We start from the raw sequence: 68,094 nt of genomic DNA, 5'->3' as shown, positions 1-68,094 counted from the left end.
GTCTGGGGGGGTGGGAGTTGCAGACATTGGGGTGGAGGCTAGTGCAGGGTCTCCCCAGCAGAACCATGTGCAGGCAAGTGGTGGCCTTTTCCTCTCAAGGTTCCCAGAGCTCTCCAACCATCGCGACTGTGTGGCAGGATCAGCATGACTGGAGTGACCATTTGTCACTAGATGGAGAGCCCTTTAAGGCCCCACGCACAATTCCCTGCTCATGGGAGACACAGGTGAAACTGGAATGACGTTGCCAGTTGGATACACAACAGTCATACAGCAAACATTTATTAAGTGCCTACTGTGTGCTGGACTGCAAAGGCAAGCAGAAATCAGATCTCCAGGGATCCAGGGCGGCTGGAGACTGGAGAGCGTGTGCAGCACTTCGTGGGGCTCGTCCCTGGGCTGGGCGCTCTGGCCAACTTGGATTTGGGTTGTACCAATACTGACTGTGGGATGCGCAGAAGCCTGAGTAGAAGTCCCATAAGCACCGTGAGCCCCGGGCGCCACGCACGCGGCCAGCTCTCCAGGTCCTAAACTCCCTCAACCACACGGGTCACCGAACGGGAGCTGTAAGTGAGTGCGGCGGCAGGCCCCGGCAGCTCAGGTGCTAGGGGATGCCCGGGCAGTAAGCCCTTGACCTCGCGGCAGCCCGATGGAGTAGCCCCCGGCAGGGGTTAGGATGTGCTGCTCCCTAAGGTCGGGCGAGTGGCCTGGGGAACCCGGGTGACAGGGCGCCCCGGGTCTGTTCACGGGGGGTGGGGCGGGCCGCGTCGGGGGCGGGGCAGGAGGTTTCCAGGGGCGAGGCGGGCCGCGTCGGGAGACCTAGCTGCGAAGTGCCGTCCGCAGAGTGGGATGCAGGGGCGCGGGGTTGGCTTTCGGGTATGGGGCTGGCGGCCCTTGACCGGCAGGTACCGTCGGCTCTGCGCCTGCGCCTGCGCCTGCGCCTGCGCGCTCGGGCCAGGCTGGCCGGCGCCGCGGCACCGCGCACTGTGGGGGGGGGCGGGGGCGGGGGCGGGGGCGGCGGGGCGGCCGCTCCCTCCGCGAGACCCCGGGAGGCGGCATCTGCGCGCCGGGGGAGCATCGCCTTCCTGTGGCGGGTCCCGGGGCTGCGGGGCGGGACCTCATGGAGGCCGTTGGCCTGGAGGGCTGCGGAGGAGGGGACGCGGCGCGAGGCGCAGAGGGGCGGCCGGTCCCGGAGGCGAGGGTGCACTTCCGAGTGACGCGGTTCATCATGGAGGCAGGTAACGGCGGCGGGGCGCGGAGGGAGCCCAGTGGCCCGCGTCGAGGAGAGCGGCTTCCGGGTGGCGGCGGCCGGGCGCGGCGAGGCTGAGGGAAGGGGCCGCGCTGAATCTGCCGCAGGCGGGACCGGGAGGCCCGGCTCGGGGCAGCGGTCTCTGCCCGCCTTGCTGGGCATCGGGCTGGAGGCGGACGCGGCCTTGGCATTTCTCGGTCGGGCGCGGACCCGAGGGGAGGACGTGCAGGGCACAGGCCCGGAGCGCGGTGGCGTCTACGGCGCCTGCCGCCACACCTGCCTTCCGGCGCCCTCGACACCGGCCACCCAGCGCGTTTGGCAGCCCCCTGCTGGGCCGGGTCCCCTCACACCCGGGACCTGGGTGCAGGGCGCGTTTTGATCCCTGCCGGGCCCCCACAGGATCTGCACAAACACTGTGCACCGTGCGTGCGTAGTCTCCAGCTCAGCTGGCAGCCCTTACTTCCCAGCCTTGCTCCTCCCTGTGCTCGGGAGAAGGCAGTCAAGGCCAGGCCGCAGGCCGGGGACATAGTGTGGGATTGTTGATCCCGCTGATTTGTACACTTCGTTTCCTAGAGGAGTTGCAGTGTCCCCTGCACCTCCTACTGCCCATCCGCCGGGCGAGGGCTCCACTGAGTGCAGGGCAGCCAGCTGCCTTGCAGGCTCTGCTGTATGAAACAAGGCCGGCAGCAGTGTGTGAGCAATGCTGCCTGCCTGACTTCTCCGGGCTGAGGGTCCCATGCAGGGCTCAGGAACTGAAGTTTAAAACTTGCAGAGCTGAAAGCTCTCTGGGTGTTGCTTTGACGGGCTCCTTTACAAAACATGCGCTTGCGCTCTGCGTGAGCCTGAGTGCTGGGTCTGCCAAAGGTGTCCCCATTCTTGTTCCCAGAGCCTGGGACTGTGGCCTCATGTTATAAAACAAGTTTTGCAGATGGAATTCAGCATGTTGACCTGGGGGACCTACCCCACATTATGCAGTGGATCTCACTACTTGCCCCATCCTTGAAGCAAGAGGCAGGAGGAGAGGCAGCAGAGAAGGCCACATGATGTTGAAAGCAGAGGGAGCAGTTAGAACACGCTGTGCTGCGGAGAAGCTGGGAAGGGGCTGCAGGTGCCCTTCAAAGCTGGAAAGGGCCAGGGAGCAAAATCTCCCCGGAGTCTCCCAAGAAACCCAGACCTTAATACCGAAGTCTCATTTCTGACTTTTGGCTCTCAGGATTGTAAGGGAAAGTAAGTGTGATGCTTCTGTGGCCCAAGGCAGTGATTCCCCTAGGAGCTGCACATGGTGGAGGAGGCTGGGCATGGTCTTTGACCTCTAAGTCAGTCTGTGCCCGGGTTTTCACATTCCGACCTCTGTTTGTGCACGGTTCTCTGCTGCCTCTGTGGTGTCGCTGTGGCGTCCCTTGCTCTGCTGCAGCAGCCCCGTCAGTCAGTCACCCTGCCTGTCCACTGCCTCGTCTTTTCTAACCGGCCCGTGCAGCGCGTGCTTAGCGTAGTCTTGAGCTATAGTGTCCGGGACTGGTGGTGCCATCTGCCAGCTTGCTCGTGCGCCTTTTGTCCCTCCTGTCGTCTTGCCAACACTTTGGCAGGTGAGCTGCATTCCAGGGCCACCTTGACTTACGTGCTCGCTGAAGCAGCCGTGGACACACAGCACGCCATCACTGACTGCGCTAACTGCACAGGCATCTGGACCCTGCTTCCAGTGCAGTCTGCAGAGCCGTCACTTGGGCGTGGCCCGCAGCCTGCAGAGACGAGCAGAATCTGCAGAGCCAGTGGGTGGACTCGGTTTTCCAGCATCCCCACTGGGCCCTCAGGGCTTATTGACCCAAGGAGTCCCAGCAGCCTGGCTCCACACTGGCGGCTACTGCCAGAGGGGCCCAGAGCTCTCCATCTTGCCAGAGCAGGCGCAGCCCAGCAGCAGGGGGCGTGGCGTTGATGGGCCCTCCGCCTGCTCTCTCTCCGCAGGTGTGAAGCTAGGGATGCGGTCCATCCCCATCGCCACTGCCTGCACCATTTACCATAAGTTCTTCTGTGAGACCAACCTGGATGCCTATGACCCCTACTTGGTGGCCATGTCTTCCCTGTACTTGGCCGGCAAAGTGGAAGAGCAGCACCTGCGCACGCGTGACATCATCAATGTGTCCAACAGGTAACAGCTTCCGGGTCTTGGCATGTTGGGGGCTTCCTGGCATCCACCTGAATGGGAGGACAAAGAAGGACCCCACTGGGCCCTGTCCCCCAGCAGCTGAGCTGGAAAGGAAGACCCTGCTGCCCTTGGACTGGAGCCAGAGGCACAGGCAGCAAAGGCAGGGTGATTGTGGTGTCGCAAGCCCAGGGCTACACGGGAGCAAAACTTGGGCCGCATGCATGGGAGCCTCCAAGGCCAGGTGGATGCAGGGAGGCGTGCGTCAGAGGGAGTCCTTGGTGTCAATAGGACCCAGGGGACCTTGGAGAAAGATGTGTCAAAGCAGAATCACCTGGAATCTTAGGCAGGATGTGTCCACCAGGGATGACAGGTGGCAGAGAGCCCCAGAGAGGACCTCCCCCCATCGGGGTCTGTGAACCCCATGGGCCGGCCTGCGGCCCTGGCGTGGGCATGTGGCCAGCTATGTACGAGGAACCACATCAGAGCTGCTCAGGCATGTCTCTCACCCTGGAGTGGGCATGGGTGGTCCATGGGTGGGCCCCTGGGCTCAAGTAGCTGTGTTCCTGTTGGGGAAGGAGACGGCAGTCCCGCTGGCCAGGCAGGCTGTGCCAAGGCCCTGGGGCCCCTGGAGAAAGTAACTGGTGGAAAGTTACTAATGAGTGATGCATCACGCCTTCTAGCAACTCTAATTGTTAGGAAAGCAAAGTATTTTGTGCTTTTTCTCTTTTAATAAACAGGTAACAGAAAAAGCACTGTCTGCCCCCGCAGCACGCCAGGTTCATAGTGTCCTGCTACAGACCCAGCTAGAAACAGGAGTGGTGGTGGTGGGGGGTGGGGTGGGGGGGTGGGGGGGTGGGAAGCCCAGCAGGGCGGACAGCAGAAAGGAAATTGCTAATTAGAAGTGGCTGTGGGTGGGGTTTTGAGGGGGGTTGGAAAATAAGTCAAGAGCCGGCAAGGGTGAGTCAGCTGCAGAGAATTCCGACCACTTGTGTGTGAATCCTGCTTACGTGCGTCTTCGTAATCTTGCATAGGTGGGAGTGTTGTAGACATATATGGTGTAAATAAGCACAGAAAGATCTGGAATGAAGGAAAGACAGTCTGGAAAGCAGAAAACGGAAGTCCATTGATTCTTCTTGATACAGCCTCTAAATACTTGCCTCTGGCCCAGAGTGGGAGTCCTGGCGTGGCCATCCCAGGAGGCGGCCCTCAATGCCAGGCTGCTTGTGTCAGGAGGCCGGCCCCCGCTGGCATGGTAGGGCCTCCAGTTCCTCTGGGGCCACCACAAGCCCAGCTTTGTATTTGTCATCTTGCTGAGTGACATGGGGATAGCCCATCAGGGATGAAAGTTGCAGCCGTGTCTTCTGTCGTCTCCTGCTTTGTCCCGGGCCCTAGACATGTGGATCGAGTCCATTCTACAGACCGACACATAAGGCCCTGTGTCGGTCTTCAGCAGGCGGGCTTGAGAGCTTGTGTTCGGGCCCCAGGCCCCTGAGGGACTGCACCCTGCATGCCGGCCCCCGCTCAGTGGTGCTGTCTGCTCGCAGGTACTTCCGCCCGGGCAGCGAGCCCCTGGAGCTGGACTCGCGCTTCTGGGAGCTGCGGGACAGCATCGTGCAGTGTGAGCTGCTCGTGCTGAGGGTGCTTCGCTTCCAAGTCTCCTTCCAGCACCCGCACAAGGTATGTGTGGGCCACCCGCGGCCCTGCCCGTCTTTGCTCCCTGTTGGAATCCTTGCCAGCACTTGGGGTACGCGAGGAAGCATGGTCTCTCCTGTCCACCACCCGGGCTTCTGGGGGGCCGTTTTCACGTCTGTGTTTGCCCTTCCATGGCTTGGCTGTGGCCTCGAGCTGGGATCCTCGTGACCCCCGGAGCCCTGGCAAATCTACCAACCCATGCAGGTTGTGTGCTCAGCAGGCCACAGGGACATGGCCAGTGTGGTGACCTGCTGGTTCCTGTCCCCGAGGGGCCACTGTGCTGAGAAAGCCGCGTGTGCATGCCAGCAGGGCAGCCGTTTCAGACAGCACCAGAGAGGCGGGTGGGGTGGTGCCCTCAGCACCCTTGCATGGGATACTTTGGGGGCTCCTGGCCCTGCACAAGCTGCTTGGAGGATGGCCTGCAGAGAGAAGGGGCCATAATGTGGAATCCTCTACCAGAATATTCTTTCTTTTCCATTGAATCATTTATGGAGGCAGTTGTCAGTCGGCAAGCAGTGGCAAGAAACCAGAGCTCCTGCGAGCCTGCCCAGTCCCCCAAGTGGGAATACCCTGCGAGACTCCAGCACATGCAGCGGGCGGCTCGCTGGCCCCGGGTGTTCCGTGTGCTCTGCACTACGGCACAGTTGTGCGCACGCCACTGACGTTGCAGTCAAACAAGTTTTGTTGCTGGCATCCACTCACTCATCCACACTTCCCACCTCCCTAGCCCCTGGAACCCCTGCAGAGGCTTCTTTGAGCAGTGGTGTCTGCAGTCTGCGATGCTCCATGCAGGCTGGGCTGGGGCAGGGGCGGGTCACCCTGGCGGCTGCTGGAGCTCAGACGCCGCTCAGGCCGTGCGTCTTAGGGCAGATCAGACCCCGCCACGGGGCTCAGGGAGCCCTGTGCCGTCCCGCTGCTGGCTTCGGAAGGGTATCTCATGGTGGGTGACTCCCGGCCCAGCCCGGGCATGCTGGCATCCGTACACGTGCACTGAGCGGGCCCCTGCTCCGTGGGTGCGTGAGGCTCAGGCCGCGCAGCTGGCTTCCAAGCCGAGCCGACAGACTGCTGAATTTCTTGGTGCTCAGCCGCTGGTCTCTGGTCCTCCTGAGAGCAGGCTTCCTGCCCCCGGCTGGGTCCTGGCCCTAGGCAGCTCTTGTGTCCAGCAGGCACATCCTTTCTGGGCCTGATGCCTGAGTGGGGCCAAGGGAGAAGGAGCAGAATGATCTGCAGTGGCTGGCAGGTGTGGCAGGGTTTGTGGCCATCAAGAGGGACCTGTTTCGGGAGCCAAGGCTGGAAGAAGAGCGGGCAGGCCCAGGGGGCTGGGTGGAGTGGTGCTCGGGCCTGAGGGGCATGTTAACCCTGGTGGGAGGGAAGGGCGAGGGTGGTGAAGCCCCGGAGGAAGGCAGGGCTTGGAGGCCAGCGGGGCCTCCTGGGACTTTTCCCAGTAGCGTGACGACCACGAGAGGGTCTGAACGGGGAGGCAACTCCACCCAATCTGTGTTGTAGTGACGCCACGACGGCTTGGCTGAGTCCCAGTGCCTCTCGGCGAGGAGGCAGGCGGTGGGCCCGAGGGCCAACAGGCTGACTGGCGTGTCTTTGCAGCACCTGCTCCACTACCTGATTTCCCTCAAGAACTGGCTGAATCGGCACAGCTGGCAGCGGACCCCCATCTCCGTCACCGCCTGGGCCCTGCTGCGCGACAGTTACCACGGCGGGCTGTGCCTGCGCTTCCGGGCTCAGCACATAGCTGCAGCCGTGCTCCACCTGGCCCTCCAGGTCTACGGCGTCGAGGTGCCGGCCGAGGCCGAGGCCGAGAAGCCGTGGTGGCAGGTGAGATGCCCTCTTTCCTTCACGAGGCGCACACACACCCTGGCCTGTGTGCCCGGGCCGGGGTCACTGTGTGGTGGGCTGTGCTGGGTGGCGGGGAGCAGTGTGTCTGGACTCTCCCCCCCGCCACGGTGATGCCAGGAGCACCCCCTCCCACAGTCACAACCACCAAAAATGCCGGCACTAGTGCACCTGTTCCCGGGGGTCACTCCCACTTGAGAACTGAGCTCAGCCCAGCGGTCATCGCGGTGGGTGGAGCTGCTCACGGGGCGCGGGTTGTGGCCTGGGCTCACACCACCAGCGCGGGGAGCAGGCGGGGAGCAGGCTGGGGCCGGACGGCGGAGGCTGGGCCGTAGCTACATGGGCACGTGGGTGGAGAGAAGGCGGGCGGGCAGACGGCAGGTCGATGGTGGGTAGGTGGGCCGAGAGATGGCACAGGAGAGATGAGACTGAAGCCAGGCGGGTCGCCGCGCCCCGTGGGACAGGAGGCCAAGCGCAGGGCGTGGAGAGCGAGTGGAGGCCCGCAGCCCGGCCTGCGCTCCCTGCGCGCCCCTTCTTTCTCAGAGCGGAACGTGGCGGTCGTTTCTTATTGGACCGCATTTGAAATTCACTGTCCCCTTTTTCATAGCGCTTGTTCTAGAATAAGGTTTCTGTGCACGTTTGAGATAAGTGAAGGTTTCTCCTTCAGCATCACCTGCCCGCTCCAACCCACATGGCCAGAAATCTTCGAAAATGTTTATGTGTTTACTGGACAGAGGGTGCTCCCTGAGGGCCCCTCCCTGGCCTGTTCCTCACTCCCCTTCCCTCCTACAGCTCTTGGCCAAGTGCGCCCTCCCCTTGGCTGATGTGCCCCCCGCCTGCTTGCACCCCGGCCCCCCTGGAAGAGTACAGTTCCTTCCGCTCTTCTCTTTGTTCTTTTCTTTATTGCCTGTCTACCCCTCCCTCACAGAGGCTCCCCAGCCTGTACCGCCTGAGCCCCGGTTCTGGTCTGCTGTCTGGCTGCCACCTCACCAGCCCTCATGCCCTTGAACAAAATGCAGCCGGAGCGTCAGTCTCGGGCCCGCTGTGCCCCCGTGGCAGCCCCGTGGGGAGAGGCATCCGTCGGGACAGGAGATGCTGCTCCAAGCTCTGGTGCCCTCGCTGAGTTGAGACCGGGCGGTAGCAGAAGGGCCTGCCTCTCCTGGTCTTGCTCTCTGAGCGCCTCCGAGGGCCCTGGCCCCAGCCCTGCGGCCACTGGCTGTTGTCTGCTTCCTGTTGCACTGTCCCCTCTCCTTGGCCTGTCTGTCTCGTGCGCTTGTCCTCTCTGCTTGCTCCTGCGCGTCACCGGGTACCCTGGCACCGCCTCTGCTTTCCCCTCACAGTTGTCGTGGGAGAGGGGAGGTACCCAGAGGCAGCTCCTCCACAGGCCTGCTTTCTAGGCCCTGCCGACATACCTGGTAGTCCTTCAGCCCGGCAGGTATTGCCGCTTTGGGGTGCCCTGCTCACATCCACCCAGTGCTTTACCTTTCTGGATGGCTCCGGGAGCTTCTGGATTCTGGGTACCCTCTGGGCTGGCTGGCAGAGCCACTTTGGGCTTTTCACAGCTGTGGTGAAGCACACGTCGCATCACACTGGCCTGTGTCCCAGGTGCAAGCAGGCGGCTCAGGGGCATGAAGTTGTGCGCCCGGTTGTGCATGACCCCCCCTTCCCAGCCACGTGCAGAGCGGGCCTCCTCCCCGTCGCATCTGTCCCCGTGGACACCAACTCCCCAGTCCCCGCAGCCCCTTGAGTCTCATGCTGTATTAGCCTGTTGCCACTGGCTGGGGTCACTGGGCACCTTGCCCTCGAGGCTCCCAGGCATAACTGTGTGGGAAGCTGATCCTCTCCAAGCCTGAGAAAGCCCCAGTGTGGTGCTAGAGAACCTTGGGTCTCTTCATTCCTTCATGGGTGCACAGTTGGGTCGCTTCCAGCTTTTGCCCCTGGGCTATTTTTTAGAGGCCGCAGAGGCTATTTTTTAGAGGCTATTTTTTCTCACCTTGGCATCTCTGGGCACACTGATGAGCCAGCTCTGTAGTTTTGAAAGATTTGACTGCCAATCTCCAGCTCACTGTCCATGGGAGGGGCAACCTGTGGGGGACTCTTGCTTTCTCTGGGGTCCATCAGTGGGTGCAATCAATTTTACTTTTTGCCCGGTTTGGCCTAAGGCCCTTGTAACACCTTGGTTCCCCAGGTAGCAACCCCTGGCCTGGAGGTGGGGGGGGGGGCCCTGCATTCATGCAAGGGCTCCTGGTTTGCTTTTATAGTTTCCTTGTACTTAGGGGTCCCCAATAGCACCCCCAGGCTTGATGCCTCCCTAGGAGTGGTCGACACAGTGAGTCAGAATTGGAGGACACAGGTCAAAGGCAGTTCAGGCAGAGGAGCATCTGTGGGCAGGGGCCAGGAGATACCAGGAGCCAGCCTCCAGGCACCCTGGCACTGACATGTGGGCGGCAGGTCATGCACAGGGAAGGCACAGGGATGCTGCCAGGCAGCAGCGGCCAGGCGGGTGACGGGAGTGGGTCCTGTAGCCTGCCGTGCCCCTGGGGCTGGTCTCAGTGGCTCAGGCCACGCCTTCTGGAAGGCCACTGTGGCCCAAGAACCCCAGAAACCACTGTGTCAGCACAGACTGCCTGGCAGGGCCTGAGGCCCCAGACCAGCCAAGACCCCCTCATGGGCGGGACGTTCCAGGGGCCTCGAGGTCCCTCTGGAGCCGGCCAGGGCCAGACTTCACTTTGGAGCATGCAGTGCGGATGCCGGGGCCTGCTGAGCGGCCTCGGTGTGGACTCCCATGGACTGGCCAGGAGAGGACATAAGCTTTCCAGCAGCCGGGGGTATCTGTGGAGCAGGTCCAGGTGCACCCCAGAGCTGGCTCGGGTGGGTGTGGGGTGCAGGTGACCTAGCCGGCCCGTGTCAGGAAATGGCACTCTCACCCTCTGCTGTCCTGCTGTCTCCAGAGAGTCTGGAGCAGAGACCACCTGGGGCAGGAGGAGCGATGGTGCTCCACACCCCACTGTCCCCACACCCCCCCCAACCCCCACCCCCAGCCCATTCCTATCTGGGTCAGCTGATCACTGAGACCTCTTCCGTCTGGAGCGTTCTCCGCTGTGCCCGGTGTATGGCAGCCTGGGCAGCCCGGCACACAGTCGCCATGCTCTCTGACGGCCGCGCCCCCAGCCGGGTGATTCTGGCCTGACTGCGGGGCCTGTGGAGCTGCAGGGAGTGTAACTGGAGCCTGTTTTCCATCTCCTCTACAGGTGTTCAGCGAGGACCTTACGAAGCCAGTCGTTGATGACATTGTGTCTGATCTTGTTCGGATTTATACCATGGACACAGAGCTCCCCTGAGGCCTGGCCCTGGCCTGCCCAAAGAGAAGCTGGAAGCCTGGTCCCCCGGGGCGGCTGGGAGGACAGGCTCTGGCTCCTGGGGTGATCACGCGCTGCCACGCCGGCTCTGACTGTCCGCAGCCAGGTGCCGCCGGGGGCCCCAGGGGGGCGGCCCCGTGATGCCCGAGTCTGCTTCTGCCCTTTGAGGCCTCCGCCTACAGTTGAGCCGGGACGTCATTGGAAGGAAAATGAAAGGCCAGAGGGGACTGCACCTGGGGACTGAAAGCTTTATAGAAAGTGTGAAATGTGCACCACAGATTCAGCGTATTTTGGGTAATAAAAGGTGATTCGATACATCAGTGGAGACCCTGTCTTTGCTCTGAAGCTCGCGCTGCATCTTGGGGTGCTCACGAGGGCCTTCCCCTAAAAGACCCCTTGTTCCCTGAGATGTTTGCGGTGTGACCATCAGTTTCCGAGTGGGCAGCAGCACAGCCCGTGCCTGTGTCCTGGGTGCGGCCCCCAAGGAAGCCCGCGTGGGCTCGCCCCCTCCGCCGGCCCATTGCCGGGTGTGGGGAATTGGCCCCGCTCGGTGAGCGAGGGCAAGCTCCGCCAAGGTGGGCTAGGGAGTGTCATTTGGGTTCCAGAAACTCCGACCTGGCCATGATGTAACCAGAAAGCTGTAAGAAGTTGGAAGGAGGTCTCCTGGATGTGGAGCCAGCGAGTCTGGAAGGGGCGTGCAGAGACTCTTGGGGCCCAGCATCCCCGACTCCCACCACACTCTTCTTCACAAGGCTGGCTTGTGGGTGGGAAGTAGAGCTGTCAGGGTGCTTCACTGGGGGTCCATGCGTGGCCCAATGGCTCCATCCTTTAGCAGAAGGTGGAATGGGCCAGGGGCTGTCCTGGGTGCTCCCTGGCATTTGGGAAGACGAGACCAGGGTCCAGGGGCTCTGGAAACTGACTGCCAGGCCCTCTGGCACCTGCAAGTGAGGGGGGCCAGAAGCCCGTTGTCTATCAGAGTGCTCGTCCCTGGTGGTGCCCAGGAAGGGGTCACACCCTGATGACAAAGGAGGCAGTGGGGCTTGCTTGTGTTTCCAGAGTGACAGTCATTGTTGCCAGGATGAGACCGCTGAGTGCGCTCGGGCTCCCTGGCGGCCTGTTTCCTCGAGCTTGTCTGCGTGTGGAGGACGCGCTCCCCGCATGCGGGTGGCTCGGGCGCCTGCTGCACCTGTGCTCCTTGAGACCGTCCACGAGACAGCACGCATTGAGCTCTGTGTTGCCGAGTGCCATCCTCAGCTGGCCACAGCAGTAAGGCAAGTGGACTCGATGCCTTGCCCTCTGGGGAGGCAGAGAGCCACCGAGGAAGAGGCACAGCGTGTGTGCAGTGAGCGCCTGCGCTGAGAGAAGGCGCCTCCTGGCTCCGCACGCAGGCTGAGTGCCTGCCTGGCACTGGTGGTCTTCAGAAAGGACGGATCACTGGGCACAGGCTGCCTTCTTCCATCAGACTGGGTGCTGGCTGCCTGGCTCTAAGACCCTTGCCAATCCTTGACATCTGCTTGACTCCAAACATCACCAAACCATATTTCAGAGTAGCCTGGGGGGCAATGCGGTTGTTCACATGGGCAGTCCAGCTGAGCATTCTGGAGTCTTCCCTATACAAAGGTGGCCTCCTTTGCTGCCCATCTCCTGCCAGGGGAGCCCCGAGAGGCACTTGCCAGAGAGTGAGGCAGGAAGCAGTGGCAAAGCTTTCACTAGCATAATCTTGGCCTCTGGAACTTTCCCCTGGGCCTGCCCTCCCTTCAAAGACACACCGTGGAGTCGCTAGCTGCTCTGTGAGGGGATCCCTACTCTCTCCTCGAAGCGTTGTCCTTGCCACAGTGGGAGAAGGCCATGTGAACACAGACGCAGAGAGAAGTCTTTAGGGCGGTGGAGGCAGAATGGAGTGGTGGGTCTCCGGGCCAAGTTGTGTCAGGGGCCCCCAGGGTGTCCAGAAGCTGGAAGGGGCAAGGAAGAAGCTTCCCCTGGAACCATCGAGGGAGCAGGGCCCTGTGACTCCTGCGCTTCAGACCCCTTTTGGCCTCCAGAACTGAGAGAGAAGAAACGTCTGTTGTTTTAAACCCCCCGGGTTGTGGCACTATGTGCCAGGAGCCCCTGAAATTCACACAGGGGCCTTCTCCAGACACCCGGCCTGCACCTTAAGCCCAGGGCGCCACTGGGTGGGGAAGATGGCCGGCTCCTCGGAGGGATGGGTATGGAAGCGCTTCTTGGCCTCAAGCCACTTGGTTCGGCTCCTAAGGGCTCATGTTCTCCACTGGGGACCTGTCGTATCTGACAGCAGACGCTTGTGGAAAAGCGCCCAGAACACACACGGGGAGCTGCCGGGGGAGCGTGCTCCCTCTCCACAGAGGGCACCACCAGGCTGGCCTGACGTGCGGATGCGTGCGCCCGCCCGTGGAATGAGGACTGGCCTGTCTGCTGTTTCCCGGGATTTGTCTGCCTGTTGTAGAAGTACGGGCCCTGCTGCTTGGCAGGGACCGGGGAAGGCGCTTTTCTCCTTTCTTGGCCGCTTCCTTGGAACATGCACCCTCTGGCACCGCCAAGTCAGAGGGGTGGTGGGTGGTGCGGGAAACGGGAATACGAGGAAAGGACGTGGGGATTCGGCACCTAATGGAGCCACTCGCGAGCCTCGGGTGTGAGCGGCCTCCTGGGTGCGCAGGCTGACGCCGGTGGGCGGGCTGTCCCAGGGTGGGTGTCCACACGCACCTGGTGAGTCAGGGGACGTCTCGCAGTCACCCACAGGGTGAGCGAATGAGCACAATAAAGGCCTTTCCTCCCACAGCCTCAGGTTCCAGAGGAGGCCTGTGTGTGGAGCCCGTGTGGGGCTGTCTGTGATGTGGGGCTTCGCGCTGTACCGTGAAGTTTCCTCAAAAATTGCGACAGGAGTACCATTCCCCCAGCCAGCCCACTGCCACGGATGTGCTCCAAAGGGTGGGGAGCAGGGCCGGCAGAGACACGTGCACCCCGTCGCTCAGAGCACGGCAGCAAGAGGCGAAGTCCCTAGCGTCTGCGGATGGGGGCGGGTAAAGGGATTGCGGCCATCCCTGCAGCAGGCGCCAGTGAGCCTCCCACAGGAAGGGCGTTCCCACACGCCTCCCCCCCCCCCCCCCCCCCCCCCCCCCGGGCCCTTGGGGCATCTCACTGATTGACCCCAGCAGGACACCACAGGATGTGCGCTGCGCTGCGTGGTCCCGCTGGTGTGAGGTCCCCAGAACAGTCAGGTTCATGCAGACACGGGTACAAGGTGGGTGCCAGGGGCTGAGGCTGGGGAATTGGTGTTTAATGGAGATGCATTTCTCCGGGGGGGGGGGGGGGGATGAGAAAGTTCTGGAGATGCTCAGTGGGGTGGTTGTGCGGTGTCGATGTGTTCAATGGAACTGAGCCGTGGCTTACAAACGGCCGTGATGGTGACTTTTATATTGTGTTTATTTTACTACAATCAAGAGAGGGCGTGTATGTCCCAGGCTGCTGGCGGCACAAGGGGCCCCCCTTGGGGACTGCAGCCCAGCCATTCTTGCCAAGTCCCGCGGGGGCGTCTCTGACCCCGTAGGGCCAGAGCTTCCCTCAAGACTGCCCCCGGGGCTCATCCTGGCTGCCAGGAGGTGGACAAAGCACCACTCTTTTGTTCCGGTCAGAACGCACCAAATAATCAAGCACACACACTGCCCGCGGCGGGATTGGAGGAGCCTTCATTTTTTTTTTTTTTATACACAGAAATTTTGGTCTAGTCTTTAAGTTAGCAAACTCAACTACAGACTTTAAGTCATTATGCATCTGTGGTCTTCCTCATTAAGATATTTTTTTCATCTTTATAACAGGCAGATCAAAATGGAAAGCAGAGTGAATTACTGAACACGGTCGGCCAAGCCATTCCGTAGAAGATCATGCTAGAGAGAGCTCCTGACGGCCAAGCCCTTGCCCTGAGGACGGCAGGCCACAGCGGCACTCCCGGGTCATGGCGCCCCTATCCTGCGCCCCACAGCCCTGTGCAGATGCAACCTGGGGACTAAGCCACTGGCGCTGACGGCGGGCGACGTCGTGGTCCAGCAGCGCCGGCCGCCTGTTGTGTTGCTGTGTCCGCGGCGGGGCGGAGGGAAGTCCCCGGGGCTCGTCTGCAGTTCAACATTTTGAATTTTATTTCTTGTTTAGGAACACAAAGACCCTCCACAGACCTTTTTGTTGTGGTTGAACAAGGACATTAGGGACCAATTTACAAATGGGTAACATTCTCAATGTGCCCTTTGGAAAAAAGGGATGGCTTTAAGTTATCTGTAGCTGGCATTTTGGAGCGGGGTTCTCTGCAAACTGAAATTCCTTTCTGCTGGCTACGCTGCTCCTGCTGGGGGTAGCGCGGCGCTTGCGGTCGCGGCGGGCTCTGGTGCACTGCCGAGGGCTCTGCGCGGGGGCCCCACTGTCGGGCCCAGGTGAGGAGAGACACCGGCGCCCTACACCTCCCATCCTGGCCTCTGCGCCTGGCTCCCGGCGGTCTCCCTGCGGCTCAGGCCCCAGCGATGGGCGCCTGCATGAGCCAGGGTGGAACCCCAGCCGCCTCCCTGCAGCACAGGACACTGGCGAATTCAAAAAGTGGAAGAATGTCATGGGACAAGAGCCACCCCTTTGCTGGGGTCACTGTTCAGAAGAGACTGGCCCCTCTTCCTGTCCTTGGGGGGTGGCAGAAGTTGGGGTCCTCTATTTCCTGCACTGCCCTCCCTGGTCAGGGCTCTTCCTGGGGAAACCAAGGCTTGGCATGTGAGGTGTGCACACTTCAAGGGGCGGCTGAAGGAGGGGCCCTCCAGGATAGGCTCTGGAGGGAGCGCTGGCAGCCCCCTGTGGACCCAGTGCTCAGCCAGGACGTGGTGAAGGTGACATCCTCAGCCTCCTGGGCCTGCAACAAAGCCAGAGTGACAAGTGCCATCGCTGCCAGGGGAGCGGCTGTCCTGATGCTGTCGTAGGTACTTCGGGGGTCAGTGTTTGTCCTTGAACCAGTGCGCCAAGCTGGAAGGGCGCTTGGGGGTGCCTCAGCCACAACTGCTTGCCATCTGCCAAAGCAAGGGGGTGCAGTGGGAGGCGCCCAGGGCTGGGGTCTGCACTGTGCAGCGTCAGCTCCTCCTGCTTCCTCTTTGACTCCAGGCTGCCTGGACTCGCCCGGGCGGCTCCTGGAATCCAGACCCTTCCAGGGCTCAGGTTTGTCAGGGGGCTGTGTTTCATGCTTTCAAAGTTGGGGGCGTAGGCAAAGAAAGTCCCCCAGATAGAATCCAGAACTTGCCATTGAAATGAAAGGAAACTGCAAACTCCCCCGTCCAGCTGCTGGAAGGGTCATTCTTATCAATACTTTGGTATTTTCTTTTTAAATGGAAAATCCCACAGAAAGCCCCTCCCCCATAGTTAGGGGTCTCAAAGTGCAAATGTTCTGATTGTAACCGCTTGGGGTTATAACCCCCCACCCCAGGCCTGCTCAGGACCTAAAGGCAACATTCCCAGGAACTGTACTGGGAAGCATGGGGGTGGGGAGGCGTGTTGGGGCGCTTCCGCAAGCAGGGGTAGGGACTAACATAAGTAACCAAAAAGATACTCTTGCAGGCTACTTCCTTGGAAGAAACAAAAGCAAAACCCGCCACAATTAATAATGAAGTTTCAGAATGAAAAGCCCTGAATGGAGCAATGGAAGTGGCTGTAAATTGTTCCTTATTCTTGAAATACTCATCTGGTGCTATGTGTGTGCGCATGTGTGCGTGCGTGCGTGCGTGCGTGTGTGCACGGACACATTGATGCACACACGCACGCGTGCAGGCCTGTGCAGGCGGCTCCCGGGGGCCGTCTGGGGGTCACCCTCTGTGCACCTGCGGGACTCGGTCGCGCTGACTACTTGGCAGCGAGGCCCACGAAGCTCTCCCTAGGCCCAAACTGGCCACGGCCCAGCACGCGGCCCACGCAGCGGCCTGCGGGGAATCGTAGTTTGTTTACAAAAAGCTCTCATAGAAAAAGGGGGAAACAGCGCTTCTCGCTCTCGAGGTCCTCGTCGTCCTCCTCGGCCTGGCAAGAAGCTTCCGATGCCGCAGGGCCTCGGCTTCTCGGTGCCTCCTGAGGAAAGTCTGAGCCGCCGCCCGGGGGCGGGGGCGCGTGCGTCAGGGGCAGGGCGGCCTAGAGGGACGTCTCCACGCTGTGGAGCGGGCTCCCGGGTCTGGAAGAAAACACTGACGAGGTAGCTGACTTGGCGCCGTGCGTGGTCAGGTAGATGCCGCTGTCTATGGCGTTGTTGTTCTGGTTGGGGGATGGGGGCGGGGGGGCCCGCAGACGCTCGTCGTTGTCGTCCACGTCGGTGTCGTCGATGAGCGGGATGTTGTGGGTGTAGTCGTTGATCAGAAACTCGGGCGTCGCCATGAAGTGATGCACAGAGGTCTTGGACTCCGGCTTCTCCAGGCCTTCGTAGAGGGAGCTACGGAATGCTTTCACCACCCGGATCTGGAGCGGAAGTGGGGTGCAGGTTTGGGAGGGGGAGGGAGGGGTGAGGGAGGAAGGGGGAGCGAGAGGGACAGTTAATGTCTGGCTGGTGCTGGAACTTTCCACCCTGTCACTGGGGTGGGCCATGGGAGTGGCTCTGCCTGGCTGTGGTGAGAGACTTTGGGTTCGGGCCTCAGTCTCCTCAAGTGAGGCACTTGCAGACCAGTGTCTCTCTCTGCAGCTCGAGTGCCCCTCTGCGCTTCCACCCCAGGGTGCGGGCTCAGGCGCCCCTGAGCTCTCTGCCAAATCTGCTTTCTCTACTGCTCCAACCTCAGCATGACTTGACAGGGAGGGTGCTGGAGAGCAGCTCTCCACTGTGTCCTACCAGATAAGCTACAGGACTTTCTTCTCTCTGGAGACACCTCTCTGTCCCCTCATCCCTCCTGGCCTCAGCAGGACCACCCTGCTGCTAAGTCCACAGACCACTTCTGTGTCTTCCTCTTATTTGATGCTTCGGAGGCACTCAACACAGCTGACCAGCCTTCTTTCCAGAAACTTCTGGCCACCCTGACATTGCCCCTGCCTGGTCTGCTACCTATGTCATTGGCTACTCTGGCCTCATTTCCTCCTCTGCTCCTTGTTCTGTCCCACGGTGTCCCAGAACCCCCCTTCTGTCTATCCACACCCATAGGCCCACCTTCTACCCTGGCCCTAGCCCAGAGGTTCATCTGGCTATAATCAAGTGGGCATGGCCCACATTCCTTGGCGCCTCAGGCCTCAGAGCTCACCAGTCTCCACCCGAAGGCACCCAAGACTGAAAATGGCCACCACCTGCCAAGTGTCTCAGGCTCAGAAGCCCTGCCTGCTGCGGCCATGTCTTGTGTGTGGGGACGGGCCCCCGCCGCTCAGCTGGCTTGGTCTCATTGTGACCTGCTCTAGCAGACCCTCCTGCCCATGTGTCCCCTGCCACCAGCAGCCTCCGCATGGTGCTACCGCCCCCAAAGCCTCTCTCCCTCCCATCTCTGCGCTCCGGCCTCTCTTCCTCTCCTTTCTCCTCCCTCTGTCCAGCCTCTGGCCTCCTTTTTCATAAGCAGCACAACTTTGAGCAGCCCTGGCATCTGCCACGGTCTCCTTCTACTCAGGCTTCTTGGTCTTTTTTCCCTGGTGGCCCCCACCTCACTCCAACTCCCACCCCTGACCACTCAGCTCCTCCCAGAGAAGACTGAGCTCAGGTGGCCTCAGACCCCCACATGTCCTGTCAGGCCCTGCTTCAGGAAATAGCCCTTTACTCTTTTTAATCTCTCCGCTTCCTCCTTCACCCTCACACCGCATTCACACCATGTTCGCATCATTTCGCTTATAACCCACGGAGCTGCAGACTCTCTTTGCTCCCTCCCTGGTCGCCAGTGTGCGCTCCGTCCTGGTTCTAGAAGCCAGAGTGGATGGATAGGCCTCTGCTAGGCCCCACACCAGCCCGCTGGCTTTTAAGCAGGGGAAGCAGTTCAGCTGCCTTCCCTCAGGGGGCAGTGGAGAAACTCTGCGCCCCCCCACTACCCACCACCCCCTAAGCCTTGACAGGGAGGGTGCTGTCAAGTCATTCCAGAGCTTCTAGTCATTCCAGAGCTATGGCTCTAAGGTTTGATTTTCTTGCTTTAGTCAAGATGTTAGCAAACTGTGCCCCAGGGTTCTTTGCATGGTTTCTTCAATAAGGGTTTATTGGCACAGAGTCACACCCGTTCACTCATGCTTTGTCCATGGCTGTCTTTCCATCTGAGAGCAGAGTTGCGTAGTTGCCACAGAGCCCTGGCCAGGAAAGCTAAACACAGTCTCACTGTCTGGATCATTAGAACCTTGGCACCCCCTGGTTTGAACCATGAATCCAGCTATTCACAGCGAGTCCCTTTTCAACTCTAGCGTCTAGGACTCTGGGCCGAATGGTGGCCCAGCACAGCCCTCCTCGGGCACGTTTAGCTTGCCGAACACCGCAGTCTCGAGAGCAAAAACGTGAGTCAAAGAGCCAGTTAGAGCTGGAATTGTCTCACTGCTTAATGCAGTGAGGATTTTCTCTGAACTTGGCACAGCCACATCTTCCAGACTGCAGACGGCCAACTGTCCCACCAGATTCCCCCGGATTAGCCTCTGAAACAGGGGGAAGACAGAGATTGAGAATCGTTTGATGTTTTTAATGACAAGAAACCGAACTCACTTTCCGTGGCCATTACAGATGTGGCCTCACTGCCCGGCTCCTGCCCGTGTCCCGGGCCCTGCAGCCATCTATCTATCTGGCTGCTGAATTTGGCCTTGACCCCCCACTTGGTAGGTGGGGCCTGCAAGGATTCTAGCACATGGTGGAGCAGTCTGGGGCCCGGCCGGCGGTGCTTACACCAATCTGAGCAAATGGTGACCCCTGAGTCTATTTCAGGGTAATTTAAAAGCAAAAGAAAGACATGAAGAAGCACTCCTAGGAGCCCCAGGAGGACTGGGGGGCTGACGTGCCCCGGACATGTCCCCATCTCCTGCTTCCTCCTTTACTGCCTGCCACCCCAGCCCAGCGGGGCTCCCACTCAAAGGGAGCCCGGCCGTGTCCCTCTCCCTCTTCTCGGTCACTCAGCTGCGCCCGCTCTTGAAGAGCTGTGCTCTTCCAACTGCTGCCGCACTTGTCTCCTGCCCTTGTTCTGGGGCACCTCCTTGGCCACCACATCCCCCTAGCCAGCCCAGGACTCGGCTGGGCACGCTGTGCTACCCACAACAGCACCCCCGCTTCCTGGCTGTCCTCCTTTGTCTCCCCACCTGGGGCCCCTTCCCTCCTTTGTCCATATCCACCTGCTGCCCAGGCCTGAAATCCCATCTGCCTGCTGCCAAGCCCCGCATCTCGACTGCCAGATTTGGGGCTGCACACACCTCTTCCACACCCCCACCTTGATGTCTAATCTGTGTATCCAACTGAATTGGGCCAAATCCCCTTCACGGCTCCCTGCGCCCTAGCTGCCCCGCCCTCAGGCTTGACCGCCCTCGACTGACATCAGGATTGGGAAGATCACCCCCCAGCCTGTGTCCTCTCTGGCCTCTGCTGCCCTTGACCTCTACTGTCTGTTCTCAGCCCAATTCACCCTTCCAAAGGAAAGCTGGGGGCGTGCCAGACCCCCCACTGAGCCCGACACTTCAGTGACTGTGTCTCCCCGTGGAGGTCCTGCCTCGGGCGTGTCTCTTCTCCCTCCTTCCCTGCCTCCAGCTCACAGCCTCTTGCTTCCTCCCCGAGCAGAGAGGCCCACTCTGCCTCAGGTCTGTGCACTGGCTGTTCTGTCTGCGAGGAAGGCTGTCCCCACTACCGCCAGGCTCCCCTCACCGCCTCAGGCAACATCTCCCACAGCGCTCTGCACTGCTCCTGCTTTGTTTTCTCACCCGCCAGGCTTGCCTTCAAGCACCCTACGCACCCTATGTCTGTGCCTTTCATGGGGAACTAAGGCCCCTGAAGGGCCACTGATGTCTTCAGATCCAGCTGGGGCCACAGGCCCTGGCAGTCACCTCATGCTATGGCTCCACCCACTTCACTGCCGTGACATCTGCCCTTCCAAGGCCTGCACTGCTCTCGAGGTGCTGCCGCCCGGATGTCCGCCCCCTGTTTGGAAGCAGCTCACGGACCCGTCAGAGAGCACCTTGCTGGGAAATAGCGCCCAGGGTTCTGCACAACTCTGCCTCCTTCTCCTCAGGGGCCCGTGACCCCCGCGCCTGGGGTCAGCCGACCTTCCCTTTGCTGGTTTGCTACCTGGCCCTGGCCCCACCGCCTGATGTCAGGCCTGATCTACCTTCAGCTGGACCCTGGCTCAGAGACCAGCAGTCACCCCGAGCCGAAGTGGAGGGGCCACTGTGTCACCCTCTGCAAATGACATGCTGCTGCTGGATTGTTGGGGTGTCAGCAGACAGGTGAACGTCATGGCCGAGTGTGGATGTGCCCTGCTTTTCTTGACCTTCAGTCAGTCAAGTCTCAATGCAGTTGGAGGTGGAAAGGGACATGGAGAGGGGGCGAGCAGAGGACCGAGGAAACCCCCACCCCATTGAAAGGCATGGCAAAAGGGGTGAAAAGAAGGGAAGAGAAGAGAAAACCAAAGCAGAGGCCCCAGACAACGATGCCCACATAGCAGCAGCCACTGTGCCCGGCGCATCTGGCCTTTTCCTCCTTCGGCAGAAATAAGCTGTGACCATGGATCTCTGGACCCCCTGGACCCCTCCTGTCTCCACCACCCCAGCTCACCCCAGCTCGGAGATGTGCACCCCGACTCTGCACCTTCCTGTCCACTGTTCCCTCAAAGCCCCACACGCTGCAGAGGCATGCCCATCTGTACCAACCACTAGTCCGGAGCCTTCCTCGTGAGGACGGGACCTGCAAGTTCCCTGGGCACCCAGGCTTTGGAATTAGAAAAAATTCTGAACACAGCAGCCAGGAGAGCCTTGGGGACTGCTTGTCAGAAACTTGGGGTCCCTCAGGCCCCTTGTAGGTGTGAGGGTGAATCATGACTTGAAAGCATCATAAAAAGCATCTTCGAGAGCCTGTGGTGACATGATTCCGTGGCCACAGGCCTCACTTCCTGGGGGGAGGGGGCACAATGGAAGGGGCAGCATGGGGTGCGCCATCTCCTCACCATGGAGTCAGGGAATGTGAAAACGCAAGCTCCAGGGTTGGCCGAGATGCTAAGGGCTGTGGCAGCTGTGAGGATTCCCCCAGCCTGTGCGCACTGACAGGACAGGGCACTCCAGGCCGGGCTTTTTGGGTGGTGTCTAAGGCAGACATCAGAGAAGGCTGCGCTCAAGGTCTGGCCTCTTCTTTGGCCAGGCCCGCCTGCAGGGCCTTGAGTGGGTGTCCTGGGCTACTGGGGCCTTGGGTGCCAGCCTGCAAAGTATTTACTGGGACGGGCTCAGAAAAGGGGTTCTGGGGGCCACTCTAGACCACGAGCTGCTGCCTTGAGCTTTAGGAATTGCCTGGAAGTTCTTGCCCAGCGTTGGGGCCTGTGGTGACCGGCAGGGCTGTTACCCTTCCTAGTGGGCAGACTGTGAAAGAGCCAAGAGAAAATGCTGGGCAGGGAAGCTTGTTTTGAACTCAACAGACTGCCTGAGAGGAGCAAATGGCAGCCGACATGACTGCTCTCGCTCGCAAAGCTCCTCCCTCTCCAGGGCTGCCTTAATATGGGGGCCGCTCCCCTGGGGGCATGATGACTCTCCCAGGTCTGACAGGCACGGGGTCCCCTGCCCAGCTCTGCCAAATTGGACAGAAGGTCTTTGTGTTGCTACAGACAATGAGAATAAAGGCTTGCTGGCCACATCTGGCCAGTCTCTGCACCTGCCCTGCCCCTAGGGCAGGCAGGTCAAGGCCTGTGCAGGCTCTGGGATGGAGGCCGCATGGCTGCAAGAGGGCCCAGCATGGCTGGCCGTTGGAACGGGAAGGACTTGCGTGAGCTGATGGGCAGGTGGCTTTGAACGTGTGGCTGGGAAGCGCTGGGGGCATGTCTGCAAGACCCTATTCCCAGGTGGAGGCGCCGTGCGGTGCTTGCATTTCTGTGCCTCATAAAGGCCAGTGAATGGAGTCCCCCGCCCAGCACACCCGGGACCCGGACTCTCAGCTGGGAGTGGGTCCTGAGCTTCTTGCAGCTTCAGTGTCAGCACATGGTTGGAGCAGGAATGGCGGGGGGTGGGGGTGACCCACACAGCAACAGGGCAAGGACTCTGGCTTCCAAGAGACTGAAAGCGGCTGTTGACAACGCTCTTCCCGGAGCCACAGCTGAGGCTTTGGCTGAGAATGAAATGGTGCCTCGGGGCAGCCAGCCGCGAGGTGCGGCTGAGTGCTGAGGTGGCTGAGAGACTGGACTGGGGCACCGTGTGCTCAGAGGGACTGGGGGGCGGCCCTGGGGCTCCTGACTCCACAAGTGCAAAGGTGCGTGGGTACAAGTGGGCCTGGGGGTTCTGGGAGCTCAGAGGTGGCTGGAACGTGAGCTCTGCAGGCCACTCTCTGGAGCACACCGCTCACCCTGGGGCCCTCTCCCTCTCCCTGAGGACAGTCCCTGGCCACTTCTGTCACTGGCAGTAGGCGTCGACCCAGCCCTCCTGCTCCTCATCCGCACCCTCCCTCGGCCTTGTACCCGGTGAGCCCAAGGCTCTCAGCAGAGCCGACGTGGAACAGGTGGCCCTGGGTGCTGGGACTCGCCACAGCTCTTGGGCGGAGGGCCTGGCCCGGGGCAAGTGAGGCCAGGCTCCCCCATGTGACACTTGGGGTTTCCTTAGGAAACCTCGTGACCTGGGGTGCAGCGCCTCCTGGGAGGCAACCTTTCGGCCGGCGGAGCTCCATCACAGCCTTCACCCTGCCTTCCTTCTGGTGAGTTCCAAGGAGAGGTGGGAGCCCGTGGCAGACCCCACTTGGTCAGGTTTCCTGAAGTGTCCAATGAGGTGGCGGGGTTGGCTGTTTCTCAGGGTCTGGGCAGCTCGCACAGGGCCGGCTCTGCCCTCAGACCAGCGCGCCACATAGCAACAGCAGCTGGTGGTTGGTGGCTCTGGAAGCGGCTTCCCCAAGGTCAGCTCCTGCTGTCGGTGCTGCCGGGGCCTCCATGCAGGTGCCTTCCACGGTGCTGCGGCTCAGCCGGCCCTTGTCAGTCGGACAGCAGGGCCCCTTGCTTTCACACCACTGCTGTCCTCAAAAGGTGCTCGGCTCTCCCCCGGGCCCTGCCACCTGCTCTTCGCCCAGCAGAAGCCCTGTGGCCAGGCACTAGTTAGGTCCTGGGAGTGGCTTGTCATCCGCGAGAGGGTGGCGCCTCTCCCGTTGTACTTACCAGGCACTGCTTGGCTCCCGAGGAGGGAAGGGGGCAGACAGATGGCCACAAGTGCTAGGAGCCGAGGAAGAGAGGACAGACTGCCCCCGGGGTGGAAGCAGGAGGAATCCAGAAAGAGCCAAGAGACAGTAGCCTCACTAGGAGCCAGGAGGGGAGGTCCAGGCAGGTCCTGGAAGGAGACAGGCCAGAACGGCAGCCGCCGTCCCCCAAGTCAACAGACAGGCAGATGGAAAGACAGACAGACAGGAAGCACAGAGAGAGATGGCAAAGAAATGTGGAGAAAGTCGGGGGTGGGGGCCAGGGGCAGATCGGCGTGCCCCTGGGGCAGGCCCACACCCCAGTGATCCCTTTTCAGGCCTGGCACCTGTCTGCTCTTGACTGCAAGGCCCCTCGGGGACAAGGGCAGAATCTTCCAGCCCGACGGTGATGGCCCAGTGAGGGTGCAAGGAAGCTGGCGGGCCGTGTGGCCTGTGCTCTGGAGGGTGCGTGTGCGCATGCTCGCTGTCCCTGAAGCAGGCAAGGTGGGCCAGCGCGCTGCTGGCTCACATCCCTTCCTTAAAGGGCAGAGTGGCCCGAACAACAGCTTAAGCAAGAGGAGGGACCCACCCCCCCCGAGTGGGGACCTCTCACCAGTTCCTAAAAAAAAAAAAAAAGGAGGAACACAAACAAAAAAGAGACAAGACTAAAGCAAAAGGGAAAAGAAAAGAAATCAAGCAAAAGAATAGGGCAGTCTGGTGAGGAAAAAGGCGTAGTTAAACACTCCCGCCTGGGGGAGGGATGTGTTCACGGAGGTGAGTGCCGGCCTCACTGAAAGGAAAGGAAAGAGGTGGTGCAGGACTGCACTGCCAGGGCTCTGGGCTCCGACTTGAAGGGTCACTGTCAGCTTGGGGGAGCGGGGACCTCCTCCTGCCCGCATCCTCTGTCGCTGGGGCACCGTGATGGTGACGCACTCAGTGGTCTACAGGCCTCCCCCTTGTGTTTGTAAAATGGTGAGAGCAGTTCGGGAAGTTTCTACCTCTTCAGGACAGCCCCTGGGTTCTCTTTACAGTGTGACCGACATGGCAGGACCTTGGCACTGAAGCGCACAGAGGGGAGTCGACTGCTCCCGGCTTCTTGGAGGACAGAGGAGAGGACCAGATCGGGTTGAGACTTTCCCATCCTGAGGCCTGTTTGGAAAGAGTGAAGGTGCTTCGGGAACAAGTGGAAACGTGGCCAGGGCCTACGGGGCAGGCACCACCTGGGGACAGGTGACGGCAGGTCTACTGTCTTGGGAAAGCACCTGAAGGAGAGTTCTGGAAACTGCTGATTCAGTCCCCGGGTAGGTAGGCTGCATCCTTCCACTGTAAATGATGCCACTAAGGCACTTGTGCCCCTCCAGTCCCAGAAGGCACCCCTGAGCCTGCAGGCCTCCCTTCTCGGCCCCTGACACCAGCAGAAGCTGCCCAAGTTCATGAAGAGCGCTCGGCCAACATGAACAAGTTCAAGAAAAGAAAGCCAATGACAGAGGAGCACTAATTGAAACCAAAACCAAACAAAGAAAAGAACAGAAGGTCCAGCCACGGGTTGAATACATTTCATAAGAGAATATGGCTTTGGAGACACCGTCTGGCGGGAAGGACCGGGCAGGGCGACAGCGAGAGAACGGAAAGCCACGGTGAGCGGAGAATGCAAGACTGGAAAAAAGAAGGAAGACTCGGGGAGGCTTTTTCTCCCCCAGAGATGCCATTTATGAGAGGAAAGGGAACTCAAGACTCACTCCCAGCGGCACTGGTGGGATTGGCAGCAGAGAGAATTACGTGAGTAGGGGTAGAAAGATTGGTTACGTCATGGAGCTGGCTGAGGACCGAAGACCGCCGGCGCACAGCACCCTGAAATGAACCGCTTCTCTTGAAGGTACTCACTACCTCCATCTGTGGGAGAGAAAATGAGATAAAGGTTGGCTTGCGCTGCTGTCCCCGCTACGGCACGGGGGCGGGTGGGAGAGGGCAGGGGCACACGGGCGCGCGGCGCGCTGCGGGGCCTCCTCGGGGTGGGCCCCGCGCCCTGGGGAGCAGCCGGGCACTGCCCGGGCCTAGGCAGCCTCTGCACCCTCCACCCGGAGGGGTTGCTGAGCAGGTGGTCAGTGCTCAGGAGCCCGGGAGGGCGGGTTAGCAACGGGCACACGGCAAACAGTTTAGAAATCGTCACTGGCGCTCACGATACGCTCACCGCAGCACTCGTCCATAAATACCTGTGGCTGGTCAGTAGCTCTGAACCTTTTTCCTGCCCCAACACACCTGAGGGATACGACACGCTCCCATTAGAAAGAGGAGCCGCAGCGGGGGCGGGGGCCCTTCCCTGGCCCATCCTCCCTGGTGTCACCCTGGGGGGCTCCATGGCTTCCTAGCGGCTGGCTGGGGCCTGAGCTGCTCGCCACGTCTTCGAGGGGCAGCCCCAGGGGAGCCTGGGTGCGGGGTTATCCGCAGGGAGCTGGGCCCCAGAGATGACAAGCGGGGGGGTGAGCTCCCAGGTTTCCCCGCCCCTGCTCGGACTTCCTCACCCCACTTGGCTGGCGCCAGGGTGCAGACACACCCGGCTGGGAGGCCCCAAGGAACTCTGCTCCAGTGGCTCGCCTCAGGGAGGCAGCGGGCCTGGACCACCTGGGCCGCGTCTGTGGGGGTGCCTTCAGAGGCGGGGGGCCTGGGGCCTTTGGAGGTGGAGAGGAATTCTCTAAAGCGCCACACAGTTCTCCAGGTGATTGGGCGGCAAGGCCGGTGCGCCTTCCTGCAGCCCGCAGCGTGCAGGCTACGTGTGTGGGTCCCAGGCCTGGCAGGGCATCCGGGTGTCTGATAGGGGCGGACTCCTTGGAAGAAGGCAGCGTGAGTGTCCGCACTCACCCCCAAGCAAGATGAAGATGTGTGTCATTTTGACCCTTGGCTGCTGTGAGCCCCTTCCTGCCCAGCGCATCCCCCGCAGGGGCTGGCGCAGTGCTGGGCACCTGGTAGCAGGCCCAGTGGAGGAAGAGGATCATAATGTCGCCATCTCCTGGGCGGCCTCTCCCCAAGATGGAGCGACAGCCTCTCTAAACGGGCTCTCACTGGCAGAGGCAGCGAGGGGCGGGAGAGACGCTTCTCCGCGGTGACCTGATGGATGACGGTCGCAGAGCAAGTCATGACCTGGGCCCCTCCCCCGCCCCCAAGAGGCCCTCCCCCGGGCCAGGAACAAGGCCCAGTGGCTGTTGGGGCGTCTCGTGGAACGCGAAACAGACCCGGCGTGCGTGTTTCAGAAGCCTCTGTGTTCTGAGTTTGAAGGAGTCTCTTTTATTCTGGGGTGACACCCTGCCGCTGCCCCCCCGGTGACCGCGAGCGTGGCTAGCAGGGTGCGAAACGCCTTCACTTAGCGACATGAAAAGTGGTGTCGGCCTCCGAAATCTGGGGAGCAATTTTGTAGTTTCAAAAATGCAGGAATCTGCTTAGAGGATGATTTTCTTGGCTTGGGGCATACATACAAAGTGGGGGGCCGCCCGGGCTTTATTTCTGTTTTTCAAGTAAATGTTTTGAATGAAAAAGAACAGTTGCTCTTGAAAGGTGAACTACAGGACCCCAGAGACTGCGTCCGCGGTCTTGACAAGCGCAGGGACAAGGTCAAGAGCACGATGGGGAATGACTTGGAGGGTCCGGAGTGCGCGGGGGGCGGGGAGCCCTGGGCCCGTATCCTCGGGCATTAGAGCTGCACAGATGTGGCGCTGACGGTCACCACGGCCCAGAACCAAGACTGCCCCTGAGGGGACCCGCTCTATCCACACCCGAGACACGGACACACGGGGCACAGCGACCCTAGCTACACCACGCCTCGGGTCCGGGGACCTCTCAGCGGCTAGAAAAGCGAATTCTGCCCTAGACTGTGCCATGGAGGCGAGTGAGCAACCTGGGGATCAAGGCACCCCCTGCACTGGCTCCCCAGGCTCGAGCCAGCCCTGGCTGTGCAGCAGAACCAGGCAAGACAGACAAGAGGTATGTGGGCTGGGCCAGGGCGGACGGGGCCTCGGGAGGCGCTGCAGGAGACCAGGGCAGCGGGCTACAAAGGTGCCCCCCACCTTTCTACCAGGAATGCTGCACAGCCTGACCTAACACATCCTTCTCAGGCCGTGCGGCTGGGGTGTCCGGGATGCTGCCTACTTGGGCTTGAGACCCAGGGAGCACCTTCTCCAGGGAGTTGCCTGGGGCTACCTCACTCAGCCCCGCTCCGGACACACTGACACGGCAGTGAGAGCTGGAGCGCTCTGCGCCTCACGGGCCGGAGTGGGCTCTGAGAAGGCTTCACAAGGAACGGCCTATGCAGGGTGAGGGGGTGGGGGGGGGGCACCCTGTGGGAGTTTGTGAGGCCTGGAGCCCAGGCAGTCAGCAGTGAGGAGGCACAACACAGGTGAGCACAGGCATGCCTGCAGAGGGGCGCCGGGCACGCGGGGAGAAGCCGGTGGCAGGAGCTCAAGGCCGCGGCCAGGAGCATGGGCTGCATCCTCAGGATGGGGGAGGGGGCATGGCCGAGGTGTGGAGGATGGCACTGGAGGTCGGAGCTAGCACAGGCTGATGTTACAGGCAGGAGGGTGAGTGCTGAGGCTAGGCCTGGGGAGAAGAGAGGAGGTGCCCCAAACTGGGCCCCAACAGAGTCGTGGGTTTTGTGTGGGAACAACGGGCAAGCCACCTGCAACAGAGGGAGCACGGCTGGGAGCTGCCTAAGCAGCTTCGGGAGAAGGGCCTGGCCAGGCCCTGGGAGGTGCCCTGCCCTCTGCTGGAGAAGCCGGTGCAGCTGGGGCAGGGGTGCTGGGCAGCACCCCTGGGAGTGAGGTGAGAGGCAGGGCGGTGGGAGGAGGGTGCAGGGTGAGGGGGCAGCAGGAACTTAGACCCAGGTGGAGCAGCATGTGGTGGGGCCTTGAGGACGGGGTGAGGAGGGTGACTGTGGGGATGCTACCTGGGGCCTAGCCTCGAAGAGGGAGCAGAGTGGAGCCGGGGACCAGGCTAATGTCTCAGGGATGTGGGGAGACAGGGAAGAGTCTGGATGCTTGGGGGCTTTGGCTTGGACAGTGGAGATGACAGAGCCTGGGGTCATGAGTTGGGGTTTCTGGCCAGGCCTAAGAGAGATGGTGAGCAAGGGGCACTAGGTTGCCACCTGGAAGCTTCCAGGAGAAGGGCGTGCTATGGGCAATTGTTCAAGAAGAGGCCAAAGTTCACAGGGCTGGGGGGCAGGTGGTCCAAGGTCAAGGGAGAAGCCAAAGAGGGGAGCCGCAGTCGAGAGGGGCCTGGTGACTCCATGGGCCTGAGGGGTGGGGCTCAGGCAGGTTCCCACCCGGCAGGCACCTCTCACCCACTGCTCCTTCCTGCCCTGCTATGCCCAGTGCCCTGGGGTCCCTGGGCTTTCCAGCAACAGAGGGTCGCAGAGGGAGGCAGAGCTGCCAGGCACATGAGAAGAGGAGCAGATGGAGAAGGGGAGCAAACTGAGAGCACGTCCAGAGGGTCGCTGGAAAGCAGGGAGGCTGGAGGGTGGCTGCATCTTGCAGATCTTGGCAAGAAGGGCCTCTGGGGCCTTGAAGGCAGGGGCCAGGCTGTGATGGCACAGCAGAGAGCACGAGGAAACTCGGGAGAGAGAGAGCGAGGATGGCCCCTTTGGTCAGGGAGGCTGGCCAGGGAGATCTGGGGGCAGAGCTCAGGCAGGTGGGTTCTTGTGAAGCCTTCGACAGGGCCTGGCCGGCAGTGCCGTGGCTATCTGACTTCACTGAGGGCCAAAGCCCACAGCCTTGGCCTTGGCCAGCCCTGATATTTGGAGGTTGGGATGGACAGAAAAGGCTGACTTGGCAGCCAGCGTCCGCTTCCCATGGAATTCACGATAGAACCCCATGAACGACCGGCTGTTTGAAACGGGCACCTCAACCCTGCGAACTGGGGCAGCTCCCGCCCAATAGGGTGAGGCCCAGCGGCTGAGCGAACAGCACACAGCATGGGCCACCCGGACACACCTCTAGGTGGCAGGTGCGCTCACGGTGGGGTGGGCTCCCTGGGGCTCTGAGGTGTGGGTGCTGTGGGCACGTCTGGGGGTGGCGTAAGGACACCAGCACAGCCTGACGGGGCAGCAAGACCCCAGGGGTTCACTGTCAGGCTGGGGCTCAGGCTCATCTTGCGCACGGTCTGCCTCTTGCTGCAGCGCCGCGCGAGGCCTGACTGGCGGCGGAACGGCCGCTTACCTGCGTCTGGATCCGGTTGAGGCCCCGGAACCAGAGGATCTGGCCTCTGCGCAGCTCCCTCTCGGCGTGGTCAATCTCCTCCTCCCCCTCGGCCAGCTCCTCGTCGGTCATCTCGTCCTTCCCCGGCCCGTGCCCCGCTTCCTTCAGGCACTTGAGCTGGCTGGTGGGGATGGTGGCGATGACCTGGGGCAGGGGAGGAACAGCGGGCAGAGGGGTTGTCCGAGGGGTGGGGCCCTTCCTGAGTGGGACGGGTCCTGCCTCCTGGGACACAGGCTGAGGCCAGCATCCACGCCCCTGACATATTTTGGGGCACCTCGGTGGCCTAAATTCATCCCCATGGGCAGACCCGGGCACAGGAGGCCCTTTCTTGGTCCCTTGTGCTGCCTGCTTAGGTCATGTCTGCCGGTTGCCAAACCCCGCCTTCCAGAGGGGTGACACCCTCTTGTCTCTGCAGCCCATTGCTTCTCCTGCTAAAGAGAGCCGCCAAGAGCAGCGCTGCAGACGCAGGCACAGAGGTCTCGCGGTGAGGGGTGCATCCCTGCAGGTGGGGCCTCGCGGGGGGCGGGGCATACACCAAGGCAGGCCGTGTGCGGGCCAGCCCCAGGCTGCGGGTGGTCCTCACACGTGGGCTCCGCCAGGCCTGGCTTCCTGCATAGTGTGTGTGGGAAGGAGGGTCTGGCCGCGGCTGGCTCCAGAGGGACCTCTCGGCCCTGGAATGCCCCGCCTGGTGAGGGGGTCTTGGCGGGCCTGGGGCCTGGGGCCCTGCACAGCTGACGCTCCTTTCCCTGCACTGGCTCCGGTCTCCACCTCTTTGCTGTAACAGACCGAAACTTCGAGCAGGACAATTCTCAGTGAGTTTGGAGGTCTGCTGAAGACATTACCAAATCTGACGGTGCTCTTGGGGACCCCCAAGATTGCAGTTCTGTCAGAAGCCAGGTTGTCCTTGGGGACTCCAGAGTTTCACCTCCATTAAGTCCTTCTGTGTACAGGTATTTTGGGGTGCGTTCCATAGACGAATTCTTTTGCATTTGAAAGTGGCTTTTACCCTGTGCTATAGTCTAGGAGGTGTGTGACAGCGAAGCAAACGCATACGTACCTCCAGTGAGAGACACTTTATTGCTAAAAGAACTACGGCACCTGAGCCATCAGCAAGTCTGGATATTTTTGCTGCTGCAAGGACTTGTAAAAGGCTCAGTACCTGCCGTTTCGCCCACAAGACCCTGGCTGAGGCCTGGGGGGGTGGGGGTGGGCGGGGGCGTCTCCTGAGGATGAACCCAGAAATTCGCAGTCCAGACTGGGGCAGGGCGTGGCCACTGTGGTTTCACTTGAGGGGCTGAAGGGCAGGGCTCAGCAGCGGGGCCCAGAACTGGGCAGCTGCGGCATGAGGGGCCAGGGCCCAGGTCCCGGAGGCGTGGCCCTTGTTGGCATTTCTGTGCTGAATGCACAGAGGCCGCCAAGGCAGGGTTGGCAGTCTACTCTGGGGACGCGAGGACAGATGCGGAAGGAGTGTGCAGCAAGTGCTGGGACAGACAACAGAGCAAGGACCACGTGCAGGGGCGGTGCCGAGGCCGGAGAGGCGGGGAACACCCTCCAGGGCCCGGAGCTGGTGGCCCTTGTGACAGGGAGAGACCAAGACTTGGATGATCTGGAATGATCAGACATTGGGCTGGGAGAGAATGGCTCCCAGGGTCCCAGCCAGGTCCCCGAATTGCTGGAAGGAGCTGGGGACAAAGCGGATTGGTGATGCAGCCTTTGGGGGCCTGTGGGATCTCTAGGCAAAGACCCAAAGATAGCCACCCACAGGAGCCCTGAAGTGGGGTGCAGGAGGGAGGGAGATAGTGGAGGGAGGAAGGGGAAGGGAGGGAGAGGGGAGAGTCTTAGAGCAGCCAGGTGGGGCAGCTGTGGGCATCCTGACCTCACCCAGGGAGGAAAGCCTCTGGGGCCAGCTTGGCCTAGGGAAGGACCTACACATTGGAGACCAGAGACAGAGGGGAGGTGAGAGGAGCAGGGGGCAGCCGGGAAGGGCGTGAAGAGGAATGGCTGGGCAGGGGCCAGGAGAGGGCACGGCAAGGCTCTAGCACCTTAGTGGTCCAGGGAGCAGACAAGAGAGGACAGTAGGTGTGTGGGCAAAGAGTGGCCAACTTGTGGCCCCCAAACACGGCTCTGCCACAGGGGAGGGTGGGAGGGCTGGTGTGTGCAACGGGCTGGCGTTTCACAGGCCACCAGGAAGTGGGGTGGTATGATCTAGAAGGATAGATACAGCATGTTCTGCATCTGCCACATAGGAGACGGTGAGAGGCGGGCTGTCTACGTCTACAAGTAGGAAGAGGACCCTCACCAGGAACCAACTGTGCTGGCTCCCTGATCTCAGACTTTAGCTCCTAGGACATGAGGCATATGTCTGTAGTGTAAGCTGCCCAGGCTCTGGGATTTTGTTGCAGCAGCCTAGCTGACTTAAGACACAGGACAAAGCGGATCCTGAGTCAGTGTCTTAAGCCAATGTTCTGGAACTCGGGAGAAATGCTTGCAGAGGTCTGTGTGTGCCATCGCCCTCCTGTGCTATTTTGTGCTTCTAATTATGGAGGCCTATGAACTTTCCTGTGTTTGCAGTTTTAGCTGCAGCCACAAGATTTCACTTGGCATCGGGATTTTCTCATTACTCTCAAGATATTCTTTGTCCCTTGTATTACTTAGTAGGGTGCTGGTTAGTTTCACATATGGGGTGATTTTCCATGACCCCCTCCAGTTTTTAGGGATTTTTTTTTGCTCCTATCATGGAAAGGGAGTGGTGGGTGGCCCTGCTAGGGTCCTGTGACCTCGTAGCCTCTGTGTCCTCTGCTGACGCTGTCACCTGCGGCCTTGTTCCTGGGTGGAGCCTGGTTGTGGGCCTGGTCCCTGCCATTGGTGCTGCCAACTGGAACAAGCCTCGTTCTCTCCCAGGCACCGGGCTAGGGCTGCCCTCGATTTTCAGCATCATGCCCATCATTGGCACGGTCACAGAGCAGATGGGAAGGGGCAGGTCTGGGCAAGCTGATGAGGTAGACACTCACCTGTCCCCAGACCAGCTCCCCAACACCAACAAACAGGCACCAGAGCCACTGCTCCGTGGACAGAGGGGAGCAGCTGAAGGGTTTGCCGCCGAACTGGACAATGACGATCTGCACAGGAGGGTAGAGGGGGTTGGGTCCACCGGCAGGCCCCAGTCAGGCCCGTCCACTCCCTCCCTGGGGGCCCCGCCCCTGCCAGCCCAGCTGCCTTCAGAGAAGTGTCCTTGTGGGCTCAGCGGGGTGTCGCACCTCCACCTCTGCTCACTCACGGTTCTGTGCCTGCCCGCCTGAGGTGCTGGACAGCCCATGACAGGCCTGAGTCACCTGGCGTGGGCCTCCTGGTCCCTTGTCACCCCTTCCTGGTGAGGAACCTGACTTCAGGGTGAGCTTCTCAAATACAGAGCGACCTACCCCTTACCCTCACCTCCAGGCCACTGTGCCCTGCCCTAGTCACCCAGGGCCAGGTCCCAGATAGGTGGGGACACTCTAAGACCCAGAACCCTAAGTCATTCCCACCTGCGTGTCCTTAGCCACTGGGTGCTTCCTTGCCATGGCTCCCCAAACCCCTCTGGCTCCTGACTGAGCTGCAGCAGGACGGGTCCCTCCTGAGAGAAGTGTCAGGGACAGACTTTCCAGACTGTTGGCCTCACTATACCTCACACTTTCTGTTAACAGCCCCTATTTTCCAATGCCCAGCCCCTCCTGGAGACCTGAGCTGTGGCAGGCAGCGCCATGGTGTCAACACTGCACACAGAGTGCGCAGAAGCGCCTTCTACAGTTACGCTGGCCTCACACGGAGGAGCGGAGGGCTAGAAACAGGGTCTGTGGGAAGAGTCTGCTGAGGGGGCCGAGAGTGGGGCCCCGGCCCTACCTGGATGGCGAAGGTGCCCAGCACGATGGTGCAGAAGATGGGGTTGCTGAAGATGCCGTGGAAGACGTTGCGCTCGCCGTGGATCTTGCGGGCGTTGATCTCGTTGAAGAGCTGCATCATGACGAAGGTGTTGAAGATGATGGTGTAGTGCTCGGAGGGTGGCGAGTGCAGGGGCGCGTTCCGCCCGCTGTCGATGTCGAAGAAGAGCTCCCCTGCAAGCCGAGCGGTGCGTGAGGGGGCCGTGCCCTGGGTGCAGGCGTCCCCCAGCAGCCCTGATCCCGCGGTGACATGAGTGTGAGGGGACAAACTCAAGCTCACAGCCAAGGCCAAGGCAGCCATACCCCAAACCCTGAGGGCAGGAATGAAGAAGTTATGACTGAATGTTCTGAACCTTCTTTGCCTCAGACCCGTGGCGCAGGGTTTGTCATTGGCCTGCAGGGGCAGGGTGCGCAGCTGGGCGAGGCGTCTGCTCTCGAGAAATCACAGGCCCTCCAGACACTGCCGCCTGGCAGCCCCCACACTCCCGTGCGTTAGCAGACACCACACTGCGCGGGAAGCTGCTCAGCCTCACCAGGCCCACACCGCGTGGCGCAGGTCACAGACACTGGCCGGCACCCCAGGTAAGGGAGAGAGGCTGCCGGCAGGGGAAAGAGACAAATTTGCCCCCCATGTAAATAAAGGGGTCTGCTCAGTGGTGCCAACACGGGTCCTAGGGGAAAACCGCCTCTGGAGAGGGCTTTCAGGAAGCGGCTGGGCGTGGGTGTCTCCAGGGGTCTGGCCTCCACGGCTACCTGGAGCTCCGTGCTTTGCTTCTGGGCTTCCCAGCTCCGCCCCCACCCCGCCTGCGCGCCCCCATGACGCCTGCGCCCACAGCCACCTGCACCCAAAGCTGCTCTTGCACGCTTTTTGCCTCATGAGCCTGGGTCACCTCTAGTCCCCCTCCCCATCCTGTCCTGGTCCTGCCTCTTGTACAGCTCACAATGGTGCTCTCTGGTCACTGCCCCCCGAGAAACACTTGTGGACTGAGTGGCAGACAGGGTGAGGGTTTCGGGGCCGCTGTGGCCTCAACATTCCCAAGGCTCGCGACACCCAGTGGGGCAGACACAGAGATGGACAGCAGGGAGGTGATGGCTGGGGAGCCTCCTGGGAAATGTGCTATCTGGGGGGCCGGTCCGTCCCGCCCCTCCCCCCCCCACAGAGTGGGAAGCTGGGTCCCGGGGCGGCCTACCCACGAAGAGCAGCGTGAAGATGATCGTGAGCTGGTAGACGGCGTGGCCCAGGATGTTCTTCATCATGGTCCGGGAGATCAGGGGCTTGTCCCGGCCGTATGGCTTCCGAAGCAGCAGCGACTCGGTGGGCGGCTCCGTGGCCAGGGCCAGAGAGGCAAACGTGTCCATGATCAAGTTCACCCACAACATCTGTACCGCTTTGAGAGGAGAGTCCTGTGAAGGGAGGCAGTCACCTCAACAAGGGGCAGAGACCGAGTCCACAGAGACAGAGGTGGTCCTTCATGACACTGTGGACATGTGGAGAGAACCATGGTTCGTGCACCCTGGGTGAGGCACTTGGCGGCTGGGCGTTTGATCGGAACAGAACCATCTGCAGCAAAGCAAACGGCTCTGTGGACCTCAGCCTGTCGCCGTGGGAGGCTGGCCCAGCCGCCTTGCTCTCACTTTGGGGTCCAGGCTGGGAAACCACTACTTCCAGCTGGCCCCTGCATCATGGGAGGGAGGGCCCAGAGGGTCTGGGGCGAGGTGGTCTCCAGTGCCCACCTGAGTGATGCAGGCGCCCGTGAAGGCCACGATCACGGCCACCACGTTGACCGTCAGCTGGAACTGTAGGAACTTGGAGATGCTGTCATAGACGTTGCGACCCCACATCACGGCCTTGACGATGCTGGTGAAGTTGTCATCGGTCAGGATGATGTCGGAAGCCTCCTTGGCCACGTCGGTCCCTGCGATGCCCTGGAGGACACACTCAGTGTCCATGGGGCTCCTGCCCCAGTCTCCCTTGACACCCAGCTCACCTGGGTCGGTTCCTTTCCAAAGCCCGCCCCCCCCACACCCCTGCTCCCCCACAGGAAATAGCTCTCAGCAGCAAGTTGCCTCCTGGGAGGGATGGGGCTGGGCTTTGCTCATGAACTAGAGGCTCCCCCGCTTGTGCCACACAGCGCCAGCCAGCCTTCTGTCTGTCCCATCCTAGCCTGCGAGGGCAGCTATGAAGGGGCCCCTGTGCCCCTCGCCCACACTGGAAGGGCTGCATCTTTGCTGCTCACAGCCCCTAGCACAGGGATGGCAGTGGGCGCGCAAGGCCGCACAGTCTCTCTGCTGCCTGAGGCTGGGCGTGTGAGCCGCTGGCCAGTGCAGTCAGCTCAGTTTTCTGCACGCCCTGAGCTTGGGCTTGGTCCCCCTCGGGGGTTCTGGGTTCCAGGGAGGGCTGGAGTACAGCTCTGCAGTCTGCCACCAAACCAGTGCAGTGCAGGGCACACCTTCTGGTAGGTGGGGAGGCTGGCCAAGCACGGCCCCCTGTAGAAGGTTGTAGTGCGAGGGCACAGGGCTCAAGAGTCCCTGGACAGTGCCCAGCAGACCGCTCTGCTCAGCTGGGTCAGGGTTTCAGTAGCAGCAGGACAGAAGCACAGAGGCAAAGACGACTTGGTGACACTGCTCAGCCTGCCGGGGGTGGGGCCTGCTTCCCTGGCGAGGTGGCCACACGCCGACGAGCCCATTCTGCCAGCCCTTGGCACTGCAGCCGGGCCTCACTGTCATGTCACTTAGCCTCATGCCACAGCTGTCTAAACACCAAGGCCCCGACTTGGGGAGCCTGCACAGCCTGTGCAGCCTCCGAGCTGGCTGCGCCCTCTAGTGCACGACACCTGCCGCCCGTACCATGGCGAAGCCCACGTCGGCCTTCTTGAGGGCTGGCCCGTCATTGGTGCCATCCCCGGTCACAGCCACCACCTGCCGCTGCTCGCCCGTGGTGCTGTCGATGATGCCTGCGCAGAGCAGAGCCCACGTCACCTGCGTGGCCCGGCCGGGGGGCTGGAGGGGCGTGGGCTCTGGCCACCCTTTGGAAGCACATCCCCTGAGGCACCTGTCTCCCTCCCCTGCCCAGGGTCTGAGCACGTGATTGGGTAAATGTCTCTTCTTCTGGGCCTCAGTTTCCCCCTTGTCATGACAAGAGAGCAGCCTCCACTGGATCCTCCGTTTGTATTATTAGCCCAGAGAAGAGGCGGGGACAGCTCTGGTATGCCAGCCTCTCAAGGGTGTCTCTGCCCACACGCCCCATGAGAAAACTGAGGTCCAGGAAGAAGCAAGTGTCTAATGGCAAGACGTCTACAGCAAGGAGCCGAGTCCTGGGCAGGCTGCAGGCCCCTGTTGTGAGCTTCGCTTTGGGTATCTGGGGGTAGACACTACGCAGGGGCAACCCACGTCTTGCCACCTTGCCAAAAGGTGGGGCAGAGGCGAGCAAGCTTAATTACCTTTGACCAGAGTGTGCTTGTCAGTGGGAGATGATCGGGCAAGCACCCTCAGCTTGGGCCACACCTTATCCAGGCGCTCCTGCTCTATCTGGGAGGGAAGCACACGTTGCTGCAGAGCCGGGCCCAGGCAGGCCACAAGCCAGAGGCCTCGCGGGGAAGCCGGGGCGGCAGGGCAGCGGGCGGGGCCGTACCTCGCCCTTCTCATTTCGGATCCGCCGGTTGAACTCCTTCCCCTCCAAACACAGGAAGTCCTCCCCGGGCTGGATGATGCCACACTTGGCTGCGATGGCCCGGGCCGTGTTGATGTTGTCCCCGGTCACCATGCGGACAGTGATGCCAGCACGCTGGCACTTGCGGATCGCTTCGGGGACCTGGGGGAGAGCAGAGGCCCATGCTGCACCCAGATCTGCAAGCCCCCTGGGTTTCAGCAAAGCCAGAGGGAGAAAGGCCAGTTGCGCTGCCACCGCCAGCACCTCCCTTTCCCTGTGCCGCGCCTTGGGGAGCAGGGACGGGGACTGATGATGACCCAGACCCAGGCCCTGATACCAGGAGCAATGGTGGGAGAAGCCACCTGGAAGCTGATGCTGAGAAGGTGGCTGTGGGAATCGCCTCGTTCTGTCACCCTGTTTTCTGGCGGCAGAGCCAGGCCTCGGCCCGCTTGCCGGGCTGGATGGCGGTGGCTGTTGGTGAGCTTGTCCCTTCGGCCCCTGGCTTAGGGGGCCGTTGACTTAGGGCGGGTTCCTGGCACTCAGCAGCTGTGGCCAAGCTCTAGGCTCTTCTCTCACTTGTCAAAAAAGGAGGCTCTTCCCTCCTCACCCCTCCCTTTTTTTTTTTTTTTTTTTTTTTTACGATATAAACCTACGACTCTTTCCTCAGGAAAGAATCTTCTTCTTTGAGCTGTAGGTTTACATGACCAGCTTTCCTCACTCCTTGTGAGAAGAGCAGAACCTCGCTCTGCTTAGGTAGCGCCTTCTGCTTTCAAATACTACCCGAGGTTCCAGAGAGAGGGAGGAGAGGTCAGCTTCGCACTGCGTGCCCAAGACGCTGCAGGGTCAAGGCCGGCAAGGCAGTGGCAGCCTGCCCAGGGGTGGCAGGACAGGTCCCCAAAGAATGGGGAGATGGCGCCTGGGGGTTGGGAGCACAGAGGAGGCTCAGAGCTCTGGGCTTGGAGTGAGGTCAGGCCTGGGACCCCAGCAAGGGGTGCAGTCTGGGGCAACTGGCCCCCTGCCCTGTCCATGCTTCCAGCGCCACCCCCCCCACCCCCCTGTGGCTCCCAGCGAGCCCCAATGGGCTGAGACCAAAGCCCTGGGGATGGGACTGAGCCCCGCGGGCACCCTCGTGAGCACACCCGGTGCCCTGTCCCCGCGGCCACGCCTGGGAGCCTGCGACAGGAGGGGCGCTGGGAGCCGGGCGCGGCAGTGGGAGGCCCCAGGGGCGCGGGCCAGGTCGGGTGCGGGTGGGGCGGAACCGGGCTCTCTGGTGCGCCCGTGGTCCCTGGGGCTGCGGGGGGTGGCCGTGGTCTCAGTCAGGGAGAGCGGGTGTGAGAAGAGGGGCGGGGACCTAGCTCGAGGGCCCCCGCTTCAGGCTGAGAGCGGGGCCATGACCCCTGCCCAGAAGGCTGGGACCCTGGAAAGGAGTTTGCAGGCTACGCCCCCGGGGTGCACCTCCTTGCTCCCAGCCTCATGGCATTTTTTGCTCTTTGGGGGTCACGGGGTGCTGTTAATGAACTGTAGGGCCACACTCCCCTGTGCACACAAGCTCTCCCGTCCCTGGAGCACCTGGGCGCCACTGCTCTGCCGCCACCAAGTGGTCACGACGAGCCTGAGTAGGGAGGAGGCCGAGGACCTGGCCTCTGGGACCTCCTGGGGAGCCGCCCAGGCCCACATCTTTGTCTGGAGGGTGCAACGTGAGAGGGCAAGGCGGTCAGGTGCGCCAGGAGGGTCTGAGGCAGGGCGTGGTGGTCATGGCCCCGAGGACTGGGTGGGTCCCCCTTCCCACGCTTCCCCGCGCCCCACCACTCTGGCAGGAGGTGTGTGTGGGCTGGGAAGGCGGGACACAGGGGTGACGCTCTCCTGGTGATTCTGTCCAAGGCCCTGCCGCGGGGCTGCCCCCGCCCGCCCCGGCAGCCAGGCCGCGCGGAGAAAGGGCGGCTACCTCCGGCCGCACGGGATCCTCGATGCCCACGACGGCGATGCAGGTGAGGTCGCCCACGACCTCGTTCTCGTTGTCCCAGTCGGGCTCCTGCGCGGCCGGGAAGTCCCGGTAGGCGATGCAGATGGTGCGCAGCCCGTCGCAGGCCATGGGCTCGATGACCTTCTTCACCATGTCGTCCCTGTCCCGAGGGCGGAAGCCACGGAGCTCGCCGTTGCTGTTTAAGATGTTGGTGCACCTGGGCGGGGCGGAAAAGAGGACCCGCCTCGGCGGAGGCCCCATCCAACAGCAGAGGGGGTTCTGCACGAGGGAGGAGCTGGGCTGGTGTGGGGCCTCCCCCACAAGGCATGTTCTCCCCAGAGCCCCGGAATGTGACCTCATTTAGAAATAAGGTCATGGCAAATGTTAGATGCGGCCACACTGGATGGGGGTAGGTCCCACCGCAACGGCCGGGGTCCTACAAAGACAGACGAGGACACACAGGTGCAGGGAGAGAGCCACGGGACGTGCAGCAGAGACGCGCCCGTGTGGCATGTCTACAAGCTCGGGAGCACCTAGGCTGCTGGAGAGACATGGAGGGCTCGCCCTAGAGGCTGCAGAGTAAGCCAGGTCCTGGCCACACCCCAAGTTGGTACTTCTGGCCTCCAGCACTGGGAGAAGCAGATCCGTGTAGCGCTGAGGCCTTGGGTCCACAGGGCCTCGTCCCAGCAGCCCCAGGACCTGGAATGCTGGGCCCGTGCGGGTTAGGAGTGCTCGGGCTCCCTGTGTTGCCTGGAGGAGCCAGGGCAGACACAGCGCTTACCGCAGCTGCATGCAGACTCAGTGGGAGTTGAGGTCCATCACTCTTGCCCCATTGGGCTTTGGGGTTACGGAGCAGCAAAAAGCAAACGCCAGGATCAATCAGTTGTGACCAGGGTAGGGAAATGACAAGACAGCAACCACAGTCTGAGCTTGCACGACACCTATTGGCCCTGGAAGCTTCTCAGGGGCTTGGGTGGGAGGGCCTGGCAGGACTCTGGTGCAGAAGAGACTAAGGGCCCCGTGAGGAAGGGAGGAAGGAGAAGCTGTGGAAGCCAGGATGGGGGGATGGGAATGAACATTGCAGAAGCTGCCTGGACCCTGTCTTCGTGTGGCCTCACCTATTGCCAGCAGGTCCCCACTCCTGCTGTCTTCTGCTTACAGGGGACACCGAGGCTTGGGGTGGTAGAGACACTCGCCCCTGCTTGTACAACCAGCAAAGGGCAGATATGGCGATGGGGTCCAGACCCCAGCTTCAGAAATTGGGCTTCCACCCATGGTACCTGCCTGGGAAGACACCCAGAAAGAGGGGGGCTCCAAGTCCAGCTGCCACATGGCTGTGTGGGTGAGGCAGTGGAGTTTGGGGGAGAGCATTCTGATGGGGCAGCCATGTGCAGAGGCCAGAGGACGGCCAGGTGGGGGCGCATTGGGGGCAGAGGAGGTCCTGGATGTCCTGAGAGGACTGGGTCCTGGAGGTGCAGGTTGGCTGCGACCGGGTTCGAGGTAGTCAGGTGGTGGCTTGGCAGGCGGCTCTGGGCCAGCTGGCCTCCGACTGCCGCCCATGGGGGCTGCAACTGAGCCCACACGGCCTGGGGGCCTGGGACAGCAGGTAAAGCAGCCTGCTCCCCGCCTTTCCTAACGGTTTCTGTGAGAGACTTGTCCCCCCACGCCCTCTTGTTCAGCCACTTGAAGTGGCAGATCAGTGGCCTTGGGTCTGTTGACGTGGCTGCGGCCTTCACCATGGTCAAATGGACCGTGACATCTCCCAGCAACAGAAGAAACAAGACACGGGTGAAAAATATTGATGAGGAGAGTGAAGAGACACACGCGCAGATGGCACAGGACAAGTAGGTTAGCGCGGAGATGGTGAAGGACTTGAAGGAGGGGTGCAGGCGTATCAGACCATGGGAATCACGGGCACCCCGAGCCCCGCCTTGCGCTGCGTATCGCTGAGGACAAGAAGCCAGGGCCCTCCTGGAGAGTGGGGGTGACATGGACTGCACCCCAGGAAAACGGTCTGACAATTTCTTGAAAGGATCAACACGGACTTCCCAGGGGACCTGGCCACCCCTCCCCCCCAGGAAGACCCCCCAAGAGAATGGGAAGGTCAGCGACAGATGACATGGGCACACCAGGCTTCTGCCAGCTCGGGAGACAGGGGCGTCCCCCCAAGCGCTGGGCTGTGCTCGGCCCTGAAGGGAAGGGAGCCCGGCTCTGCCCCCAGCGGGGCGTGCGACACAGCCCAGTGAAAGGAGCCGCAGGTGTCGTGCGGGCTGCGGGCCGTGCAAGAGGCCAAGGCGGAGCTCAGAGAGCAGCGCGCTGGACGGGCAGTCTTTGCGGGCTGACAGCCGAGTTCTGGAACAGGCCGGGGGCTGGAGTGCCCCACTGCGTGCACTCAAGGCTCCCCCGAACTGCCTGCCGCAAAGTGCTCGCAAGGGCTCACCTCCGCCCTCCGGCGCACAAGCAGTGTCGAGGCCCGCTCACCAGCCCGCCTGCCCGCCTGCCCGCCTGCCCGCCGGCCTGTGGCCTGTGGCCTGTGGCCTGCCTGCCCGCGCCGCTCACTTTTTCAGCAGGATCTCCGAGGCGCCCTTGCTGAAGAGGCGGAAGCCGCCGTCCGTGCGGATGACCGTGCTCATGGACTTGCGCACCGAGTTGAAGGTGTACACCTTGTGCAGCCTGTCCTCGGGCACCTGCTCCCGCAGCGGCTGGAAGTCCCGCTTCAGGTCCAGCACGAAGCCCAGCAGCGCGCACTCCGTCTTGTTGCCCACTTGGCGCGGGAGCCCGCCTTCCTTCTCTGGAGGCTGCGGGTGAGAGAAGCAGCCTGGCCCCGGGCCCCCTCCACCCACACGGCCCCCGCACTCTAGCCTGGCCTCTGCTCCTCAGTCTTTAGGGTGTGGGTGGCAGGGAGCAGACACCCTGCTGACCAGACAGCTGCCAGGTTTCGAACCCTTCACTGGGCTCAGAAGGGGCTTGGCACACAGCCAGGACAGCTGCGCTGAGGCCGGGGTGACTGGCAGCCCAGAACGCATCATAGTTCTGCCCGAAAATTCCCGAGAGGCCCGCTGCACTCCCTCGTGCCCTCCCTGGGGCCTGCCCCCCACCGGCGCCGGCTGGCTCACTAGTATTTTGGTGGTGTAGGCACTGTTGATGGAGATGGCATGGACCAGGAGGTCGAGGATCTTGGGGGTCAGGGCGCTGGGGGCGGGAATCTCTTTGTAGTGGGTGTCCCCGAGGTACGACTGGACCACGGTCATGCGGTTGGTGGTCAGCGTCCCCGTCTTGTCCGAGCAGATGGCCGTGGCATTGCCCATGGTCTCGCAGGCGTCCAGGTGGCGCACCAGGTTGTTGTCCTTCATCATTTTCTGGATGGGCAGACGGGGCTTGGGGAGCCAGCTGTCCCGGGGTTGGCTCGCAGGGGCGGGGGCAGCCCGAGCAGCTCTCCGGGGGGTGCTGACAGCTCAGAGGGGCCTCGATCCTGACCGGGCTGACAGCAGAGCCTGTAGGCCGCTCACCAGACAGGCTGAGCACACACTCACCCCAGGCATCTCCCCTGCCCACAGTTGCTCCCTCTTTTGTTACTTGCTGACTCCGAAGCTCCCTCCCTACCCCCAAAGCCCTGTCTCCTGGTGTCTTTGGCTCTCTCCTGATCCCCTCCGTGGCCAGTTGCACCTGCACCATTCTGCCCCCACCCTCACCCCGCAGAGGCCAAGCCTCAGGTCCGGCCCACCGCTGCCATCTGCTTTCCAGCATCTGCTGCCGGAAACTGGTGGGGCCCTCAGTGCAGACAGACCAGCAGAGCTGCCCTCTGAATCCCTGCTCAGCCTCTGCTCTTCCTGAGCGACCCCAGCCTCTTCCGTCCTCACGGTGAGCTCACCCGGAACTGGGTGTGCACCCTAGTGCCAAGGGATTGTCATCCCTGCGGGACTGTCATCATTACCTTGACTGAATAGGCTAAGGAGATGGTGACAGCCAGGGGCAGGCCCTCGGGGACAGCCACGACCAGCACCGTGACCCCGATGATGAAGAACTTCACGAAGTACTGCACGTAGACGGGCGTGCACTCGGCCAGCCACACCCGGCCGTCAACGACGAAGGTCTCGATCACGAAGTAAAGGACCAGGATGATGACAGTGATGGCGGACATCACCAGCCCTGCCCAGCCACCAGGCGCCATGGAGGCCGCACAGGGCAGGGGCAGAAAGAGGTGGTGAAAGGGGCGAGGCAGAGAGAGAACAAGAGGGAAAGCGAGGTAAGACCGTCGCAGACAGCGCTTTCAGCAGGGGGTTGCGGTCCTTGCTCACCAGAGGGGGCTGAGCCAGGTCCTGATGGCCATCACCACCCTCGGCTTGTCCCCTGCCACCTCGCCAGTACCGCCGGCCACTCACTGCCCACACCCCAACCCCCTGTGCTCCCTGCGCCGCGGCCGCCTCACCTGCCTTCCCGATCTGCACGGCCAGCTTGGTGAGCTTGCCCTGCAGCACCGACTTCTCCTTCTTGGGCGCGCTGGCTTTCTTCTTCTCCCGCTCCTCCGTCTCTCCACCCTCCGCACTCTTCAGGGGCTGCATTTCCATGGCAACTGCCCCATCCTGCTTCTTAGCTGCACACAGAGGAACCCCAAAACCCAGGTCAGGGCTGTGTGCCAGCTGGGGTACCAGCTACCAGGGAGAGACAGGCCATGCCACAGAGAGGAGACGGGTTCAGGGGCCTTCTCTGCTCTCTTGCCTCCCTCCTCTCTGGTCAGTCCCGCCCTCCCAAGGGCCGGCCTTGTGCTGGGTGGGACACAGACAGTTCTCTCAGGGCCTCGTTGGGGAAAGGACAGACGGACGCACAAGTGACACACAGACAGGGTGTGTCTTGGGCACACAGACAGGGTGGCTGGTCCTGGAACGCCCCAAACCTCAATACCTGACAGCAGAGGCTTGTGGCCCAAGGAACATTCCAGAGCCCAGAGCTGATTCATTGGCCCACTGTTGTCCAGCTACTTCCCCATGCCTCTCTCCACCTCGCTCCCCACTCAGGCAGCCCCCTCTCTCCCCGCTTGCGCTCCTCAGCCACTCCAGCCACAGCGGGTCAGCCCACACCTTTCTCTACCACTTCCGGCCCCTCTGCCCCCCAGGCGGGCCCTGTGTTCCTGTGCGCCCTGCCATGGCGGTGCCATGTCCTACACCTGCCTCCTTTACCTTTGCCGCCTCACAAGCCCCACAGTCTGCTGGGGTCTGCAACCGGACTGGTCCATGCCATCCCGTCAGTCACCACCCAGAGTGGTGCCCAGACTAGTGACTCCGCCGTTCCCTTGCCACCCTTGTCCCCACCCAAGGGGGCTCTTGGTGCTCCTGGCACCAGCTCTGGCGCCCCAGCCTCAGCACTGCCCTGTCTCAACACTGCCTGTCTCCTCCAGTCTGCCCACCACTCCCTTCTCCCCACCACGGCCCAGCACCACTCACCGACACAGCCACACAAGAGGCCGGGCCCAGCTGGGCACTCCTGCGCCATGCCCACAACTGCCACTCCCTGCCCCAGCTGGGAGCTCTGGCCATGGGGCTGTCTCCTTGGTCCCAGTGGTCTCCCAAACCCAGGGGCCTCCCAACTCCGTTTGCTGGTGTGACGCACAGCCCCCAGCTCCTGAGCTCAGCTTTCTGGACGGTGACCTATCCTGTGGGCTTTAGCTGCCTTTGGGCCCCCAGGGGCTGGGGCTGACCACTGCCAGCCCTTTCTGCCTGTGCAAGGCCACAGTGGACTTGGCCTGACCTGACTCTCCTGCTTGGGCTGCCATCAGCTGCTTCTCCTGCTTCCTGGGTCCTGCTGCCCGGCCCTCCGGCTGGCGCAACCCTACCCTGCAGGCTTTCAGGCTGAGGGGGGCCTGGGCTTCTGCCAACTCAAAGGCACAGAAGAGGGCAGCCGGTCTGGGAAAGGCCCAAGCTGGGTTAGACCTGGAGGGTCGCCGTCTCTGGGCTTCCGCTGTCCTACTCACCTGACCTCTGGGCACTGAGCCTGCCCAGTGGCGGCCCGTCCTCCCCCAACCCCACCCGCACCCGGAGCTCTGAGCACCCCATTACCTTTGGTCTGGCTACTCTCCATCGCCCCGTCCTGCTGCTTGCCTACAATGGAAGAGGAGCGACAGACACCAAGACTTGAGAACGTCCACATGGCCCTGGCACGCGCACACATAGGACAGCGGGCGGGGGAGCTCAGCGCGCAGTGTGGCCACCACAGGGGGAGGGGCCTTCTCCGTGCCCCAGGCTCCCCAGGTTCCCACACACACTCCACCACCTCCCTGCAAGCCAGGCCACCAGCACACTCTGGGTTTCCTGAGTGAGACTCCCAGCCGGCGCTCCGCTGGGCCTTGACCTCAGCCCTCCCGTGAAGCCTAAAGCCAGCCCTGGGCAGAGCCTGGGCCACGTGAGAGGTTTCTGGAAGGGCTGCCTTCCCAAGGTCAAGGTAAACAGCGCTGTCCCTCTTCTGGTCTCCAAAGCCAGGAAGGAAGGCAACTCTGGGAGGCCCAGGCCTGCCTGGCAGGCCCAGGGTCTCAACAGGCACAGGGACGGTGGCGGGGAGCACACCCTGGCTCTTCCTGCTTTGCTGCCATAGGGCGCAGGCGGGCCAGCTAATTGAGGTGATTTCCTCAGGCCGTACCTGCCCTGCTCTGGTCCACAGACGCGCCATCCGCAGCAGGAAGGGCCGTGCACTGGTCTGTCAGCCCTCACCCATAGTTCAGGTTGCCAGGGGTCCATGAACAGAGTGTGCCAGGCGGCTCCCAAGTAGCAGGGTTGCATGTGGGGGCCCCAGGGAGCAGGGAGAGGTCCCCTCTGGGGTGGAGAAAGGTGCAGGTCTGGCCCTCTCTGCCCAGGGATTCTGTGGGGGTGTGGAGTGGGGTTCAGAAGTGAAGGAGAGTCTGGGGGTAGAGGAACCCATAGAAATATGCTGGCAATTCAGCGCCAGGAAGGGACGTTGCAGGAAGCTCAGAGGATAGCCCTGAGGGGCAGGAGGCCCAGGGGGGGCCACAGAAGAGGAAAGGGAAAGAGGGCACCCCCAAAAGAAGCATGACATGGCCAAAGGCAAAAGACCAGGAGGGGGGCAGGGAGGGCAGCGAGCAGGGCAAGGGGGAGGCAACAGGGAGGTGCTGGCTTTGTGCCGAGGAGAAGGCGGTTCTGTGAGAGCGCTGCTCCCCACCAGGGCCTCCTTCGGGTTTTTCCTCCAGGAAGCTGACTGGTGGAAGTGTTCCCTACGTTTAGTAGCACAACGTGGGGGGTGCTGGAGTAAAGCAGGGCCTGGGACTGGAACGTGAGGTGGCAAGTTTTGTTAAGGATGACGAGGGCCGAGTCAGGAAGGACAGTGAGATGTAAGGGACTGAACAGTGCCCGGAATCCTGGGCAGCAAGGCACCGATGTGAGGGACCCCCTGCCACCCAGCCACTGGGCTATCACTAGGGGAGGGGTCGCCAGGCCAGGTGAGTTGGGCCACTGGGGTGAGAGGCCTAAGGTCCCTGCCCAGCCTCCCACTTGCCCACCTGTGGGCCCAGCGTGCTCACTGTGGACAGCCTGGGCTTGGCGGCAGGAGCAGAGGGTGGCCATGCAGGGAGGCTGGGACCAGGCTGGAGACAGGGCCTGAGCAGGCTTCTGGGCAGCAGAGGCTCGCATCAGGCAGTGGCCCTGCACATGGGACACTAGCACAGCCTTCTTCACTGACCTGCCCCTGTGTTCTGGAGCCAGGCTGACCCATCCCAGTGGCCTTGACTGACAGACATGAGGCTGGTGACTGGTACCCCCTGGTCCCCTGCCTAGCACTGTGTTAGCTCAGGGCTGGGGGGCAGGCTACCCCATATGTTCTCCCCACAGACACTTCCAGCTGGGCCCAGGTGGATCCTCTGAGGTGAGGAGCACTCTAGACAAAGCCACTTCCCACCTGGTTTGGCTGCAGGAGAGGTCTGAGGACAAAGCCAGGTCAAAGAACGGTGAGTCATGAGCAGCGTCATAAACTGAAAGGGGGCAAGGCAGGGGGGACACTGGGGGTAGCCCTGCGTTTTTGGAAGCTTGCGTTGCTGAGTGGAAAGGACATGCTCAGGCTTGGGGCTGGCATGAGGAAGCAGAGGGCGGCAGGGTGCCAGGGAGGCCAGCGTGGCTGCAGAGCCAGGGTCTCAGAAGGCCCCTTGGCACTGCCTCCCTTGGGATAACGGCCGCCATGTCACTCAGCTTCCTTTCACCTGGACGGCCCTTGTGGAGTTGGGGCCCTCGTTCTCCAGAGTCTTCCGTCTCTGGCTTCACGACCCACATCTCCTCATGACCTCACCATGGGGTTGAACACCCCCATAGGTGGGCATGAGGCACCACCAGCAGCATCCCAAGCTGGGGCGACCAGCCCCTCTCTGAGCCTGTCTCTTGCCCAGGCCAGGCGCTCTGTGCACCTTGGTGACACATACATCAGCAAGCCTGCAGGCCTAGGCCAGCCGAGGGATGGCATTGTGAACCACAACTGGAGGGTCTCCTGACCTGCCAGCTCCAGGTCAGAGACCCTGGAGAAAGACTTCCCGAAAAGGACGAAGAGAGGGTATGACCTCCCACCCCCTTAGCACTGTTCCCCCAGCGCCGAGGGCCATCTGGGCCCTGCCAGGAAGCAAGGGCTTGGCCTGTTACCTTTCTTCTCCTTCTTCTCCTCCTCCTCTCCGCCGGCTCCAAGCAAAGTAAAGATGATGCCTGTCTGGGAGTTCACACCAACGGCCGTCACCACCATTCTTCCGGAACCCTCCATGACATGAGTGCCTGGCACAGCAATACAAAGACCGAGGTAGAGGAGGTTGCCCCATCAGGTGGGAGGCATGCTCAGCCCTGCGGCCCAGCTCGGGGGTGGGGCGCTCACAGGCCTTTCTACTCCTTCTCACAGGGCCTTTGCCCCTGGGATGAGACTGCACTAAGTAAGAACCTTCTGGAAAGGGAACACCGCCCCCCACTGGCTCTTCTCGATGGTGTGGGATGTGGAAGAGCACAGTGCAATGCTGACCGAGAGCCAGCCTCACCTCTAGGGGCTTCCTGTTCAGGACACCAGGGCCCTGGGAGCATGGGGAGGGACCACGATGCCCCTGAGGCAAGAGCCACTCCCACCGAGCCTCCAGGCAGCCCTGCAGAGGCAGAGGCCTTCAGACTCCCGCCCCCGGAAGGATATTCCGGGAAGCCCTAGTTGAGGGAGAGTCTGCGCTGTCCCAGAGGGAGGTGGGGCTGCCGCCTGCCGGTGGGCGGCCGGGCCACACCTGAGAGCAGCATGGGGTCCTTGTCGGCAGACTTGCGCACGTGGTCGGACTCTCCGGTCAGGGAGCTCTCGTCGATCTTCAGGTCGTTGCCCTGAATGAGCACCCCGTCGGCCGGCAGCAGGTCCCCTAAGGCAGCAGGGCAGCCAGAGTGCAGGAGGTTCAGGCAGCCCCGCCCCGACACCTGACCAGGGAGGCCCCTATGGAAGTGGGGCCTTCTTCCTTTCTGGGGGGGTCACACCTACCCCTGGCCCCGGGGAAGCCCTCTGCAGGTGCCCCTGCTCTGGCTCTCTGACACCCTCCGAAACCCACCCTGGTGCTTGGCCTCCTGCCAGCCCCCACCTCTGGCCTCCAGAGGTCCCTGTGCTCCGGGCTGCCAGCTGGGGCCGTTGGTGAACATAGAATGGTGCCTGCAGCGTGCCAAGCTCAGTGGCCAGTTGAGAAGGGCCTGACCAGGGGGCCCCAGGAAAGCCCCCACCCCCTGGACCAGCGGCTGGCCTACCGGCCCCCCGGGAGGGGCAGTGACAGCACACGCACCATACTTGACCTGCGCGATGTCCCCCACGACCAGCGCGGCCACAGGGACTTGGAGGAGCTGCCCATTGCGGATGACCGTGAACTTCTGCTCCTGCTCGATGCGGCTCTGCAGGCCCCGGAACTGCTTCTCCTTGCTCCAGTCATTGAAGGCCGTGACCAGGACCACGCAGATGACGGAGAGAAGGATGGCGGCGCCTTCAATCCAGCCAGCCTCCGCCTCCCCTTCGTCTTCTGCGCCAGCTGACACATTCCCGCATGCTGTGCCCGAGGGCAGAAGGAAAGGGCAGAGGGGGCACGGCAGTCACGCTCACGCGGCAGGGCCTTCCTGCCGCCGGGGTGGGGGACAGTCTGTGACCCTCCCTCCTCTCCAATTCCACAGCTCCCCCACCCACAGATCCTGCCAGCCCCTCACCTTCACTCTCCTCTCCCGGAGGCGCGTAGAAAGAGAGGCCCAGGGAGACAATGGCGGCCACCTCCAGGATGATGAGGGTCACGTCCTGCAGCGCCTCCCACACCAGCTGCAGGAAGGTCTTGGGCTGCTTGGGAGGGATGAAGTTCTGCCCGTAGATCTGCCTGCGCTTCTCCAAGTCGTTGGCGTTGTCTGCCAGACCTGCGTGGCACCAGATGGAGGGCACAGGCCCAGGAGGCTTGGGAGAGGCCCCCGTGGCCCCACTCTGCTGCCCTGCTGGCCCGGCAGCCCATCGCTCCTGTGACCCCATGTGGCCTGGAGGTGGCCACTGCATGGGCCTGGGGCTGGAGCCTGCAGGCCCCAGGGGGTGTGTGTCCATGTGCGCGGCCCTCCGGCTGCCCAGACAGCGCGGGCCCCCAGTACAAGGAAGGGCCAGACCCTGCTCCCGACCCCCCTGGGAGGCCTAGGGAGGGTGCGGAACCGTCTGGTGGGAAGTTAGAGACAGGCGTGGCATCATGACAGCAAAGTGGGGGAGGGCTGGGTGTCATCCCCGGAGATGGGGTGGGGACAAGTGAGCATCCCACTCTCAGTTGGGCCCAGGTAGCTGAACCCCAAGAGGTTGTGAAGGGCCAGAGGTGCTTATCCAGTCCCCTCCAGGTTCCAGATGAGGAAACTGAAGCTGGGGCGGGTAAGGACCCTGGGCCTGTGTGTCCTCTCTGCTGCCCCGCTCCCTTGGCCCCGGCAAGGGTGACAGGCGCTTCACAGACATCGAGCCACCAAGAGGCCAATGTGGTGTCGGGACCTAGGAGAGGGCGGGCTCCAGCAGCGCAGGGACCAGCTCAGTCTTGCTCTCGCCGTTCAGCAAGGGCCTGGCGCCCAGGGCACCCAGGAGGTGCCAGGGAGGACCCCCAGACCCTGCCCTCAAGGCCACCCACTGCAGACAGCTGTCCCCTTCCTGAGACCTCCCCCGGAGCTGTGGTGGGGCACGGTAAAGGAGGGGACATCCCCCGCCGCCTCCCCCCACCCCGTGGGACTGGACCTGTGACAGTTGCTGAACGTCTACACGGCAACTTGAACGACACCCACAGCCACTCTGTCAAGGTCAGGGCCCCCTGAGAGAAGCCTGCCTACAGGGTGCCAGGGTCCTGGGACACCCCCACACCCTGAACAAGCTGCTGTTTGAGAGCCGGGAGGGAGGTGGCCAGGCCTGGGTGACCTCGGAATTAACACACAAACAGGGTCTGCCTCTAGACTCCTTGGCCCAGCTCTGAAGGTCCCAGAAGCTTCCATGTGGCTCTAGTACCCTTCAGGCCACCGGCCTTCTGAGCCCGGACACCCACTTGGCCACATTTCCCGAGGCCAGCAGATGGGTCCCGCCTTGAGCCTTCCATACTGTTTCCGGACAGGCCTGTCTGCCCCTCCAGGCCCATCCATACATGGCCCCCTGTGGTACAGCTGTTCCCCACTTTCTCTCATCTCTGCCCCCTGCCAGTGCCTGGCTTCACACTGACACCCAGTGGACAGAGAGCGCCCTGCGGCTCCCAGCCCCGGAGAGCTGCTGCGGATGGGGTTGCTGGCCCAATCTCTGGGGTGTTCATAGCATATTTGAGGAGAAACACAAGACAAGAATTAGCCCCCCTCCCTTGACAACTGGACAGCAAGAAGGCGAGAAGCGTGGCATAGAAGGAATTGGGTGGAAAGGAGGTGGGCTGCCCTGGGCAGGGAAGAGCTTCTGGGTCAGCCAGGGTGGGTCCCGTGGTGGAAGGCCTGACTAGAATGAATGCCCGCCCGGGACAGCCGTGGCCCTGTCTCACGCCAGGCGGTGACCACACGCTGTCCTCACCCCAGGAGAGCTGCAGCTGTCCCTGTCTTTCTCCTCCTGGCCTCAACATGCATGGCCCCACCTCAGCTCAAGTTTCTAGAAGCTGCATTTCCCCAGTTGGGTGTCTGGGAGAAGCTTAGGGCCTCCCCTTCTACGGGCAGGGGCCCAGCCAAGGGGCCCGCCCCTCTCTTGACTGAAGCCTGTGTCCTCGAGCTGTGGGATATATGAAAGGCAGGGTGAGCATGAGGGGGGCCCCTGAATCTGGAGCCTCCCAGCCACGCAGGGTCCCCACTGCCCCGCCTGTGGGGAAAGGCATTGACCTGGAACCTCCAGGGAGGACAGAGGCCCACCGCCCAGCCCGCAGGCTGCCAGGCACCTGACCCCATTCTCCCCAAGGAAAGTTGACCCTGGGGCCCCTCCTTGGGAGTTCTCTGCCTCCCTCTCCTCTCCCTCCCCCCTCCTCCCCTCCCCTAACCTCTCCCTTGGCCTTGGTTTGCCCTTAATGCTGCAGAAGCTCCTCCCTCCCTCACCCTAGACCTGCCTAGGCCTTGCTGCAGGCTGGGCTCCGACAGCTGCTGGCCCAAGCACCCCCAGGAAGGGTGGAAGGCAGCTGCAGCCCCTGTGCTGGCCTGCAGGCCCCCGAGTGGGGCCACGGTGCAGGGTGTGGGGGCAGGGGTTGGATGGTTGGCATGGACACCGATGGGCGCCCTGCCCAAAGCAGAGGCCAGATGCCACCAGAATTGGATTAGGACCCCATGGTGTGGCTCCGGTTAATCTACCCCTTCCTTTCCATGATCGCCGTGGAGGCCAGACAGGGAAGGGGTAGATCCAGAGTCCCCCAGAGGGCCTGCCACGGGGCTGGGCCTAAGACCCAGGCTCTCAGTTTATGGGCTCCTCTTGGATCTCTACAAAGGTCGAGCCCGTGGAAGTGCTGATGGCCAAAGACGAGTCCTCGACACGCCATGCCCTCCATGCCGGCTCCACAGCGCCACCCTGCTGGCATCTACAGCCTGCCCACCTTGCCAGGCGGGTGCATGGAGCCTGGGCCACAGCTAGGGCAGTCCCTCCCATGAGCTCAGGCTTCTGTGTCTGAGTAGGATGAGGGCTCTGGGTGAGAATTTGGGGCCAAGTCAGCAGGCACCAAGGGACCCCACACTTGCAGGGGGTGGTGGCTGTCACTCCTCTGGTGCCTGCAGTTCAAGGGCTCCCGGGTTGGCAACAGGAGGGGTAACCCTCCTGTCCTCATTCTTTGGGGTGCAGACCAGGCCTGTCCAACCCTACTGCTGTGGGCAGGCCACCCACATGAACACCTGCCCTTCTTCCGGCCCCCTCCACGGGCAGCAGTTGCGCTCCAGAGGCGGAATCGGGCCGCTTCCCAGGGGCCTTGACATTTTAAATATTTAACAAGGCCTGACAGGCAGGAAAGCGCTGCCGGCAGAAGCCCATCTGCTTCCTTTCATCTGGGAGCGGCCAGAGCGCTTGCGGCTAGATAGCCCTGCACCCCAGCCGCCCCAAGCCCCACGGGTGGGTGAGGAGGGTGGAGCGAGCCTTTGGTCCCGAGCCCAGCATCTTCCTGGCTGACATGCCGGCCAGGCCAGGCGCTCGCTCCAGAGCACCCAGCCAGAGCCCCGGGGCGGCTGGGGAGGCCCCTTACTTTGGCGGTGTTCCCAACCTGGCTGGTGGGCACGCTCACCCGGCCCTCAGGCCCGCGGCCTCCTGGGTGGGCTGTCTCCCTCATGCAGCCCACATGCCCCTCGCAGGCAGACGGGGCCAGGGAGCAGGAGATAAGGACTCGGCCAGGGCAGCGGGCCACGGGGGGCGTGGGTGGCGAAGGTGCCGAGGCAGAGCCACGGCCCCTGAGATGAACCGGCACTGGCCGGGAGCAGCCTGGCCACCAACCGGGTCGGCCCCAGGATCCCGCGAGGGAAGGGCCAACTCCTGGGGCCGGGGCTGAGCCTGGCTCCTGGGGGTCCCCGCCTCCTAGCAGACGCAACAGCCAGGACTGGGGAAGGCTGGTGCGCAATAGGGCCTTTGGAGCAGAGGGGCCACCCAAGGTGGCCTCTCGAGGACAGGGCCCCTGCAGCACACCTGCTGAGCCCGGCACCGTGTCCTCGGGCTTGTGCCTCCCCTCCGGATGCTGGGCGCCTGGCCCCATGGTTTCCAGGCCACACCTCCGTTCCCAGCGAGAGGTCCCCTGTCTCCTGAGCCTTGAGAGGCCTGCCCTGTGTGCCCCTTCTTCCTCTTCCTGTCCCCCTCAACTGGACATAGGGAACCCCAACATACGGGCAGGGACTGTCCCCTCCTCCTCTTCCATGTACCCCAGTTCTCAGGAACGCTGCTGAGGGTTGTGTTCACCATCTCTGTTCCTCTATTTCTACTTTGTCGAAAGAGGAGATGGGAGAGGGGCGTCCGTGTCTGGAGGTGTGGACGCTGCAGGCCGCTCAGAGGCCATGCTGCTCGCTGGGTGTGGCTCTTGCTCCAGGGCAAACGGCTGCCCTGGAGGACCGCAGTCAGGGTCAAGAGCCCCTCCAGGAAGAGCTGAGTGGTGTGCAGTGCCCCGCTGCGGGGAGGGGGTATCTTCTAAAGGCCGCGGGAGGCGCTGGGCCCAGGGCGCGAGGCCCGGCTGGCTGACTTACCCTCCGTGGGCGACGTTCTCAGCCTCCTGCAGAGCCCGCCAACATCCCCATAGGCTTCCTGGACCTTCTGCAGCGCCTCAGCCCCTCGGAGCTCCATGAGGGAACGCAGCTCAGCCAGCGTGCACCCGAAGCCGCCGGCATGCGGGGCCTCCCGTTGTGGCTGAGGCTTGGGGTGGAACTCGATGGAGCTGTTGGCCATGTCGCCCATCCTGCCTCCCGGACTCTGTCCTGGCTCAGCCTCAGTTAGGGGCAGGTGGCCACCTGAGGTCCCAGTGTCGAGGTGGGATGCGGCAGTGGTGGGAGAGGGGAAGCAGCCAAGGGCAGACACCTGGGGAGAAGGTGAAAAGAAGCCAGGGGCACAGTTGAGGCGAAACCAAAGTCTGCTCTTCTAGAAGCTTCTCTGTAAATCTGTCCTCAGTTGGGCCTTGACTCACTGAATACCAAAGTCACCTCCCAGCTTGGGCCACCTGCCAGGCTGTCTCCCCAGCCCTGCCCACGGAGAGCGTCCCAACCCCAGGGGCTTGCCCAGGTAGGGTGGGAGGAGGCGGCAGCGCCTTCTGCCAAGGACCCTGCCACTGGCAGCGCCAGCACTGCCGAGCAAGGGCGGCTTGGGGTGGCCTGGGCCCAGGTGTCTTGGCCCCCACACCGAAGTGAGCGCAGCAGCGCATGGATGGATGCGGTCTTGCCTGGCGGGGTGGGCGCTCTGGCACACTGCCCATGCTCCTGCCCCACCTCGAGCCTTCTGTTCCCTCTCTTGCCTGACGACTGCTGGCCCTGCAGGGTCGCTGTGCTCCGAGCCCCAGGCGGCAGTCTCTGGGCGGGGACAGCCTCAGGGGTTTCAGGCCCGGAGGCGCGCGGGGGTCCAGGATGCAGGCCAAGCCATGGACAGGGTCAGCTGTGCACCAGGTCAAGGCTCAGGGCACAGTGTCTCTGCTGCCCCGAGGTGCCCGGAGGCCGGGCGAGGAAGGAGGATGCCCAGAGGGAGAGGAGGAGAGAGGCAGAGACAAGACAGTGAGGGAGGAGAAGAGAAGGGGCAAAGGGGCGAGGGGGGGCGGTAAGGAAGGGGATGGAGGGCAAAGAGTGGCAGGGATAGGGAGAGAGCGGAAAGCAGGACTGGTGAAGGGCTCTGTCTGTGCCCGGCCCGTGCCAGGTGCCGCCCTCTCTGGCTCCCAGAGGACAGAGTAAGGAGCTGGGGTTTCCCACAGCGACACCTTGCCTCCCCCCTGCACAGGCTGTCGTGAGTGTCATCTGTCACTGTCCCCACACTGGGCCTCCGCCATCCCCACCTGCTGAGGCACCGCCCATGGCATTGATAGGATGTGACACGAAGATCATGGAGGCCTTCTGCACCGCCTGTCCTGGGCCCCAAGCTTCTGCTGCTCTTGCTCCACATGCCTTCCCAGCCCGCACAGAAGAGGGAGCGGCCTCCAAGGCACGTGCTAAGCCTTCGCACTGAACCAACCGCGGGGCACATGTCCTTGACCTTTACACAAGCAAAGAGGCCTAACAACATGGCTCATCGGGTGTCGACCCCTTGTCTTTGGGGAGACTTCTCTGCGAAGCACAGTTTGATCATTGATCCTGGTTTCTGATTCAGAATCATCGGTGGACACACAATAGCCCAGAGGCCAAGAGAGAACCTCTGCACTCTGGAGAGCATAGCCCCAGGGGACTGGGCTGGCGTCAGGGGGATTGAAGGACCTGGCTCCCAGGCCCACAGCCTTGAGGGCCCGGGACACATGGGCCCCGAGCTGTGAAGAAGACAGTGGCTCCGGCAAGGCCTGGGAGGCACAGGGCGCTTGGGAAATGGCCATCCTCGGGAATCCCCGTGCTTCAAGTACAGGCACCTAAGTGTTAAGTCTCCAGGCACTTCCATGTGGAGCGGCCTTCACTGCCAGAAGACGCGGGAACAAAATGGCAGGCTCAGGACTGCGCCGTCCTCCCTGTCTCCCACGCAGCACTTCCGCCCGCCCAGGCTTCCACTTGCCATCTGACAGATATTTCCCTAGCATCTACCTCACAGGCCTGGCAGGCAGGGATGGAGCAGCTCCTGGTGGAGGGTGTGGGCAAAACCACCTGGGAGGCTTGAGGTGCAACTGTGGTGGGGTGGGAGGTTTGGTCTGGAGGCCTCAAGGAAGGGGCACCTGGGAGAAAAAACTGGAGGAGCAGGCGGGTAGGTGGAAGGGCGGCAGGGAGAAGGGCTGCAGTCCTCATGGCCACGGGTGACCTGAGGTGCCACAGAGCTCTGGGCGGGCAGCAGCCACCGGATGAGGTTTTGGGACTGAGCCCCGAGCTCAGGGATGGGGGCAGCCAAGCCACACACCTCTGGTTGGGGCCCAGAAGGGCTCCTCTGGGTGCTGTGTGAACGCACCCCACCTGCCCCATGGCGCGCCACAAATCATTTTCCAGTTGGGAGGAGAAACTGGCTTGGCCAGGCAATGAGGCGGAACCAGGGGCCACAGGCCGGCTCAAGAAGTTCTGGAGGCATGAAGCCATTGCTGGGCAAGCCATTGCTGGCCTTTGCAGACTCTTTGTATCTGCCCAGGCCCCAGAGGTCAGTTGGTGCCTGCAGACCCCATCATAATGCCTAGGAACCTTTCAAGTGAAAGATTGGGTTCCTCCAGAACCCATTTCAGTGAAAAGGTGCCCAGATCCCAACCCAGTTGCACTGGCAGGCTCCAGGGGGTGACGGAGTGAATGACCTGTAGCTGTGTGGAAGTCACACCCCAACTCCCAAGTATCCCCACATGGCCTGACAGAAACACCTACTCCTTGGAGCGGGGGCACCTTGCAGACTTGGGACTCCGACCTCTGTGGGACAGGGGTCCCTCAACACCATCTCTGTGCTCCCTGCTTCTCCCCCAGTGTTCCCCTGCCCTCCTTGGTTACTCAGTGCTGGGCCCAGGTGAGGGCAGAGCGGGTCTTTGAGCTGTCTGAACTGCTGAGCTGCCGTCTCTATGGTCCTTTGAGACTCATGCGGCTCCCGGTCAGCGGGCTGGGTGGAGTGAGGCCTGGCCCTCAGCACGGCCCCTTAGCAGGCCCCAGCCCCTGCTCACTCCTGTGCCTCGCTCTCCTCTGTCACTCCCTGCCTGTCCCAAGTCCCGGCTACTATCTCAGAGGTCCCCGCCACTCAGGTGCCTCGTCACTACCCTATTCGAAGTCACCACCCTGCTCTACGTCACCACCTTCTCTGCTTCGGGCACTGTTACTGCATCCAAGCCACACTGGCTTCCAGAAAGCTCTTTTTACAATCCTAGTGGGAGCCTGCCACACCGCCTGTTTCAGACCTTCTCCCATCAAGCACAACGCCCCACCCTATACCATCTACCCAGGACCCCACTCATTGTGCCCTCTCCAGTGGTGGCATCCTATGAATTAGGGTGGCAATCCAAGTGGTGTGTTCTCCAGAAAGTCTGCCAGCTCCCCCCCCAGCACTGGCCGCCAAGCCGACTCCCGGCTATGGGCCAGTGCTGGTCCGCGATGCGCCAGGCCCTAGGAGCGTGCCTGTCCCACTGTTGGCTCTGGAGGAGACGCGAGGCCGTGGGGTTGGTGGGAAGCCGACGTGCGGTCAAGCCTGGGTGGGGCCAGCCAAGGAAGGGCTGGGAGCCTGGGGATGGGGGGTCATGTCCCAGACAGCAAGAGAGCAGGCTGTGGGTGGGGGCAGCAGGCCACTTTCAGGGTTGTGGGGGTCTCTGCCCCAGCTCTGCTGAGCCCTGAAATCGACACTGTGCTAATGCTGACCTTCCTCGTCTTCGTTAACTGCGTCGACTACAGGACAGGCAGGAGCCATCAGTGAAATCAAGGGTTATCTCAAGTGACATCAGTTGAAGCCAATGGCAGAGACTGCATCCCCAGCCTTAAAGCCTGGGCAACGGCCACCTCGGTCCACATGAGGACAGCGGCCTCTCCCTTGCGCAGGCCTGCCTGAGGCGTTCCCGCCTGGGCTGGCTGTGTAGAATGGTCTGTCAGCACCAAAAGAGCAGGGCACGCGCCATTTCTCAAGCCTTTCATCTTTCAGACCTTCGTTGACTTAATTGAATTGGAAACCTCTAAAGGGGGGCTTGGACCTTCTGGCACCTGCTCCATCCTGGCAGAAGTTGTTAGCATCACGGGGTAGGATCCCGCTTGGCCTCACCCTTGCTTTGTGGCTCTCAAAAGCCTGCTACCTCAGGGGCTGCCGGAGATGATCCTGGCTCAAGCCTGTCACCCAAGTGCCTTCTAGAACCTTCCCTGCAGTGACACCTGAACACCTACCCAATGACTCAACTCCAATGACTAGAACCCTAGGAGTCTCCTTCCCCTGGCCACCTCTAAAAGCTCTGCAGCACCTCTGACTTAATCTGTCTGGATCCCCCACTTGGCTTCCTTCAACCCCCACCCCCAGGTCTACTACCCTCCAGGAAGGGAGGGACTTCCTGGATGAGGCAGGGTGCCTCCCGGTTGCACTGTGAACCCCAGGTTCACAGTCTCTGAACTTCACTCCAGATGCTTCCCTTAATGCACCCTCACCAACACCATGTGAGGACAAGGAGATGTGCTCTCTCCAGATGGTAAGCTGAGGCCCAGGGAAGTACACTGACCCCAGACCCCAGTTCCCTGCCTTTGTCCAGAACCTCTGACCCTGTCTTCCCTGTTCCTGAGGGCGCCTCGGCGCAACGGGGGCCCCTTCTGCCTCCCAGCAGGCCTGGTTCTCTCTCCACCAGCTCCCAGTGGGGGCTGGCCAGCCTCCCCTTTACAGAGGGGACAAAGTGCATCACTGTCCCCCAAGTCAGAGCTTGCCACGTGCTAGAATTCACTCCATCCTCGTGTGTGCAAACACAGCCCTGTGTGAGCATAGCCCACGCCGGCACTGGCACTGCCACCAGGCACTGGTGCCACCTCCCTGGGGATGCTGAGGCTGGCACCTGAGAAGCCAGGAAGTCCTTGCTCCCAGCACAACTCCTGGTGTCGCTCCTGAGCTGCTGGGCCTGTAAGTGGGGCGTCCCCCAACCCCCATCCCCATGCAAGTCCAGGGGGTGATGCCAGCAGGGAAGGGCCAGGACCTGCCACCCTGGGGGCTTCTGATAGGCCCAGGATGCCAGGCCCAGTACAAGAAGTCCCGCCCAGGCACTGCCCTCCTTCAGGCGCATCAGACCACAAAGAAAGGGCTCGCCTTCCGGCAGGCCCCGCTGAGCAGCCAGGCCGCTCCCAGAGGGGAGCCCTTGACACAACAGCCCCTCCTCTCCATCTCCAGGCGCGGTCCCACGTGAGTCACAGGGAGAGCGAGAGCCCAGTTCCAGCCCCTTGGGCACTGCCTTGGGCTCACCTGCGGACTCCAGGTGGGACTGGGGTGGTGGTATACCCACTGGGGGCCGGTGGGGTCAGGCCCGGGACCAGTCACGGGACCAAAACCTGCCCTCTCCTGAGCTCGGACTGATCTCGGGCAGGTGTAGACAGTGCCCCCCCCTTAACCCTTGACTTCCCATGCCTCCCGGTCGGGGCCCAGGCCCTCTCCCTGCTGGAGACCCCCTCCCTCGTCTTGCAGACCACCGGGTGGTCGGGGAAAAAGCGGTTCCACCGAGGCCTGCATTCAGCCAGGGAGGGCGGGGGAGGACGCGGAGAACCACCTCATCAATATTTCAGCAGCGCGTCACTGCAGCTCCGGGGCCCTCCGGCTCCAGCTCTGCCACTTGTGCTGCTGGAGGGAGGAGGATGGGAAAATGAAGGAGACAAAACGGAGAAAACAGATTTAAAGGGCCAGGCCCCCCGCTACGTTCCTTCCTCCCCCTTTTCCTGGTACAATCTGTGCGCCGCCAGTGGCTCGAGCACTGCGAACAGCTTTGGGCAAAAACAATAACAGCAGAAAAAGGGACAAGCACCTCCAACTCACACACACACCCAGCACCCCACCGCCAGTGGGGAGGGCACCTCACAGACTCACTGGGGGTTGCTGGCAGGGCCAAAGGGGTGCTTCCCGCCAGCTGAGCCACCAGAGAGAGATGCACAGACTGCAGGCATTGGAAGTGTTTGCTAATAAGATTCTAGCCGTGGAAAATTCTGGAACCTGGAGAAGCACGAGTCCAGATTCCTGGAAGTGGCAGAGACCTGGGGCTTCGAGATTCAGCCCCTGACAGTACGCAGCACCCCTTGCAGGTTCAGGCCCAGTTCTTAAGTCTCAGTTCTTAAGGTTCTCCCACCCAGGGTATCCAGACACCCAGTCAAGTTTGCTCTAGGGAGGGCCCAGAATTCCCCAGCTAAAACAATCACCAAGGCAGAAAGGGGAGTGGCACGGAGCTGGGGAGGCAGCATGCAGGTCCTCAAAAGATGCAACGTGGAGTTACCACAGGCTGCAGCCACCCCACAGCTACATGGAGCCCCCGAAGAATTGGGTCCCAAAGAGATTTAACCCCAGGTTCACAGCAGCATGACGCCCAGTAGCTAGAGAGGTGGAAGCCCCTGAGTGCCCGTGGACACGGAGGTACAAACACAGGTGGTCCGCCCCCGCCAGGGCTTTCTCGGGCCTGGAGAGGAGCAGCTTCCCACGCAGCTACACCTGGGGGCCTCGAGGGCATGGTGCCCAGTGACACCAGCCAGTGGCAACAGGCTAATACAGCACGAGACTGCGGGAACCAGGGAGTTGGTGTCCACGGGGGAGGAGGCCCACTGCGCGTGGCTGGTGGTGGTGGGGTCGTGTGCACAACCAGGTGCACAACTTAGTGCCTGGAAGCCGCCAGCATGCACCTGGGACACAGGCCAGTGTGATGCGATGTGCGCTTCACCACGGCTGTGAAAAGCCCAAAGTGGCTCTGCCAGCCCTTTTGTCTGATACTAGCAGGTGGACAATGGTCCGAGCAGCCTCCCGTAGCGCCTGCGCCACACTGGGGTGGTGCGAGTCTGCCCAGGTGGATGTGAACTTTCAGGAACATTCCTGAAATGGGAACCAAAGCACGCCCTTCCACAGAACCCTGCCCCTCACTCCCTCTGCAGCCTCTGCCCTTGCGTGGTCACTACCGACATCACTAGGTGCTGCTCCATCAAGTGGCAGAAAAATGAAGGAGCTGACAGAGGCTGGCTGGGGGCCATTGCCACTGCTTGTGTCCTTTGCTTTGCAGGGGTGTGGCTCTGAGGCCCCTGGTGTCCCTCTCTTATATGCACGTCCTTAGAGTCACTGGCACCACCCTGTCCTCAGAATGTCCCAGAAGGGATGGCTGAACACTTGGAGAAAGCCAGGCTTCCAGGCGGCAGGTTCTGTTCTTAAGGCGTGGCTTGAGGAGGTAGAACAACGCCCCAGAAGGTCGTGGCAGACTTGCTAGACAGCCCCCAGTTACTACTCCCCCTTCCCATGCATAGTTTAATTTTTAGCCAGGTGTAGTCATCCAGCAAATGGCTATATCCCTGAAACTCTGGTGCAGCTGCGTATGATCATGTGACTCTCCAAGAAAAGGGACAGGGACACAGCTTACTACTTTTGGATAGCACTCTCCCCTCCTCAGTCTTCGCTCCTACCGACTGGAATGCTGATGTGCACACAGGAGCAGGAGCAGCTATCTGGTGCCATTTGGCACAAGGGAGCCGCACTTTGAGGATGACAGACCATCAAAGGAGCCCAGATTCCTGATGCAGGCAGCTGTCATGCCAGTGCTGGGCTGCCGAGGGAGACTTTTATGTGAGAAAGAAGTCAACATCTCTCCCGTCTATGTCTCCATGAAACCCATTTCTTAGGCAAATCAGAGGAGTGCAGGGAAGGAGCCAGCCTGGCTCCCCATATGGTGTGTGTTTTCCTTCTGGGCCCAAAGTCAATCCTGGTTGTGAGAGACCCAGGAGGCGTGTCTGAAGTGTCAGTGACCTACCATATCCCCAAACTTCCATGGGATCCCCAGGGCCTGTGGCTCTCCCAAGCAGGCCCCTTCCCACCAATGTTAGTTGACCTTGTCCCAGGCAGTCTAGCCAAAGCCGAAGATAGACTCATGAGAGATCCTGGAGAGAGCGTGGATGGCAGGCTGGTCCGGGCATGTGCCAAGCCCCCGCGGAGGGTGGGGCGCCCGCCCTAGAGCTGGGGCCTCTGAGGCCGCGCAGCCAGGAGCCCACTCGAGGTCACAGCCTGCAAGGAACTCAGGTGGTCCATCCCCAGGGAGTTCTCCATTGCCCCTCAGCCCAGAAAACCCCAGAAAAGCGATGGATGCATGAGTGAAACCCATTAAAGAAGTCTAGTCAAGTGACTAGACAGGAAATTTGGCCCCACAAGTCCCAGGCCCGGGTTAGCCTTACGTGTGGGCCCGCACAGCTCGCTCAGCCTCGCTGCATCTCCACTCTGAATCCAGGGAATCGGTTTTCCTTCCTCCTCACTGGGTGCCTGTGAACTACCAGGCCAGGGCCCCGCTATGCACACGGACCTAGGAGGGTCCCTCGGGCCGTGCGCTTTCCCCGGAGTGTTTCTACGTGCCCATCAGAGCTGCTCCAGGAAGACAACCAAGGAGAGGTTTGCCCTTGCGGCCTCCCTCTGTCTGCCCTGAAGCACTGAGAGCCGAGCCCAGCCAGACCCCAGAATGCATTGGTCGGAACCAGGCTCCACCAGTGAAGTCAGAACATTCCTCTTGGCCAGCGCCTAACCCCAGTGGCTCTGGGGTGTGTCCCCATCTCTAGGTCCCTCCTCAAGCCTGCCCATCTCCATACCTATACCCGAGCCTCAGGTCTCGGGCAGCCAACTCCTCAGGTTGCTTCTGGAGGGAAGCCCATGTTCCCACACAACCCTCACAGCCCCAGGATCCCTTACCCCATGGGGAGGTGGGAAGCCTCTTTGGCTGGGATCTTGAGGTGTCATTATGGGGGTCATGAGTCTACCCTGGCAGTGGGGGCAGTCATTTGTTTCCTGCCAGAGAAGGCAAGAGCTGGTGAAGGAGCACGTGAGAGAGCAGCGGAGCGAGAAGCTCAAGGGAGCCAGAAGCTGAGGGGCAGGAAGCACAATGACACCGATTACCCAATTAGAGGAGCTGCAGGGAGAGGCAGCCAAAGAGGCCCCAGCCCGTGTAGGTGAGGTACGGCCAGCTCGTGGCCTCAGGGGTGGCAGAGGTGCCCTGGTCGTCCTCTGGGACCTGCCCCTAGCCCACAAAAGACTGGGCAGAAACCTGAGTCTGAGGTAGGTGCAGAAAGTATCAGAGAGATCTATCGGAGGTCGTGGGTCTCCAGGCCTCCCAGCCGGGGAACACATGGCTAGAATGAGGGGTGCCCCATTCCAGTCCATCCCCCAGTCTCTGCTTTTCTGCCTGTGGTACCACATTGCTGGCTCCTGCCAGCTGCCTATCAATCCCAAGGCCAGCTTCAAGCCACCGGAAGCAGCCGGGGCCTAAACAGGTAATTAAGGAAATAACAGGCAGCTGGAGGCCCAGCGCTGCTGCAAGCCCAGGGGTGACAGATAAGAAGAGGACAAGCGTGTCTCATCTGCAGAGAGGCTCCTGGGGGCCGTCATGAGTCCTACTGGTGAGGGGCCTGGTTTCTGGACACAGGCTAACCCTCAGCAGAACAGGCTGAGGTGGGAACTCAAAGTGTCAAGGTCAGGAGCATGGGGGACTGTCAAGGAAGGAGAACCGCTTTCCAGTGAAATGGGGCCCCTGAGAAATGTGGCCTGACTTGGGCCCCACCCTGGTCTCCTTGTGTACCTCATGGTACCTGGCTTCGCTGCAGTCAGAGCCGGCTCCACGAGCATGAAGCCAGCATGGGTAAGGGCAAGGGACGGCAGGGAAGACGGGCCTCCTGAGGGCAGCTGTCTTCTGTGGGCCAGACACGAAGTGTCCATGACCCTTTTCCTGCCTGACAGCAGAGGGATGCCCACAGCTGAAGGCACCCATGGAGGGGAGCGGCCCAGAGAACCATCCCGGAAGCCTGGAAGCTGCAGTCCAGGCTTAGGTGGGCCAAGCTCCAGGGTCAGCTGAGCACCCTTACTGACCCAAACTGGCCACGAGGGCAGGGCCAGAAGGTAGCAAAGAGCTGCCTGGATCCTGGCTCAAGGGCCGCTGGGCCAGGAAGACTGCTCCTGACAGAAGAGCTCGGGACGCGTCCAGAAACACTCCCAGCCACGCATGCAGGGGACGTCACCAAGTCCCGCAGGCCCAGGGGCGGCTGGGTAGCAGCGCAGGTCGTCCAGAAGCAAGAGGGCGTCTTGACCATGATAACACAATGGGGTCTGAGTCTCCACCCTCAGCTGGCCCCACACCATGGCCTGTTGGGCCAAGGAGCAGGGATCACAGGAGGGAGGGGCTAGATAGGCAGGGCTCCTCCCTTCCCCTACCCCCTCCAGGCTCTGGACCACATCAGGGGATGTCGCCCTCTGACAGAGGAGCCACCCCACTCGAAGGGCAGCACTCAGGGGCCCCAGCCACCCCAGGAGCACAGGTTCTCTGGCTCTGGCCTTGCATATTCCCCCCAGCCCCGGGGGTCTCCACAGAATTTGAAGCCCATGCGAATGTAAGGACAAGCCCCACACCTGGTGTGGCAGGTGACTCAGAGCCCTCCCAGGAGAGGAAGCAGGTGCTGGTGCACCCCCACGCCATGCCCTGAGAGCACCAAGTGCCTTTGGTAGGCGCTTCCCCGTGGAGCTTGTCTGCTGGCCCATCATGGCCAGCACCTGCCACTCAGCAGGGTGCCCTGCTCTCGGGGTCCTGGGGAAGGACCCTGACTCAGGGGCAATGTCAAGACGCCGGCAGGTAGGAACCCCGAAAGTTGGGCTAGGCCCGGATGGGCGCCAGTCCCAGGCCAGTCGGGATGATGGCGGCTCCCTTGAGTGCCAACCCCGGGTAGAGACGAGGTAGAGACGTCTGGAGAAATGCAAGAAGACCAAAGTCCCACGTTCTGAGGTCCACAGCAGCCCAAGTGGAGGCGCCAAGGGCAACCCCACATCCCCAGCCCTTCCCAGCTCCTCAGTTGTCTTTCTGCTCTAGCCTTTTTTAGATGGGGTCCTCTGATCACACTCTGCTGCCCACCCTGTCTGCTCCTGCCTCCTTCCCAGAGCCTGATGACCTAGCAGACCTGCCCTGCGCCAGCAAGGGGCGCACGCCTGCACTGGGCTCTGAGAAGGTGCAGAGGCGCATGCTTGATTTGGGGGGAAGCTGAAGGGGACTGGTCAAAGGAGCAATTGGAAAGAGCAAAGCACCTTGGTTTTGCTGCAAGGCTCAAAGACTGCACCTCTAGGTCTCGTATAGAAAGATGGAGGTGAGGGCAGGGAAGCGCGCAGCGGCACAGACCCTGGGGCGGTCCCGGGAACAGGACAGAGCAGCCGGAAACCCCACTCAAGTGTGAGTGCGCCCCAGGAAGTTAGCCAGGGGACAAGGGCCCCACGAAGGAAGCAAGAGAGTAGGTCAGCGAGCAGGCAAAGAATTTGCCTTAGAGCCTCACCTCCTACAGTTCCCCCAAGATGAATTTCCTCTGGATTAAACAGGGTTCAACAAATTATGGCCCAAGGGCCGAATCTAGCAGCCAAGTCTTTCTGTGAATAAAGGTAGGTGTCCAGCCGCTTCGCAGGTGCAACTCAGGTTGGGACAGAGATGGGATGACCCAGAAAGTGAAAAGGTTTACTCCATGACCCACCACAGAAAAAGGTTGCCCGACCTGGATGAAAGAGTCAACCATTTCAAAACGCAAGCACACCCTGACACGCTCACACACACAAGCAGACCAGAAACGGACAGTAGTCGTCTTTCTGTTACGGGTTTTGTAAGCTTAGAAGCAATGGGAAAAAATTGTGACATAGGAAGTATTTAGCTTTTGCATGAAAAAAATTGAAAGGCAAAGAACAAGAGGCTTTAAAGTTATTGGCATTAAGCACACTACTGGTTGCTGTCTTTCATGCGTAAAGTTAGTTTAAACCCACAAGAGAAACATTAGGGCCTCAATGAACAAAAGAGCGATTAAAGAAATGGAAATTCAAGTAGCTATTTCAGACCTGGATACTTATGCCAGGTGGTTTGGTCATAGCACCGAAGGCTGGCAAGGCCGCATTGAGCCAGCCCTTCGCTGTGCTGAAAAAGCCCTTTGGGAGAACAATTTGGCAGAAGGTGCCTGGGCCGGGCATGCTGTGCCTGGGGACAGGCTGAGTAGGGCCCACCGAGACGCTCCGCCGAGGCCCACGCCTATGGAGAGCTCCAGAAATAGCCAAATAATTAAGTGAGGTACAATCTCTTGAGAGAATGTTGTTCAGCCATTAAAAATTGTAATCCCAGCCCCAAGGACCGCCCGAAGCGCCCGGCCCCGCGAGCGCGCCCCTCTCGCGGCGTCCTGTGCGCGCAGCTCTGGCCCGCTTTCCGCGGTCAGCGCCCGCTGCTTTCATGGTGTTAAAAAACCGAAACCGTATCCATCTTGAAAAGCTCCCTTTAGGAAGGGGTATTAATAAGGAAAATGCTCTGTGCGGCACAAAACAGACGACACCATCGGGCCCGGGCCCGAGCCCTGCTACGCGGGACCCGAGCGGGAGCGAGCCCGGCCGGGGGCTGCTGGCGCTCTGGGGACGCCCGTGCCCTCTACTTCTCCGGGCACTTCTATAAAGAGCGGGCATGTTAAGAGCATTCTTTTTACATGGAAAGAAACAAATGTTATTTAAAAAAAAAATAGCTAAGAGCCTCGCCTGCCTGTGAAGAGCCCGGCCTCCCCCAGCAAGGGGCGGCCCGTGGGGTCCCCGCAGCAGCAGGGGCTGCTTTCAGAAGCAGGAATCCCTGCTTCTCGGCCTTCGGGTCCCTCTTTGCCCACTGGGCACCTGCACTGGCCCTTAGCAAGTGTGGCACAGGCCCCCAGGCCCTCCAGGAAGCCGGCAGGCTGTGCCTCGGCCCGCTGGACTGCATCCTTCCGAGGCGCCTCCACAGCAGCACGGAAGTGGCCTGGGGTCGGTGACCACCGGGGTCTGCCATGGCTCTCAAAGGGCCCTGATCACAGATACTTCTGGACGGGTGGCAGCGTCCTCTACCTGCGCCGTCCCGTTCCAGGGGCCACTGGCCTTGTGTGGCTATTGAGCCCTTGAGACGTGGCTCCCGGAGCCAAGGAACCGACCCTCGGCTTGACTTCATGTAGCAACAGCGCCATTGTGCCTACCGAGCTGGCCCCGGACGCTGTAGAAACGGGCACTGCCACAGGCAAGAGGGCATTCGAATGAAAGCACGGCCACCCAACGCAGGGACTAGCCACGGGGCAAGCACACCCGTTCAGGCCCTTCACACAGGCACCCCTGGGACCTGGACCACTGCTTCCACTTGCTGTGACTCTCACTTGGACCCAAGTCTCCAGAAACCTCTCGGGCTCCAAGCAGAGAGGGAGTCAGGAGAAATGCCAGCCTCTTCCTTCCACCCAGGCCCCTCCACTCTCGCCCTGGCCTTCTGGCCCAGCATTTGCCACCTACTCAGTCATGTGCCTTTGGCTTTGTCCCCTGCCCAAACCTGCGCGGCCGGGGCACCCAGAGGGGTCCTCAGTGGGACAGCCAGCACCTTGCTGTCCCTGGGTAGTGTGGGCTCGGCTTCTGCTCTCCGCACGGCTCTCCCAGGCCCACTTCCAGCACCTCCCACCCAACAGAAGGCGCTCAGGCAGGGGCGGGCTTTCCAGCCGGACACCACTTGGCCTGGCTCCTGGCATCTTACTCAGGGCGGGGACGAGAGGAGCAGTGAGGAGCTGGGGCCCCGCTAGAGAGGTGGCCTTCTGGGAAATGACAGGGGACGGGGAGGAGACATCTGAGCCTTCCGGGTCCTGTCTGCCATGCTCAGCAAAGGCACTGCCAGAGCCCAGCCTGGGCCCATGGCAGAGATGCACCTGTGGGGCTCCTGGGCCTCCTCCCTGCTTTCGGCTTCACGTCTGCCTTGGGCACCATGGCGCAGGATTCCACTGCCAGCCTCCTCTGACCCCACAGCGCCCCTTCATGGCGCCTGGATGGGCCAGGCAGAGACTTACTGAAAAGCAAATCTGTCCTCTATTTGCTTCAGATCGATATAAATCCACGTTTGTCTGTTTCTCTCAGTGGGCAGGAGGGGGCATGGGTGGCTCAGCTGCTGAGCTGCAGGGTCTTCTCAGGGCCGGAAGTGCCCTCCATAAGTGGCTCTGGGGCACAACGCTTCTTCCTGCCAGGTTTGGCACAGACTTCTAGAGACAAAGGGACGTGGGCA

At 61.7% G+C, this 68,094-nt stretch overlaps 2 protein-coding genes across 7 annotated transcripts; one reads left to right on the top strand and one right to left on the bottom strand.

The window, feature by feature from the left end:
- Positions 1–1,117: 1,117 nt before the first annotated feature.
- CCNQ (cyclin Q) lies at positions 1,118–10,579 on the top strand (the record flags this gene model as incomplete). 2 transcript variants are annotated; one of them, XM_084258264.1, is made up of 5 exons in its annotated part: positions 1,118–1,235; positions 3,209–3,392; positions 4,934–5,066; positions 6,684–6,911; positions 10,181–10,579. In XM_084258264.1, 5 exons carry the CDS (start codon positions 1,118–1,120, stop codon positions 10,268–10,270), a joined length of 753 nt encoding a protein of 250 aa, XP_084114390.1. In that variant the 3' UTR covers positions 10,271–10,579. The 2 variants fall into 2 exon arrangements, with proteins under 2 accessions (XP_084114390.1, XP_084114389.1); XM_084258263.1 differs by having other exon boundaries at positions 6,684–6,947.
- Positions 10,580–16,444: 5,865 nt separating this feature from the next.
- ATP2B3 (ATPase plasma membrane Ca2+ transporting 3) lies at positions 16,445–54,191 on the bottom strand (the record flags this gene model as incomplete). Of its 5 annotated transcripts, XM_084258415.1 has the most annotated exons (21): positions 16,445–16,765; positions 25,383–25,469; positions 29,777–29,959; positions 32,827–32,934; positions 33,695–33,906; positions 34,923–35,136; positions 35,467–35,658; positions 36,580–36,686; positions 37,173–37,260; positions 37,364–37,543; positions 39,327–39,561; positions 41,904–42,142; positions 42,461–42,703; positions 43,279–43,493; positions 43,774–43,938; positions 45,398–45,439; positions 47,972–48,097; positions 48,583–48,708; positions 49,117–49,374; positions 49,529–49,726; positions 53,984–54,191. In XM_084258415.1, 21 exons carry the CDS (start codon positions 54,189–54,191, stop codon positions 16,445–16,447), a joined length of 3,747 nt encoding a protein of 1,248 aa, XP_084114541.1. The 5 variants fall into 5 exon arrangements, with proteins under 5 accessions (XP_084114541.1, XP_084114542.1, XP_084114540.1 ...); XM_084258416.1 differs by lacking the exon at positions 25,383–25,469; XM_084258414.1 differs by lacking the exons at positions 25,383–25,469; positions 45,398–45,439 and having other exon boundaries at positions 43,774–43,973; positions 47,911–48,097.
- Positions 54,192–68,094: the final 13,903 nt, after the last annotated feature.

This window comes from Talpa europaea (genome assembly GCF_964194135.1).
Source record: "Talpa europaea genome assembly, chromosome: X".
Taxonomy (NCBI): Eukaryota; Metazoa; Chordata; class Mammalia; order Eulipotyphla; family Talpidae; genus Talpa; species Talpa europaea.
This window is presented reverse-complemented; position numbering and strand designations above follow the sequence as displayed.